Genomic DNA, 72,089 nt, shown 5'->3' with positions numbered 1-72,089 from the left:
TGCGCGGGCGCTTCGAGGAGGCTCCTTTCCCTGAGGCTTCCCCAGCCGAGGTCCTTCCTCGGATAGTGTTGATGACGCCGGCGATGGGCCTGTTGGCATTAGAACCTTCAGGCTGTGCTGCTCCTTCGGCTGGCTTCTTTCCTTCACGCCGGCCTTGTACAAACCGATCAAGCACCCCTCGGCGAATGAGTGCTTCGATCTCATTTCGGAGCTGATAACAATCCTCGGTATCATGGTCGTGATCCCGGTGAAAACGGCAATACTTCCGGAGATCACGCCGGATTCTGGTGTCTGGCTTTGGAGGGGGGAGCCGGATGCAATCCCGACTCTCAATCTCCATGAGGATTTCAGCCCGAGGAGCATTGAGGGGAGTATACTCTTCATACCTCCCTTCAGGTGCACGGGCCTGCAGTGGGAACCTCGGGCGGAGTGACCTCTGCAGCGGCGGTCCTCTCAACCGGGGTGGACTTTTCAGGCGGGGCGGATTCTTAGCTCGTCGTGGAGACGGGCTTCTGGGTCGGCTGCATTCCTCACGGCGCCTCTTCTTGGGGTTCTGCTCGGTCCCGCCCCGCCTGACGGCCACGGCTTCCTCAGCCTTGGCATACTTCCGGGCTCGAGCGAACATTTCTGTAAGGTCCGCTGGGAAATTCTTCTCAATCGAGAAGAGGAATCTGTAGGACCGGGCTCCAGTCTTCAGCGCCGACATGGCGATTGACTGGTCAAGCTCCCGGACTTCCCATGTTGCGGCGGTGAACCGGTCCAAGTATTCCTTGAAGGATTCTCCCTCCTTTTGTTTGATATCAAGGAGGGAGTCAGATGTCCGCCGCTGGGGCTGGCTGGCGGCAAAGTTGCCAGCAAATTGTCTGCCGAGCTGCTCAAAGGAAGAGACAGTACTCGGCTTCAGCCCGGTAAACCAAAGCCGGGCTGGTCCTCGGAGTGTCGCCGGGAAAGCCTTGCACATCATGGCTTCCGAGGCTCCTTGTAGGGCCATTAAGACCCGGTAACTCTCCAGGTGGTCAAAGGGATCTGCCTTGCCGTTGTAAGGCTCCACCTGGGGCATCTTGAACCGGAGGGGAACCGGTTCATCTTCAATCTCCTGGGAGAAGGGCGACTTCGTATTGAACTCGAAGTCGCCGTTACGTCCCGATTTTCTCCCGTGGAGTGCCTGGATTTGGCGCTCCAGCTTTTCGACCTTCTTGTCGAGTTCATCATTCTGGAGGATCGCTACAGCGGTTCCTCTGGGTGCAGGTTGCCCTGGAACCGACTCGGCTTCTGAAGGCTGTGGCCAGCCTCCGTGATCTCTGACTGGGTGCTCTCTCCAGAGGGGGGCCTGGACTTGAGAGTCCTGACCTCGAAGAGGAAGCCCGCTTGTAGGGGGCTCCGGTTGAACTGGAGCCGGGGGAGGCGGTGCTGCTGGGATGCCCCTGGGTTGCAAACTTTGGACGGCGGTAGCCAACGCCTGCACTTGCTGCACCAGGGCATCAAATTGTTCCGGTTGAACTTGAGGTGCTGGCTCAACCGGGGGTGGTGAGTTCCGAACGGAACATTCTGGGCTTGGTGGAGGACGTCGAGAGGCGTTGGAAGCCCCTTTGCTTCTTAGCTTCATGGTAGCGAACTCGGTCCCTTCCTCTAGCGCCAACTGTTGCTGGAAATTGGACCCGGGGGCCACCGCGAAGCCGGGGAAGGAGGAGCTCCGCTGCTGCAGGGGGCGGACGGCGGTGCGCCGGCTGGCTGCGTCCTCCGCCGGGGGGCGTGGGAGCGTCCGAAGAGGGGTGGTGCGTCCAGTCCTGTCCTGTCCTGCAAAAAAGCCGGTGGCCGGGCTCCCCGGCGCCGGCCCTCCGATGCCTAAGTCAGAGGGGGCAAGTATGTGGAGAGAGCAGGGAAGAGAGTATGTGGAGAAGACAGGAAGAGCTTCGGGTTTTTCCTCCCATTTTTTGGTCCCCCTTTCCTCTTCCCCCCAGGTTCCCTTTTATAGGAGGATTCGGTTACCTGGGAGGTGACATGAGGTTTGTCCTGTTATGTGATAATTGGGCACGATTTGGCCCATTCATGGCGTGGTGGAAAATAAGGCCGAATCAGACCGGAACCAGGGAGTTGTCACGGTCGACCGGACCTGTTGGAGTGGTTGAACCGCCGGCCGTAGCGGGCCTGGGGTCTGTGGATGGTAAGTGCATTTATTACCGAATGAACCGGCGGTCAGGTAGAGCCATGCGCTCTGATGGTTCAGTGATCCGGAGATCGTCTTGGGCCGTGTTCATTAAATGACTGAGTGCATCGGAGACTTGAGAGAGTCTCGTGCATTAATGGCAGGTCGTGCCGAATACCTGCGAAGATCTTATGCCTTGATGGCTTGGAGATAGTGGCAGGTCGCAAGCCGTAGGAGTTGTCAGTCCCTTGGACTTTAGGCGGAGGTTAAACATTTGGTTAAGGCATCGGCTCGGCAAGAGTGCCGAGCCGAGCTGGTCGCCCAATGGGGCGCCCTGTGGCGGGGTTGCTTCAAGTACTCCTGGTCGGCGCCCTTTAGGCGAGCACCTTCTAGCAGAGCGCCTTGGCGCTGTCTTTGGTCGGCACTTTCTAACCGAGCAGCTTTGGGTGGGGCACCTCTTGGCGCGCGCTCTGGTCGATGCCCTCTAGTCGAGTGCCTTCCTGGTCGGCATCCTTTGGCCGAGCAGCTTTCCGGTCGGCGCTCTTCGGCCGAGTGGCTTTCCAGTCGGCACTTCTTGGCCGAGCAGCTTTTCGGTCGGCGCTCTTCGGCCGAGCGCCTCTGTGGATATATGACTTAGGGTTTTTCCCCTAACAGGTTTCATCAAAATCTATGCCTTCTTCTTGATTATAACCCTTTGCCACTAGTCTAGCCTTATTCCTTATAACAATTCCATTTTCATCTAGCTTATTTTTATATATCCATTTTGTACCTATAATTGGATATTTAGAAGGTCTCTCTACTAGATCCCACACTTTGTTTCTAGTAAATTGGTTTAGTTCTTCTTGCATTGCATTTATCCAATTTACATCATTTTCGGCTTCTTCTATATGTTTGGGCTCAAAGTGTGAAACAAAAGCTAGATGGTTATTTAGATTTCTAAGTGAAGCTCTAGTCCTAACCGGTTGAGATGGATCATCTAGAATGAGTTCCTTAGGATGCCCGTGAGCATACCTCCAAGCTTTTGTTAGCCCATGATCCACAATAGCCTCTTGGCTTGATGATTCTCCTTCAATCAACTTTTGATTATTATCTTGTAATCCCATCTCATCTATCTTTTCCTCAAGTATTTCAACATCATCATCAAAATTAACTTTCTTACTAGAGGAGATGTCACTAGAGTCATCAAATACTACATGTATAGATTCTTCTATGACTAAGGTTCTTTTATTAAATACTCTATAGGCTTTACTAGTTGTAGAATAACCTAAGAATATTCCTTCATCAGATTTAGGGTCAAATTTTCCTAGATTATCTTTCCCATTATTATGCACAAAACACCTACATCCAAAAACATGAAAATAATTAACCTTTGGTTTTCTGTTTTTCCACAGTTCATAAGGTGTTTTCTTTATAATGGGTCTCAATAGAACTCTATTTAATATGTGACAAGAGGTATTAATGGCTTCTCCCCAAAAGTACTTAGGGAGGTTACTTTCACATAACATAGTTCTAGCCATTTCCTCTAGTGTTCTATTCTTCCTTTCCACAACTCCATTTTGTTGTGGTGTCCTAGGTGCTGAGAAATTATGGGTTATCCCCTTTTTACTACAAAATTCATCAAATGATTGATTTTCGAATTCGGTACCATGGTCACTTCTAATGGCTATGACTGAAGACTCTCTAGCATTTGTTACTTCCTTATGGAACTTCTTAAAAACAGAAAATGCTTGATCCTTATGTGCTAGAAACATGACCCATGTGTACCTAGAGTAATCATCTACTATAACTAGACCATATTTATTTCCACCTAGGCTTGTTGTTCTAGTTGGACCAAATAGGTCCATGTGTAGTAATTCTAGAGGCCTAGAAGTAGAGATACATTTTATGGATTTAAAAGAGTTCCTAGATTGTTTGCCAAATTGACATGCTTCACATATTTTGTTCTTTTCAAATTTTAATTTTGGCAAACCTATCACGGAGTCTCTTTTAACTAGTTTAGTTATTGTGTCCATGCTTGCATGACCTAACTTACGGTGCCATAACCAACTAGCATCATTATCTTTAGTTTCATTTACAACTAGACATTGGTTATGTTTTGCAAGATCTTCTAGGTCTACAACATATACATTTCCACGTCTAATTCCTTTAAAAACTAAACTATTATCATTAGGATTTGTTATAATGCATAGTGATGGTTTAAACATAACATCATATCCTATATCACATAATTGACTAATGCTTAACAAGTTATGCTTAAGACCATCAACATATCTAACATTATCTATAAAAGTAGAAGGGGTGATTTGAACTTTACCAATACCAATGATATGACCTTGGTTGTTGTCTCCAAAAGTCACAACACCTCCCTTCTTAGCTTCAAGGGTGAAAAATTGATCTTTATCACCCGTCATGTGCCTTGAGCAGCCACTATCCAAATACCAGCAGTTTTTGTTGACCTTGGCTGCAAGACACTCCTACACAAGCAAATCATGTCATCTTAGGTACCCAAGTTTTCTTGGGTCCTTCATGGTTAGTCAAGTTGGTTCCTTTTGGAACCCATACCCTTTTAATTTTCCTTTTTGTTTTACTTTTCCTATAGTCACATGCATTTGCCTTATGTCCTATAGTTCCACAACAAAAGTAGGTTATTTTCTTAGTTTTAGTTTCTCCAGCTTTAACAAAGAAGTTACTAAGAAGTTTTTGTTTATTTCTTGGTTTATACCCTAAACCCGCTTTATTAAATACTGCTCGTTGACTATTTAGTATCATATTTAACTTTTCAGAACTATACGTAAACTTTTCAACTAAAGGTTTGTATTTTCCAAGTTCTTTAGTTAATGTTTGATTTTCTGCTTTTAAATCATTTAGTTCTTTTGTGAGATCCTTGTTTAAGATTTGTTTATGGTTTTTAAGTTCTGAAAGTTCCTTAGTTAGTTTTTCATTATCTTTTGTTAAGTTGTTAGTCTTCTTAATTAAGAGTTGATTGCTTGTCTTAAGTTCTAGATTTTTTTTGGTAAGATTATCTTTATCCTTAATTAATGAATCATGCTTATGAATGTAAGTTTGGTTAGTTACTTTTAGTTCTCTGTTTTTAACATTTATATTCTTATATTCAATCATTAATTCATTAAACGCATCATAAAGTTCATCAAATGTAAAATCAAAATGCGTATCGGAAGTTACCTCGTTTTCGTTGGCCATGAAGCAGAAATTGGCCTTCTCTTCTTGTTTTTCATCCGATGATGAAGATGATGCGTCGGAGTCCGATAGGGTGGTGACAAGGGCTTTCTTCTTCTTCTTGTACTTGCTGCCCTTCTTTAGTAAGGGACACTCAGTTCTGATATGTCCCGGCTTTTTGCACTCATAGCACCCAATCCCCTCATTTTCTCTTTCCTTACCTTTGTCCTTGCGGTAGGAATTTGAGGGGCCTCTCCTTTGATGATAGGACTTCTTGTGGTTGATAAATTTCTTGAACTTGCGCACAAGAAGTGCCTCACCACCATCTTCCTCATCTTCTTCTTCTTCACTACTGCTACTGCAAGATAAATCTTTGTTAGATGAAGTAGACTTTAAAGCTATTACCTTTTTCTTATGGGAGGACTCTTCCTCGTTGTGTTGTTTCATGGTGAGCTCGTGCGTCATAAGGGATCCAAGAAGCTCCTCAAGTGGTAGCTTGTTCAAGTCCTTGGCTTCTTGGATTGCCGTCACTTTAGCTTCCCACGACCTTGGTAGACACCGAAGGATTTTCCTGACAAGCTCACTGTTAGTATAGTTCTTGCCAAGGCTTTTTAGGGCATTGACAATATCAGTAAACCTAGTGAACATGCATGTGATTGTTTCATTTGAATCCATTTTAAATAGTTCATATTTATGAACCAAGATGTTTATTTTGGATTCCTTGACTTGATTTGTGCCCTCATGGGTCACTTCAAGTCTGTCCCAAATTTCTTTTGCAGAATTACAAGTTGAAACCCTATTGAATTCATTACGGTCTAAGGCACAATAGAAGACATTCATTGCTTTAGAGTTTAATTGTGCCTTCCTCATGTCATGTTCATCCCAGTCCATTTCTAGTTTAGGTACCTTAACACCATCTACGTAAATGGATGGGATGTATGGCCCATTTACTACAATGGACCACATCTCATAGTCTTGGGCTTGGATGAATATTCTCATCCTAGCCTTCCAGTATGAGTAGTCAGATCCATTGAAGAAAGGGGGTCTTTGGGTGGACTGACCCTCAATGTGAGAAGATCCAAATGGGGTTGTCATTTTGATCTTTTAACTCTTGAGTGGAAGAGTTTTTGGCTCTGATACCACTTGTTGCCCAGATAGACAACCCAAGAGGGGGGGGGTGAATTGGGTTTTAAATTAATTTGGATAATTAAAACGTTATGGATGATTAATTAAAAACTATTGCAAGTTATTTAATTAATGCTAAGTGCTGTGAGTGATGTGAGAGGAAGAAGAGAAGAGACAATCCAATGCAAACACAGAGTTTTATAGTGGTTCGGAGCTACCCCTTGCTCCTACGTCCACTCCCCAAGTCTCTCTTGGGAATTCACTATAACCCCCTTGGATTACAGCCGGTTGTTTTGCAAGCTCACAACCAAACTTGTTGTTTTACGAGCTCACAACGAACTCGGTCGGTTTTCCCAGGCTCACCGACTAGAACCAACCCCGATTGTTTTCCCGGGCTCACAATCAAACCCTTACACACGTTGGTTTTTAACTTGGCTCACCAACCAACCTTAATCCCCTTGATTCAATCCCCCGATTGAATCAAGTAAATACAAGTTATAGAAAGAAAGGAAAATAAGCTTCTCAAAAGCAGATGTAAAACAATATAATCAAAAGAGGAGTTTAGAAGCCCTCAAACGCTTTTAAGCTGAAGTAGAGGAATGGCTTCTTGAACTCCGATCTCCTCTAGAATGTGTAGTCGACTTGAATGCAGGAGGAGGAGCCTTTAATTGCTGGGAAGATGTAGTTGGTTGCAGTAAATGCTGATCTTCCCCTTTTTCGTTGAAGAGCACGTTGCAGAGCTTGAAAGCTTGAATGCTTGGAGTGGAATGGTTGTTCTCTGCCTTGCTACAGTCTTCTGTGGCTATTTAAGCCAACCCCCACGGAAACTAGCCGTTACACTGCTTTTTCTGGCCGTTCTGCACACTCTGCGCAGCCTGACAATATGACCGTTGGTGGGTTGGAGTCGACTCGCGCGATCAGGAGTCGACTCGGCTGTAGCAGGAGTCGACTCACGCTTTTCCGAAGTCGACTCGGCAACTGTTCCAAATTTGAATTAAAGTTGCCGTCTTGACTGGGAGTCGACTCGTCTTGACCTGGAGTCGACTCGCCAACTTCTGGAGCTGACCTGGCAATTTTGGAGTCGGCTCATCCACTGAAGTCCGTGGATCCAATTTTGAATTTTGTCCACTCGAGTCGACTCGACTGTCCTGGGAGTCGACTCGAATCTCAGAGCCCGAACTCCCGATTCTCTGTCTTTTGGCTCATCCAGTCTTGGAGTCGACTCGAACTTCCTTGGAGTCAACTCGGCTCTCAGTTTCCGAAAGTTGGTCTTCTGCCTTTTGACGTGAAGCTTGTCTCGGAGTCGACTCGAGCTGTCTGTGAGTCGACTCGAATCTCAGAGGCAGTAACATGGTCTTCTGTCTGTTGATGGTCGCTCAGTCTCGGAGTCGACTCGCGTACTGCGGGAGTCGACTCGAATCTCAGAGTCCGAAAATCGTTCTCTGACTTTTTTCTTGTGTTCCTCTGAGAGTCGACTCTTACCTTCTTTGGAGTCGACCTGCCAACCATCGGAGTCGACTCACGTTCCACTGGAGTCGACTCGAATCTCAGACCCGAAAACTGCTCTCTGACTTTTCTTTGTGTTTCTCTTGGAGTCGACTCTTACTACCCTGGAGTCGACTCGTTGAACATTGGAGTCGACTCGCGCACTTCGGGAGTCGACTCGTTGACAGTTTCTGAGTTGAAGCTTTCTGTCCTTCTGTCTGTTCTCAGTCGGAGTCGACTCGTACTGATCTGGAGTCGACTCGAGCTCGTGCCAGTGAACTTGATACGCTTGGAGTCGACTCGTGATACTCGGGAGTCGACTCGAGTCTCAGACTTTGGTTCAGCAGACTTCTTACCTTATCCAAAATACTATGAACCAAATCTACAGACACTTGGACAGGATTTTCACTGAAACACTCAATTGAATTCATTAGTAATCACAAGATATACTCAAATGCTTTGAGCTCATCAAAATCAAATGGGGTTTTAATCAATCACTCCACATAACTGCACATTTACAACGTAGGAAACATTCCGCATGAGCAGCATATGGCGGTGATCACACTGGTCGTGCATTGATAGCAATGTTGCCATATCTTTCAGTCTTTATTAGCACGTATAGATTGGCTCCTTAGCTTTTGACGAAGTTATTCACCTCAATTTATATCGAGGTCAAGGAGGTCGATTTCATCCGAGGTCAAGATGTCCCACATTTCCCCCATCACTCCCCCCTACTTCTGAGACTGAGCTGCATCTTAGTTTGGACGATAAAAGTCATATCATCATCTCGATCGAGGATAAGGCTTCTAGAAGAGAGTATTAATGTATCGGTTGATTTTGTCGAAGCGTCACCATATCAGGGCTCTCCTAAGGCGCTATTATTCCAGGATTTTTCCGAGGCGCCATTAATATGATGATCTTGGTGAATCGCTCACGTTGTATCCTAAGTTGACACATGGATGAATCTGCTCGAAGAGTCGAATCGTTGCCTTAATGAGGGCCGTACATAACTCTATGTAAGGGTAATCCCCTCTCTCATTTCACACTCTTCTTTCTTCTACAAATTTCTTCAAGTGCTCAGGCTCTTCCAAAGTGGTGCTCTGGCGAAGCTTGTCTCCTCTGGCTCAACGTCCTCTGCGTCCCTTCTATTTTTCAGTGGGTACCTTCTCGTGGCTACTCGAATCTCTTTTCTTGCCTTTTCCTTTGCCGCTTTTCTTCACCTTTTCTACCACCATGAGTGATGTCGAGGTCAACACCTCGATGGAGAGTTGGTCGTCCGACCATTCCCCTTGAGCTTGACAGTCCTCACCTCCAGGTGAGGCTAAGCCCGAGGTTCGTTCTGGCTTGGACTATGAAGTGTTCGTCCTAACCCAAGAGGAAATAGACTTCATCTGAGCTCAACACTTCATACCTTCCAAGTTTACTTTTGAGCTCACCGACCCTAAAGACCGGGGAACAAATCCTCCTTCAGCTCAGCTCGTCATGTATGAGGAAAATCTCAAGGTTGAGTTGAGATTACCACTTCACCCTTTCTTCATTCAGTTGAGGAGGGTTTACAGCCTCATTCCGACCCAACTGGTTTCGATCTGCTGGCGGGTCATCATAAGTTTTCTTTCTCTGCTTTCTTTTGAACATTTGGACCTTGATTTCTTTTTTTGGGGATACTTCACTCTGAAAAGGCATCCTTGAGAAAGAAAGTGATAGTGTTTTTTTTCCTCGAAATAGCCATCAATTGATCCGAAGTACTCCCTCTTCCATTGATGGATAGAATGGGAGATTCTTTTTTTGTTTCCTCCAAGCAGCCATGGCGGTCTGAAACCCCATGGAGGATACTTCAGAGATCTTTGAACCAACCCTCGAGGTTGTCTAGCGATGATCAAAGATCTTTGGACACTCTTCTTAAATCCAAGATTCCTACTTTGTAAGAATTATTGTCTGAGGAAACATTGATTAACATCGGTCTGAGCCTAGCAGACCCTCAAGATAATCTTCAAATTTTTTTTTATCTTTTCTCTTTAGGATCATGTTCTCGTCTAGCTTCGTCTTCGGTTGTACAATTATTGCATCTATGAAGACTGACCTAGCGCTGATCTGGAAGAAGATGTGCAAGAGGTCGGCTGCAGCGTCGGTGGTGAGACCCCTCAGAGGAAGAAGAAGTCGAGGGGGGAATCCTCCTTGGCTCCTACCAATGCAATTGTTGAGGCCTCGGTTCCTGAGTTCTCTCCCAAGGTGCCAATACCTCAGGCAGAGAATGTGGAGCTCGACCCCAAGGTTGAGATTGTATCGCCATTTAGGTCGGCCCCTCCAAAGGAGGTTGTCCTCATCCAGCCATTTGCCGTTACCGCATCTTCCTATCCATCATCGTCCGAGGTTCATACCCTAGTGCGGGTGGTCGAAGTTCGTCTGCTCCAGCTAAGGACAACCCTTCAGCCTCAGCCCGTGCTTCCAGGGTCTATGTCCCGAGGTAGTCAGTCAAAGAGTCTAATTCGGCTTTGACAACCCTTAGGGTGGCTAGGGAGATGGTCCGAGCTATCCAACTTCCCACATACAAGAAACTCATGCTCCTTCCCCGTCAACGATCTGATCGATGGGTCCTTCTCTTCGATCATTCAGGTAAGCCTCTATTTTTCATCATGTCTTTCACTTCGGTTACTAGTTTTTCTTCTTTTCAGCACACTCACGATATCACTACATGCATGAGTCAATTATATTTCTTAAGAGGCATGCCTCAGCCCTCGAGGTGAAGCAGGAGGCTACCGAGCAAAGAGTCACCGAGGTCGAAGCAAAGTTGCAGGCTGACCTCGAGCGGGCGGAGGAGCTAGCCTAGCAAGCTTAAGAGAGGGCGAACATGGCCGAGGACAAAGTTAAGTCGGCAGAAGCTTAAGCCTTGGCTGTGCAGACCCGAGAAATGATTTTGGACAACCATCTGTTCGAGGCAAGGAAAGCTTTCTTGGCTGCAGAGCAGAAAGTTGAAGAGCTATCTGCAAAGCTTGCTCAAGTCGAGCAAGAAGCTGCCAAGGCCAAAGAGCTAGCTGCCAAAGTCAAGGAGAAGGCTACCAAAGAGGTCGAGGACTATCTCTCCTCAGACCAATTTAAGGAGTCCATCAAGAATGTGATGAAGCTTTTGCGAACGACGTTGAAGAGTGACGAGCTCAAGCCCTTTCCCACGGATGGACTTTGGCAACCTTCAAATCGACCTCGGTGATGAAGATGATGACGAAGACGATGATGACGATGAGGAGGACAGCGGCGGTGAGGAATAAAGTTTTTGTTTCTTTTTTTTTTTTGTTTTTGCTCGAATAGACCGAGTTCAATGTATTTTTCTTTTTGCTCGGGTATTCCGAGATTTATGTATACACTTCTAAAAAGTAATAAAAATGAAAAATTTTCCAAGTAGCTGTCTTCGGTTTGTGCTTGCAAGCTCTACTTTCTTTGTTTGAGTTCAGTTCATCATATTGAACTTCCTTTTGATGCCTCTTCTAAGCTTAATTCCGACCAAAGGATCGGCAAGGATCCCTAGCCAATTTTGGGTTCCTCGGATGATTTTCTGATAATTCCAGCCAGAAGATCGTGATGCTTCCCAGTCAATCTTGGGTTCCTCGTAATATTTTTTGGAGTTCGTCTCCAGATTTACTTTGAATTCCGAGTGAGCTCAGTATAAGGAGGTCTCGGATGGTTCTGAGGTGTCTCCACAAGAGTAGCCGATTTTGTTACCGAATTATCATTGATATCGGAGATCTTAGGTTGGGGCCAAGGAATTTCTAGGTTGTCCCTTATTTTGTCCGAGTTAAATATGCTTGTCATAATTGTCCGACCTAAAAAATAGAGATATAACAAGAAGGTCTTTATTAGCAATAAGCTTGGAATACAATGAATCTTACTGATAAAAAAATACGAAGATTCTCGAAGTTCTATGTTCGTGAAATTAGAGTGCTGTCGAGATGCTCCAGCTTATACATTTCTAGTCGCATTGCTTCGGCCACCCGGTATGGACCTTCCTAATTTGGGCCTAGTTTTTCAAGCTCTCCTAGTTGTGATGTTTCGGTCTTTCTTAAGATGAGATTGCTAAGTTGGAAGAGCTTATCCTTGACCCTTGAATTGTAGTACTAAGCTACTCTCTATTAGTATGTTGCCATACTAATTTCAGTTCATTCTCTAGTTTTTTCAAGTAGATCTAGGTTAGCTTGGAGTTGATTTGAGTTTGTGTGGTCGTCGATATTTTCTACTTGAAGTGAGGGGAGTCCGACCTCCAGTGGGATCACTGCCTCTTTTCCAAAAGCAAGGTTGAAGGACGTTTCTCCATTGGAAACTTGATATGTTGTTCGATATGCCTACAAGATATTGTATAACTCGTCAGCCCATAGTCCTTTTGCTCGGTCCAGTCTTACCTTCAACCTATGTAGAATTGTTCGGTTGGTCATCTCGGCCTCTCCATTAGTCTGGAGGTGTGCTACCAAAGTGAACCGGCGATTGATTCCAAGCTCGACGCAGAATTCTTTGAATTAGGTATTATTGAATTGACCCTCATTATCTGTGATGATTATCCGAGGAAGCCCGATCTACAAATTATGGCCTTTTAGACAAAGTCTTGAATCTTTACCTCGGTAATTCAAGCTACTGGTTCGGCTTCTACCCATTTGGTGAAATAATCTACAACCACAATAAGGAACTTGCGCTACTTAGTTGCCGCTGGCAAGGGCCGAAAATGTCAATCCCCCATTGTGGAAACGGCCAAGGAGCGTTGATCGGTGTTAATGGCACCACTGGTTGTCGTTGGATGCTCACGTAATATTGACATCAGTCACATTTCTTGACATAGTCGGTCACATCTCTTTGTTGAAACCCTGTGTCGCCCTCATCAACCTCCACTAGAGCTTAGATCCACCCTCTCGATGTCGATGATCATTTCGATCTCCCCTCGCCGTCTCCATCTAGCACATCACCAACAGCTTCTCCACCCTCGTCAAATAGGCATCATCGATGCCATAGGTGGAGGCATGCACCACCATGAGGGCGGACTCACAAACGTCGTGCAGTGAGAAATGACAGAAGGAGGTAGCAAGCTTGGCGACGACAAGGGACTCGATGATGGGGAACATGAGGCCCTAATGGTCGAGGTTGAGGGCCTTCTTGGCCCAAGTGGCACAAAGCTCTAACAGGTGGAGGATGGCCAAGCTGCATGCGATGACAAGGGCATGAAGGCAGGAGAAAGCCTTGATGATGCTGCCAAGGCCGTGCTCCAATTCGACGACCACATAGTTATAGCCAGCAAGGTTGACAATTTCGATGAGGGTTGAGGAGGAGCTCAAGAAGAAGAAGCCGAAGGTCTCACCGGCGGTGAGGCAAAAATTGAGAGTCTGTAGATCGAAGGAGAGGGGAATGGGGTTAGGATCTAAGGAAGCGGTGACGGCTCTATTAGAGGAAAAGCATTTTTCTTGGAAGATTAGGAGGTGAATGAGATGAAGGTTTAATTGGATTTGAGGATGAGGGTAGATGGGTTTCAGCAAATTAGAGTTTTGGAGAAAACAAGCAGAGGTTTTTTTTGGCTGTCGCCAGTAACAATGGTGGCAACAACAATAGTGATAGTAATGATGAACGAGACGCCAACCTTCATAATTTACCACCTTAAGAAAATAGTTAATTTTTTTTATTTTTTATTATTTTATTTTATGGTAATTTTGGTTAATATAACAATATTTTATTAATTCAGTATACCTCTGAGTTGGTACACTAAGGCATAGGACATAATTCCTCCAATAATACCTTCGTCCTTCAGTACTCTCCATAATGAAGCCTTTGGATCCGGTCACCGTTCCAGCTCCTCCGAAATCCGAGTGAAATCGGGTGACGGTGGTCGTTTATCCTATTGGCCCGCTTCCAACCTATATCCATGTCACCCGCGCGGGACCGCTTGCTTATGGAAACTGAAATCAAGATTGTCTTTTAATAATTTCTTATACCTATTTAGGTCAAGGCATGGTTTATAATTAGCAATGGTTGTTTAAATATTTCTTTATGCTTGCATTTAAAAAAAAAAAGCCTTATAATAAGTTATAACTGCATAAAATATTGACTCAACAATTTTTTATTTTGAGATTCAGTAAATTATTGGGCTAGCTTACGTTTCTTTTGCCACAAAGTTGGACTGTATACCACTTTAATAGCAGTTTCCCTATAATTCTCCTTCTCAAGTCAAGCTGCACACATATATTTACCTGAAAGACGCTCGAAATGGTGCAATGGTGACAAGTTTGAGCAGTAGGATCGGCATATACTATGTGAAAGTCTTGTGCATAACGTAGGTCAAGCTTGCCCAACCTCCGTTGTTCCTTGGTTTACCAAGACTATCAGAAACGCCTTCACTATATATCTCCTTATCCCACTTTTGATTCTAACCATAACATTCAGGCTGCCATCCATAGTAAAAGTGGCTTGTTTGCAGCCGAAAACATAGGGCTTGTTTGATTCGCGGAAAAAGAAGGAAAAAAAATGTGGTCAACGGAAAAATAATGAGATGCCTCTTGTTTGGTTGGAGTTTTCAAAGAAGATGATGAAAAAATTGTATTCCAATAAAAATATGATTCCCACGTTTCATAAAAAAAAAAATTTCATGAAAAATATGAAAAAATTACTTTTCTGTGAGCCAAAAATCTGTCACTTTTCCATTATCAACTAAACATGTCAAAAGTACTTTTTCAGAAATTCTTTTTTCAGGAATCTGCTTTTCAGAAATTATATTCATGGGAGAAAAAATGCTTTCCGCAAACCAAACGAGCCCGCAGAGAATTTGAAAGCAATCTTTAACAGAAGAATCTATCAGTGTTTTTATGACAGTTTATTTTTTTTTTCACCAATTTTATCATCTTGGTTTTCACATGGCTTGCGTGTAAATGTTGCTGCTTTTGGCCTCCTGGCAATGGGAGTTGGAAAGAGACAAAAGTAGGTGCGCTGTGAAACCAGGGGCCAGCGGCGACTAAAGTTTTAAAGTTCACTTTTTTATCAGTTGGCCATTAGGACTTGATTTGACATAAATCTCAGGGAAACAATGGGCTTCAGCTCGGCAGTTCGGGGACAGCAACCGGATTCCGGCACATCGATTGATGTGGAAAGTGGAACTTTAGTTGGCAAACACTCTTATCACACGCTAGATGGATTAATCAGCGGAGATACCTTTGTTTCTCACCTACTTCATCATCCTTTCACCAAGTACTTGGCTTAATTTCAAAATCAGAGTTCTCCCTGTACACTGAAATAGAATATTTTCCAAGTGCGCAAATCTATGTTCTTTGGTATTCTTTCAAAACAGGTGAGGCTTCTAAGCTTGTGCTAACATTTTCAGTTTCAGCTTTCAAACCGTCATTGCATGACCCTGCCTAATAAGACTATAGCAAACTATTTTATTTTGGCACATCAGGACAGTTTCCCCCTAGACCATAAATTACAATATAGTGAGCTAAGCAGTACATATGTTTCAACATGAAAGATGATTTGGAAGGAGAAAGGGTGTTAACAAGATATCAAGATCAGGAAGGCCAAAGGATATAACCAGGGAACTTGAAGAGACTGTGCAATGTGCAGGCGAGGCTGATTTTATTTATTTTTACAGTGATTTACTGCAATCATGAATTCTACTATATTAGAAATGGACCGTGCTACTAACCTTTGTGTTGTCCGAAGAGCAAGCTTGCCCAGATAAAAGCAATGAATGGAGGGTGGATGCCTCAGCTTTGACCCGCAGAATTATAGAGCAAGAACAAACTATGGAACCTTTGTTAAAAAATTCAAATCAAACGAAGGAATTCCATCCAGATTATGGCACATACCTGTCGAGCAATGAGACTTGGAATTCTCGCTGGTCGTGTCTACAGATGCTGATGTCCAGTAATTGGACCCTTCAACATCTCTCTTTTCTTTTGTTCTAAATACTGATCTGCACCAGAAAGTGATTTTCGTGAATTGAGTTAATATAAATAAAACAATTTCAAATGTTAAGTAAAAACAGTTTCGAATGTCTCGGCCTCTAGGGTTCTGATCTCCAGAAACTTGAAATATTTTCTTTTTCCTCCTTTCATTGGTAAAGTTTACAGTATATGCCTATCAAATCTAAGCAAGAATGAACTGTTTCTTCTCACACCAAATAGGAATGTATAAGGTTCAGATTCTTAAACCTGATTGATAGTTTCATAATTCACGTTATAGACACTCAAGATGGCAGTGCCCCTCATTCCTGTTGAAAGTCAATCTTACCTACTAGAATAAATTGATAGGTGAATTGGGGACTAAAAGTTACTAATGAAGGAAACTAGTGGAAATTGAATGCAAAAAGCCATACACCACAACGGGTGTGCCTGGTCTAACTTCTATGTTTTAAAAAGTTCTCACAAAAGGGGAAGCTAGAAGCTAGGTTCTCTAGCTTCTCCTAATTAGTAAAAGTGCTTTTTTGATCTTTTTGTAGAAACACTTTTCAAATATTGTCACCAAATACTTATTTTTCCTAGGAGGTACTTTTTTTGCTTTAAAAGTTGCCAAGTATTTTTTTTTTTAAGTAACAAAAGGCACACCTGAAGAACATCATAACTTTAATTCATTGAATTTACTTCTCCTCTTTTATTTTCCAGCTATGTTTTCCAATTAGATGCTCTTATTCTGCTCTTCTTCATCGACAATTAAATGCATTGCTTTTGTCCGTAAATTATTAGTTAAATTTCATTTGTTTGGGATTTTCTTTATTTTCAAATTTTCATTTTACAAGTAGATATTCACCAAATTAAACAATAGAATTTCTTTACTTCCAAATTAAACAACGGAGCACATGCATAATGTTGTCATATTTTAGAAACATTCTAGTCTCACCCTTAAAGTCCTAATTTAAACACCTCTTCAGCCAACCAGAAACTTGGCCTTTTCTGACTTTCTTGGCCACCTTGAAAAACTTTCCAGCTACTTTATGTCTGAGGTTCTTCACGTCTCTCTCTCTCTCTCTCTCTCTCTCTCTCTCTCTACTTTACTAAAAGAAAATATAACACTACAATTCAAGGTCAGGGTTCTTTAGGTGACGCTTTGCACTCTCATGTAACCTAGATTTTCTTACACATATATTTGCTACAATTTTTTCAGTTTTATTATGTCTTCTTTGACAAATTATCTTTCTTGCTGTTTGGTTTTATAGAAATTGAGAAAGTAATTGTGAAGACCCGTGCGGGCGTGTGTTTAGTCCCACATCAGTTATTCGTTGGGTAGATCTTGGGTACTTATACAGGATCAAGCAACCCAAATAATATCTTCCGGCTAGCCATTTTGGGTGAGGTCCTGGGTTGTTACAAATGATATCAGAGCGGACCCGGCCCATAACCTATGTGGACTAGGGGACACTACAGCACGAATCCATTGGGGCTAACCATGAGCCGATCGTGGTATTTGTGATTAGATTTGAATAGATTTGAACCCTTAGCCTGACGAGGACGTCAGGGCTTGAACGGGGAGAGTATGTGAAGATCCGTGCATGCGTATGTTTAGTCCCCACATCGGTTATTCATTGGGTAGATCTTGGGTACTTATACAGGATCAAGGAACCCAAATAATACCTTCCGGCTAGCCATTTTGGGTGAGATCCTGGGTTGCTACAGTAATCATGATCATCATGCTGTGCTTGGATATGCAATTTCCTTTTCCTCGCATTTACTTTCTCAATTTCTCAAATAACATCATGGTTTGCTCAAATGTGTTTATAACTTGAAATATGCTTTCAGTTAGCAATATTCAGTGAGCAAAAATTACTTTAAATCCTAGATGGTGGCCTCAACTCTCCTAGTAGCCTAGACAGCCACAATTGAGGTAGCTAACATGGCCCCAGAACCAAAGTGGACCATCTAAGTTTAGGCACACAGCTAAAACCACCCGCAACACTACTGGAACATTCACATTAAGTAGTTAAAAAATTATATATTATTTTCTCTCAATGATCGACAAGCATAAGTCCTTCAGGAAAAGAAAAAAAAAAACCAACCATTCGGTTTTCTGTATTAAGATCAAAGAGAAATAAACTACAGCTTTAAGTCCTACGTAGTTCAGATTTTGGATGATCAGAACTTACATAAATTGTATATTTGACTATTGCATGACTGAAATTCTAACTTACAATAACTTGAAAATGTAGAACGCATACCCCGATAACCAATTGCAAGAAGATGAATAATCAACTGATGGTGTTTTTTCTTCACTATCAGTGCCCACTGCAATGCAATGCCTGATTTATGAAGTTCGTGAGAAGCTTTGAAATTTACATAGGGCTTCTGATCACACTGCAAGAAAATAACCAATGTAGAAGTTTGAATGGCACCGCCAACAGAGTCATATTCATGTTTGCCACTAGCAGTTTCCCTCAAAAAATTCGTCCCGGCACACTATGCTCTTTCTTGGTATGACCTTGTACATCCAATACAATGCAGTCTGATTCTTTTTGGTAGTGGCTTCTGAAGAATAGACATGATATGGCAGGCTGGAAAAGGAACAGGAGTCACCTAGAAGATGACATTATTACGGAACTAAAGAATGGTTCACATTCTGCAAATATGCAGCTATCATGTCCATCCAATATAAACCGCTAATCATTTGTAAGTAGCAAAGAAAGGTTCGCTAGTGCATATATAGATAGAAAGCATAGATAACATTATGCCTGGACTACATATCAAATCAGTAACATTTGAATGAAGATAATATTAGTAAAAAAGAAGCATCAAGGACAAACAAACCATCAGGCAGTGGCTCGTTACTTAGCAGCCTTGTACAACTTGTAGACTTCCCAATTTTTGAGCTGCTAGACATTGAAGTGCTTAGATGATTAGGATGAAGGGCAATCCAGGGCACAAGGCTCATGCCACTATAGGGTCTACAGAGGGTCAGATTTACGCAGCCTGACCTCCACGTGTGAACAAACTGTTTTCATGTTTCGAACATGTGACACCCAGGTTACAATGGAGCAACCTTATCATTGTGCCAAGGATCACCCTCATGATCAGGATGAAGGATACTAAAATCATATCGCATGACAAATAACATCTAAAAGTTGCATCTAATAAGAACAGCCGAAGCAGCAGGAAATGTCTTGTCACTAAGATTTTCCCTATTAATAGTGAACTTTCTGTCACTTGAGCAGCTAGAACTTGCTACTTGCCATAAAGGACCCTAGTGGAGAACTTCTGCACATCACTAAAATATTTGAGTTATACTGTCTGGACAACAAGATTATTTTTAACAATAAAGATCTGCAGAGCCTTTCATTGCAAAATATAACCAGCGGAACTTCTTGCTTATTGTGTCCATCTTGTTAAAACAAATATTAATAATTAAAAACAGAGTTCACATGCGGATATATAGAAAAAAACTGTACCTTCCTGGAAACTTCAACGAGATAGTTGGGCAACTCAAATTTATTGCCTGTTTCCACATGTTCAGTTGACTTGAGGAACTTGCTGCTCAGTACTGCACCGTCTTCATTCAATAAGAAAATCTGAAGACATAAGAGAATTTGCACAAAATATCTTGAAACAAACTTGGGCATCTTAATATTGATTGTAACTAGAATTTAGATGCACAAACAGAACTTTGGTGTTTCAAATTGATTTAATGTTTAAATGCATAAAAGTGAGATCATCAAGAGAATTTAAGTAAAGATAATTGAAGGATATCAAATAACCTTATTGTTATGTGAACTACAAGGTGCAAGCCGCAAGATGCCATCATGATATCCTTTTGCTTTTTGAGTAACTTGTCTGATGTAAAAAAAATCTCTCCTCACTTTTTATCTCTTAAGGACTAAATTATCGATGATTATAAATTTTTCATACTTTATAAAACAATAAATTTCAAAACTGTAACATTTGAAAGTATTCAAAATTTAGAAACTTTAAGTAAATCCAAGTGATGGAGAGAATAATTTGCTGTCATATAAATGGAGACCAGGTCTAGAGATAGATGAGTAGATGTCGTAATGCAGTATAAAGGGAGTGATTCCTGCATAGGACATGTAACTTGCATGTTATTATCAACTAATATGGTCAAAAAATTGCTTAATTGCACTTAAGTAGGCTGTTCCAGGAATGACTAATCATATTTGGCAGGGTACAGCCGTACAGGCTAAAATGACATTGAGGTCATTTCAGGAACTACAAATAGAATTTACACAAAGAAAGGTATTTTCTTTCCTTTTTTTAAAGAACTCAAAGAAATAATATGAAGCTAACCATTTCTCTCAAAATATTTTCTTCAAAGTCACTGCTCCTTAGTGATGGTCAAACTAATATTTTAGCAAGTCAAAGAAGCAGTATGTGCGTGTACCTATATTAATATTTATAAAGTTGGGCTAAAATCCTGGACAAGAAAAAGCTTTTTGAAATTAATCTAAACAACAAAATGAGAAGATCATATTAAATCTTCGCATCTACCTATACGCAATGTTGTGTGACTTGGTGGCATATGACCCTTCAAGATACAAAAAGGAAGAGTGTACCATGCTGAGCACTAACTGATACATGCATGATTTGGTTTACCAGAACTGGATAATTTCATTTTATATTTTGTCCTTTTTTGTCACAAATAAGATCCACAATATTTGCAAGAACCGTAAAAAACGTTTTCCCTTTCGGTAGTGCCATGTGCAAAATCATGGGAACACATGCATGTGCATGCATCTCTACTTTCTATCTGGCTTGGGGATCAAAAGTAACCAATGCTTAAAAATATAAATACGGCTAAATCACAATTATAGAACATAAAATACAAAGTGACATGTAGGTACAACAACATTAAAATAAGTAAAATGTTAGGGCCATCACTCAGTTATGGTCCCGACAATTCAGGGTCCTCGGAGGGGTGGATTGGGGATAGACATAACCTTTAGCTTTTTTTTTTTTTCTTGCCTTTCTTTCAGCACAAAGTGGTTGCGCCATGACTCAAACCACACCATAGCAGTTTTCAGCCCAAGCCTTTACCACTGAACCAAGCAATGGCCCCTAAAATAAGCAAAATAATATCAATACCACATGCAGGCAATAAAGAGAAAAATGTTGTGTTAATCTTTTAATGGCGAATATGTTGTATTTGGACAACTTTGTGGTGCTCCAGAGCTATCAAATTCAGTCCTCTTGCTCACTCGATAAGGAAAGTCATTCAAACATTCTATGTTAGGATTAAAAGATCAGATCAAGCCATGATGAACTAGTTAGAGCAGTGACATTATCTATTTGATGAAAAAAGAAAGAAAGCTGGAATTTGAGTAGCATAATGGCAACATAGCATCTCAAATACAGAAAAGGGCTGGGAAGGAATTCATAGCTAATCAGCTGCATGCAGTACATCCACAAGCTACATGAGACTGACCTTTAATGTGCTTGGTATGGCAATTCAATGTCTGTGGTAGTCTACCATCCAATATGTTTTTTATCTGAGGATAAGGGTACTTTGGATAACAACCAAAACATTAGACAGAAATCACCCATTAAATGTGTTAAATAATTACATGTGGCAGAACGACTGACCTTTGATACTGCAATGTATCGCATTGAAAACTTTATTTGGTTGTTTACTCTGCAATGTGCTGTTACTGTTTTCTGTAATAAAGGTTCTTTACCATGAGCAAGAACCTAAACTTGGTCTGCAAAATTTGACCTAACCTTTGCCATTATTTTGCACAAATCAGCTGCCCCAGAACTTGAAAAGCCATTATGCTTGTCAGCCCAAGCCCTTTACCATTGCGCCAAGCAATGGCTGCTGGTGTACAAAAATTTTACAAAAAGGAACTTAATGCCTGCAATAAGAGGAAACAAATAATAGGTACCCTTTTGTCCCAGTATCTAGCCATTTCATTCAATTTCTTATCTCTTCCACTGACATCTAAATTTGTAAGATGCCCATGATTTGCTTCAAGATCTCCAACATCAACAAGATGAGGTTCCATGGTCAGCATTCTGCCACATTTAACCACCTCATCTTTCTTCAGAAACCTGCTATCTATGAGTTTGTCACTGTCATCATACAACATTACCTGGGTATATACAGAAACAAGATAAATTAGTAAAGAATTATGCAATCAAAATTGAAAATTCTGACCTATTATCTCCAAAACTATAATGAAGAACTAAGAATAAATAGATAAACTAACCGGTATAATCAGAGATAAACAAATGATAAACCCCACAATGTTAAGCAAGATATATTGATAACTATAAATATGATCATAAGTCTTTGGCCATAAGTCATTGGTTAAATTATTGAATCCAGATTTCACCAGATGTTTGAGGATTCTCAAACCCTCTCAGCTTTCACCAGGTTTTTTTTTAAGAACCAGAACAACCAGGCAATGTAAGTGAAGTGATTCAAGCAGGAGACCAAAGCATCTTTTGTAGTGCTTCTGTCCAACAAGAATGATTTAGTAATAGAAGGAAAATAAAAAGAAAATGTATCTCTTTGTGAGGCTTTTGAAGGGCATGCTTTAATTAGATAAGAGAAACTAGTGACTTAAGCATCATGATGGGCATATGAAATAGACCAATTCAAACTCCCCCATTTCAATCTCGACTAGATTTCCTATACAAATTCCTCTTTTTCTTAAACCTAATATGTGTTGGATACAGACTACAGATATGGCTCGCCCTTAAGAAAAAGGATACTACATTTCATGCAATTTATCAATGACCAAACTTGAAGCAACCCAAACTCAAGCATTCTTTTCAGCCAATTCATAAATCATGTATGCAGTCAGTCTACTCATTCATATAGTGTCATTAACTAAGTCGTTTTATTTTCATAGAAAATTCTGTTCTTCCGCAGCAAAGTAATTTCATTCTGCTTGGAGCAATTAGATTCTTTTACTGCCAAGTAACAATACAAAAAAAGGTCAACATATAATACCATCATGTTTAAAATATGTAGTGCCGGAGGACCAGAACAGATAAAAAATTTTGCTGCTGTGCCTAAAATTAATTAGCTTCACAGCAATACCTAATCATAAGAAAATATTTGCATCAAAATCCAGTTTTACCTGTGGATTATCAAAATTCTAGATGTTTTACCTTGTTACCTGAACCACTTAGCTCTGATACCCCATCCTGATAAATTTTTCTCCTCTGCTTCATGTGCTTTGTATAGGTTACAGTCCATCTCTTTGTGCAAGTCGTCTGCTACAACTGCAAGTCTCCTGTTCATATCAGATTATCTTTATGATGCATACAATCTTAGCTACAAAAGAATGCAAATAGAAACAAAGCATACAGAAACAGTAGAATGAAGTAGCTTGTCTTTCAGTACTGGCTCTAGAGGACTAAAACCTAAATAACATTAAGTTAAGAATGATAAATGCTAGTAACAAATGAAGATTAATCAAGACAAGATGTGGAACAAACTTTTCAAGTCATAATTCCATTTAAGTTGAGATCTCCATATGTACAGGCAGATGTGTGGAGATCCATTGCAAGCTATAAAGAGCGGTCGAGACACTTCTACATAGATCATGGGTATTTAAGCAATCAGAACCAAGGAATTGTCCATCAAAAAAAAAAAGTAGTCTAAGAGGGACACCAACAAAAGGCCTCTCGAGACACTGCAGGAATTGTAGGTAGATGCACTGTCAAAAGTCAGAACATAAGGAGAACACATATATGGTGGTGTCCAAGGAGATCTCTGAGTTGTATTCCCTAAAAAAAAACTCAATGTTGAGGAAGAGCTACTCGAATCTGGAAGATTCTCGGGCTATTGGAATCCTCCAACAGCAGGGATTAAAGTGCCAACTGCGTCAATTGTCACAGACTGGCATGTATAGTGGCAATGCCAAGATTAGACCAGCATGTGAAACACCTGCATGGCAATGCATGTATACGAGCACTGGCATTGCATGGCACAGCATGTTTGTTGTGATGCCTAATGGAAAAGCACCAGCACATTGCAGCTGAAATGTTAATTCATAAAGAATGCAACATAAGATCTTCGAGGCATGGATGAGCGATCCTTGACACAAATCAAGTGCTGAAAAGTGAGATAACTTTAAACAACGCTTGTTGTGCAACAATAGGATAGTCGATTATAACTTCACTGCTATAGTCAGCTCATGAGCTCATTCCCTCCAAGCACCATGAATGATGATTGAAGTGAGATAAAAATACGGCCAGTATCCATCACATATTTATATCCCCAAAGTCTTTCCTAGACCCCAAATTCCTGTCCGTTCAAGGACAAGTAAATAACAGTTGGATGCAAGATATATTGATTGAAAAATCTAGTCCCTATATCAGTAATACCATTGTGATACGGCAAGCCTCCACAGGTCACAAGCTCCCCGAACCCATGCAAGTATATCCTCTATCGAATTTTATGTCGGCCAATACAATGATTTTTTTAAGACATTCAAAAAGAAAGTCTTCATATAAACCTTCTTTCGTTATATAACCTTCCTTTTCATACCCTAAAATCATAAATTGGGAACCAAAACTAATGAGAGAAATGTGATAGCTCGTACAACTTGCAAATAATTGAACAGACGCTTCAGCAAGCAAGCATGAGAGAGAGAGAGCGACTCCTCTCAAGCAGAAGCAAGAGAGCAGGGCCGGCTCGAGCCTTAGGCAACTGAGGCGGTCGCCTAAGGCCCCCGGCCCAAGGAAGTGTTGGGTTATCCCTCCTATGTTGGAGGAGACTTAGCCCAACAAATGTGGGCTAAATTAATTAGTTTTTTTAGCCTATTTGGTTGGACTATTTTTAGCCCAAAACGTGAGGCCCATTAGGGCAACCTTTTTATGTTGAGAATGCAGGGTATGTGAGCAGTCTTCCACGAATTAAAAATAGAGGGAGGCAGGGGAGAAGATGCAGAATTGATATTCAGCGCGCAGTCTTCATCAAACGACGATCGGGAGACGATCCGTGGTCCGATCGAGCTGAAATTTGGATAGCAGGTTCGCAACACGTGGTTCTTCAATCTGTACGGTGTGATCGCCATTTGCAGTCTTCTATCATAGTCAGATTTTTCAGAAACATGGCTGCTGTTTATGTGAGATCTTCTCAATCTTTCTCTCTTATTATTGATGTTTGCCAAGAATATTGTTCTTGAGATTATGTGGTGATATATGCCTCTAGTTTTGGCTAGAGAGAACAGATTGTATACCCATTATTTGTTGATAGTGGAAGATTTTGGGTGGACTACGGTCCCGTAGTTTTTACTCTCCACATTGGGGAGGTTTTCCACGTAAAAATTTGGTGTTCCTTTTGTGTTTTCTTTTTCAGATCAGCTAAGTATTTGTAAATGCCTTGATATATATATATTAGGTAGATTGGCTCCAGTTGTTTGTTTTCTAACAGGTTTACACAAGGTGGGAGAGTTGTTGATTCCGTTGTGCTTTAATTATCTTGTTTGTTGTTACCTCCCAATCCCAACAAGTAGTATCAGAGCGAGGTTGTTGAATTGTTTTATCTTGTGTGAACAATGGAAACAAATATTGCTAGAATGATTAATCTGAATGGTACTAATTATCATACATGGAAAGAAAAGATGGAAGATCTTCTCTATGTGAAAGGTTATCATCAACCGGTATTTTCTACTATGAAACCTGATGATAAAACTGAAGAGGAGTGGAAATTGCTCCATCGACAAGTGTGTGGATATATCAGGCAATGGGTAGATGACAATGTTTTGAATCATATTAGTGGAGAGACACATGCACGCAGTTTATGGACCAAGCTTGAACAGTTGTATGCCCGGAAAACTGGAAATAATAAATTGTTCCTCATAAAGCAGATGATGTCCTTGAGGTATCAGGATGGAACTCCTATGACAGATCATTTGAATACATTCCAAGGGATCATTAATCAATTGGCCACAATGGGTATCAATTTTGATGATGAGGTACAGGGATTATGGCTTCTAGGCACTCTGCCGAACTCGTGGGAGACAGTAAGAACAATATTATCTAACTCAGCCCCGAATGGTATTATCTCAATGGATTTAGCTAAGAGTAGTATTCTGAATGAAGAGATGAGACGAAAATCACAGGGTTCCTCTTCACAGTCAGATGTCTTAGTTACTGAGACGAGGGGGAGGAGTAAAAGTAGAGATTCGAAGTACAGAGGCAAGACCAGAAGTAAGTCCAATAAATTCGCTAATGTTGAGTGTTATCATTGTGGTGGAAAGGGGCATATCAAGAAGTATTGTCGAAAGCTGAAGAGGGAAAACAAACAAAACAAAGATACAGATAAGAAGAAAGATGATAATGATAAAGATCAGGTTTTTATTATTGAAAACTTTCTTATTGCTTGTGACGTTGATGTTGTTAATCTTGCATGTCATGAGATGAGCTGGGTCGTTGACAGTGGTGCTTCTATTCATGCTACATCGCGGAGGGATCTCTTTTCAACCTATATAGCTGGTGATTTTGGGGTTGTAAAAATGGGAGATAGTGGCATAACCAAAGTTGTCGGTGTAGGCGATGTTTGTTTAGAAACCAACAATGGCACAAAGTTGGTTCTTAAAAATGTGAAACATATTCCTGACATCCGTTACAACCTACTTTCTGTGGGTAGACTTGATGATGAAGGATTCTGCAATACTTTCTCTGATGGTAGATGGAAGCTCACTAAAGGAGCTTTGGTTGTGGCTACAGGTAAAAAACACTCAACTTTATACTTGTTACAGATAGGGCTCTCCAGAACCACTATCAATGCAGTGGAGAATGAAGATACAGTTGAGTTATGGCACAAGAGACTGTGTCACATGAGTGAGAAAGGCTTATCGATGTTGGCCAAGAAAGGACTACTACATGGAGTGAAGAGTACTCATCTGAGTAATTGTGCTCACTGTTTAGCAGGTAAGCAGAACAAAGTTTCCTTCAAAGCATCCCCTCCTTCCAGAAAACCAAATGCACTTGATTTGGTGCATTCAGATGTTTGTGGTCCAATGAAGATAATAACACTTGGTGGTGCTCGTTATTTTGTGACATTCATTGATGATCATTCAAGAAAGATATGGTTTATACCTTGAAGACAAAGGATCATGTATTGGATGTTTTCAAACAATTTCAGGCTTCAGTTGAGAGAGAAACAGGGAGAAAGCTGAAATGTATCCGAACAGATAATGGAGGAGAATACTCAGGTCCATTTGATGATTATTGTCGAGAACAGGGTATTCGGCATCAGAAAACACCTCCGAAGACACCTCAGTTGAATGGTTTGGCAGAAAGAATGAATAGGACATTGGTGGAGAGAGTCAGATGTTTGCTTTCACAAGCAGGGTTGCTAAGATCCTTTTGGGGTGAGGCTTTGAGTACAGTTGTACATGTGTTGAATCTCACACCTTGTGTTCCCTTGCAGTTTGATGTGCCAAACAGAGTCTGGACAGGTAAAGATGTTTCTTATGATCATCTTCATGTCTTTGGATGCAAGGCATTTGTGCATATTCCTAAAGATGAAAGGTCTAAACTTGATGCCAAAACTAGACAGTGCATATTTTTAGGGTATGGTCAGGATAATTTTGGGTACAAGTTTTATGATCCAGTCAGCAAAAAGCTTATTAGAAGCCGTGATGTTGTGTTCATGGAAGATCAAACCATACAGGACATTGAGAAAGCAGATAAGACAGAGCCACAGTATAGTGATGACATGATAGACTTGGATCCAGTTCCTATAGCACCAACACCAGTGCCAGAAAATGCTGATGAGTTGCAGAATGACCAGCCAGATGCAGTTGATGTGAATGAAAATGCTCCCATACAGGCTGAAGCAAATAATGATGCTGATAATCAGTTGCAAGAACCAGATATTCCAGCTCAACTTAGAAGATCTAACAGAAACAAACAACCTTCCACACGGTATTCAGCTAATGAATATGTTCTACTTACGGACGGGGGAGAACCCGAAAATTATGAAGAAGCGATGGAAGATGAACACAAGAAAGAATGGATTGAGGCCATGAAGGATGAAATGAAGTCACTATATGAGAATCACACCTTTTGAGTTAGTAAAGTTGCCTAAAGGCAAAAGAGCTTTGAAGAGTAGGTGGGTGTACAGAGTGAAGCAAGAAGAACACTCATCATGTCCACGGTATAAAACTAGATTGGTTGTCAAGGGATTCAGCCAAAGAAAAGGTGTTGATTTTAATGAAATATTTGCTCCAGTTGTGAAGATGTCATCTATTCGAGTTGTTCTCGGTTTAGCAGCTAGTCTTGATCTAGAGATTGAGCAGATGGATGTCAAGACTGCTTTCCTTCACGGTGACTTAGAGGAAGAAATTTACATGGAGCAACCAGAAGGTTTCGAGGTAAAGAAAAAAGAGGATTATGTATGCAAATTAAAGAAAAGTCTTTATGGCTTGAAGCAGGCACCGAGACAATGGTACAAGAAATTTGAGTCAGTTATGGGGGAGCATGGTTACAAGAAGACAATTTCTGACCATTGTATTTTTGTGCAGAAATTTAATTATGATGATTTTATCATTTTGTTGCTTTATGTTGATGACATATTGATTGTTGGCAAGAATGCTTCTCGAATTGATAGGTTGAAGAAGCAATTAAATAAGTCTTTTGCTATGAAAGACTTAGGGTCAGCAAAACAAATCCTTGGCATAAGAATTAATCGAGACAGAGATGCTAAGAAGTTGTACATGTCACAAGAAAAGTACATTGAGAAAGTGCTTCAGAAGTTCAATATGGACAAAGCTAAAGTGGTTAGTACTCCTCTTGCTATTCACTTTAAATTGAGCACTAAACAGTGTCCTTCTACAGATGAAGAAAAGAAAGACATGCAGAAAGTTCCATATTCTTCAGCGGTAGGAAGTTTGATGTATGCAATGGTGTGTACAAGACCAGACATGGCTCATGCAGTTGGCACAGTTAGTCGTTTTCTTTCAAATCCAAGAAGAGAGCATTGGAATGCAGTGAAGTGGATTATGAGATATCTTCGAGGTACGTCCAGTTTGAAACTTAGCTTTGGATGTGAGAAACCTATGCTAGTTGGTTACACGGATGCAGATATGGCTGGAGATGTTGATACTCGCAGATCTACTTCAGGTTATCTAATTACTTTTGCAGGAGGAGCCGTGGCATGGCAATCAAAGTTACAGAAGTGTGTTGCACTTTCTACCACCGAAGCAGAGTTCATTGCAGCAACAGAATCATGTAAAGAGTTGCTATGGTTGAGAAAATATATTGAGGAGCTTGGTTTCAAGCAAGAGCACTATGTGTTATATTGTGATAATCAGAGTGCCATCCATCTTGGTAAAAACTCTACCTTTCATTCAAGATCGAAGCATATTGATGTGAGATACCATTGGATTCGAGATGTTCTGAGTTCTAAGTTGTTGGAACTTGAAAAAATTCATACAGATGACAATGGTTCTGATATGTTGACAAAATCTTTGCCAAGAGAAAAGCTTGAGGTATGTCGATTGATCGCCGGGATGGTGAATCCCTCCACATAGTCGGGAGGGGGAGATTTGTTGGGTTATCCCTCCTATGTTGGAGGAGACTTAGCCCAACAAATGTGGGCTAAATTAATTAGTTTTTTAGCCTATTTGGTTGGACTATTTTTAGCCCAAAACGTGAGGCCCATTAGGGCAACCTTTTTATGTTGAGAATGCAGGGTATGTGAGCAGTCTTCCACGAATTAAAAATAGAGGGAGGCAGGGGAGAAGATGCAGAATTGATATTCAGCGCGCAGTCTTCATCAAACGACGATCGGGATACGATCCGTGGTCCGATCGAGCTGAAATTTGGATAGCAGGTTCGCAACACGTGGTTCTTCAATCTGTACGGTGTGATCGCCATTTGCAGTCTTCTATCATAGTCAGATTTTTTAGAAACGTGGCTGCTGTTTATGTGAGATCTTCTCAATCTTTCTCTCTTATTATTGATGTTTGCCAATAATATTGTTCTTGAGATTATGTGGTGATATATGCCTCTAGTTTTGGCTAGAGAGAACAGATTGTATACCCATTATTTGTTGATAGTGGAAGATTTTGGGTGGACTACGGTCCCGTGGTTTTTACTCTCCACATTGGGGAGGTTTTCCACGTAAAAATTTGGTGTTCCTTTTGTGTTTTCTTTTTCAGATCAGCTAAGTATTTGTAAATGCCTTGATATATATATTAGGTAGATTGGCTCTAGTTGTTTGTTTTCTAACAGGTTTACACAAGGTGGGAGAGTTGTTGATTCCGTTGTGCTTTAATTATCTTGTTTGTTGTTACCTCCCAATCCCAACAGGAAGGCCCCGCTCTGGCACCCACTGCACAGTTTTTTTTTTTTTTTGTTTAACGCTGCACAACTTCACATCCGAAAGCTACCGGCTACCGCCTGGCTACGCCGCTACAGTGCATCCCCGACGATAGACAGGCTATGGGCTATAGGTGGTTGAGGTGAGATAAGGCGGGCGACGGCTACGACAACCAACGGACATTCCCTTCCCCTTCTCTCCCCCCTTCTCTGCCGGTGCTTTTTTTTTTTTGCTGAACCTTCTTGGCTTCTTCAGTTCTCCTCTCTCCCCAGACTCCAGTGCTTCTTGCCTTCTGCAGTTCTTCAGTTCTTCGGCAGCTCAACCCTTCCCTTCTTGGCTCGATCGTGACACCGTCGATGGCTTGAGGCTTCTCAAATCTTCAGTTCTTGGGCTGCCCCTGCTCCGAAGTCCGGATCTCCTCTCCAGCTCTCCTCGGCTCCTCCGACCTCCAGGCTCTGGCCTCCATGGCTCCGCTCTAAAGTCTCATCCTCCTCGGCAGTCGGCTCCTCTCGATCTCGTCAGTGGTCCATGGTCGACCGTCCTCCGGCTCCTAGAAGCAAGAACCTGGCGACAAGAAGGCAGTCGGCTCCTCTCGATCTCTCCACAGCTAGCCAGCCACTAACTCTAAGCCGGGCCCGGGAGCATCCAAGTTACAACGGGATTACGAGAAGCTTCCAATTTTATCGTCGCTGCCCAACTTGTAGAGCTGTAACCTGTAAGTCTTGATTTCTCTTTTTTCTGATTTTCTGTGATCAAGTGCAAGATATAAAAAAGAAAACCCTGATTCTCTTTTTTCTCCTGCCGTTCTATCTGATTTCTTTTATCTGTTTTCTTCTTTACTTCCCTTTCCCTCTCTGGTCTCTCTGTATGGGTTAGATCGGCTGCATCTCTTGTTTTTTGTTGCTGGTCCATGCTCTTGGAATTGTTATATAGCAATCTACTGTTGGCGCATCAGATGTTTGTTAATTTGCTGCAGTGATTTGTTCATAGACAATATAGCATTGGTCCAATGCATTTCAGGGCCCAATGCATTTAGATAGGATTCTTGTGTTATTTTTTGTTCCTGATTTGAAGTTCTCTACAAAGTAAAATACATATCATTCTCCATTTAGTGTTTGCTTGTTGTTTTTGCCTAACTCATAATTGGTTTTCACATGCAGAGTTGTAGCTGTTGCAACTCAATTCCAACGGTCTTTTATGAAACTTCTATGTGATGCTCAATTTGAAGAACTATTAGCACAAGATTTGCTGTTGACATATGCATTGAACAATGACTATCTCTTGACATTGCCAATCTATGTTGATTGGAAAAAGGCTTCGGAGTCCAATGCAATAATATTCAGGTAAAGTCATTGGGCTTAATTCTAACCTATGTTTTGGTTGAACAAGGAAATCACGTAATGGTGACATTGTTGTTGAACATATTGGTTGTGTACATAATTCATTGTTTAGTCCTACTATTTTGGAAGTATCAGTATCATTAAAAGGTTAAATGCAGCATGTATCATTTCCTTTGTACCATTCACATATTCAGATTAAGATACAGTTTTCTTTGCTTATTTCCTACTATGCCGATGTTACTTTTGTTATTGCTTTTAGTTATCACCCAGTGTATGTTTGTTTCTTTTTCTGGTGAAGCTTCCTAATAAACATCCATTATAAAGAACTACTTAGTAATTGTAGCATACATTGAACATCTCAGTCTGGTTTGCAATATATTTATAAACACAGTTTTAAGTTCCATCCAGGGCTCTGAATCTGAAAAGTTGAACTTCTTGGTTTTGCTTGGAGCCAATCCAAAACCTAGGTTGGCTTTGGAGTTTTGGCTTGTAAGACCATATTTAGTTGTATATATGGGCTATTTGTGTTTTTCTCCTTACTCTTCATTTGTTTAAATTCTGAAAAGTACTTCATTATTTTAAATGAATTTTTAAAGCATTTTGCACTTATTAAAATATTTTATCATTTTTAAAAAAAAAGCCCTCTCTTATTGAGTTCGCCTTAGGCCTCCAAATACATTGGGCCACCCCTGCAAGAGAGCATCCCAAATTCCCACACCCGTTGAGGTTTCTCTCAGGAATCAAGAAAGCTAACGACACGAATTCGAGGGATCGAAAGCCTTCAGATCCCAGTCGGGAATGGCGGTCCTCGGGAACGCAAATCCGATCATATTCCAAATGAAGAACTTCTAAGAGAACAGAACTGATTTCTTTTCGTATTGACAGGATTCGAACAACTCAAGAAACGGGAGGAAAGAACAAAAAGCGAATTTGAACTCAAAGTTCGAGGCAGATGAAAATGGGTCTTCTTGAGACAAAAACCGGAGAGGAGTTTGGGATCGAACCAGCTGCCGTTTTTGCATGCAGCCTTCTTGTCCCGGTGATCGACTGATCGCCACCTAAGGGAGGAAGAGAGACGACGCCCGAGATCTCGAGAACCCAAGAATCCGCACCTCAGCGCGCAGCACAAATTTGTTTGTTGTCCCGCGCTCCGACTACAAGACAATGAGTCTACAGCCATCCGTTACGAAGCAACAGTGACCGTGTGAGTTCACACAGTATAGTGTTTCCGAGTGAACCAAATAAATGCATTGAGAGCAGCTTGGGCATCACCAAATGCTAAAGGCTGCAAATAGGTCGGACTGGCCCATGACCTAGCCTGATCCAATCTGCTTAGATTCAACCTGACTTGGACCAGTCCTGATCCATTTGGACCAATGGGTCGATTTTGGATCGTTTACCCAACGACTCGATCCGACCCGAACCGAACCTGAATTATTCGTTTAGGCCTGTAGGTCCACAGTTTATCGGTAAAAACCAAGCTAAAAAAATATTTTGTATTAAAAAAAAAAGACGAAAAAAGACAGCAAAAGAGGCGGAGCGTTTTTTATTCTTACCCTCCCCACTCCCCAAAACAACAACTGATCTTGGTGAAAGAATGTCATATCGCCCTTAATGATGATGGGACGGCCTCTCTTCCACCGTTTCCATACGAAATTGGGTGGCCTTTCTTGTTCTCACCATTTCTTTGGGTTTTTTGAGTTACAGGGCAGTGGAAATGAAGGAGCCGTAGTGGTTGTTGCTGCTTTGATTCCAAGAGGGTGGAGGATTTGCTCAAGCGGAGAACTTGCGGATCTTGTCGGAAAGCACGATATCAAAGGCATCAAAGTCCTCCATTGCTACCGTGAGGTGGTCGGGATTGTGGATAAGGCTCTCTTTCTTATCGCAAGCATGGAGATCAGAGGAGAGGGAAAGAGAGAAGACAGGGAGAAGGGAGGGGACTACTGAAGTTAGCTTCCGGTAGGGAAAGTCATCTTTGTCGCTATTAAAGCCGCGGATGAATTCTTTGAACTTGCAGAGGGTGAAGTGGCAGGTGAGGGAGCCCTGGTCCGGGTCTCCACTGCCGGAAACTGTGCCCGGTCACTGTAGAACACCGCCCCCTCGTCCCACCCTGACATCTCTCTTTCTCACTCCCTCTCTCTTGATCTCGATCTCGCTCACTCGCTAGGCCGAAAAAAATCAGAAGCTCTCTTGCTAACTCTTTCTTCTTCCACTCCCTTTTTAGCGGTAGTAGTACGAGCAGCAGAAAAATCGTTCTCTGCTAACTCCATGTCTTACCTTTATTCATAAATTAAAGCAACAAATCTGGATCGAATCCGGACAAATACCTAATCCGGACCCGACTCGGACCAGATCCAACCTAGACCCGAATTTTTTGGGTCGGGTCTAGGTTATACATGGATCCGACCCGATCTGAATGACCCGTCGGGTCAAAAATTACAATCGTGGACTTGATCCAACCTGACCCGATCTTCAATCGGATCGAGTCTGGATCTAAAATTAGGACTCAAATAAGAAATCGGATCGGATTGGGGTCACTCAAGATCCGACCCGACCCATTTGTACTCCTACCTATGCTAAGACGAATTCTAAGAACCGAGAGCAGTTGTAGATGACTCAGCCACTATGATCGGTTAGGTCTAGAATTGGACAGGAGCAGCGGCCTCACACCCATTTTTTTAGTCCATATTTGGAGCAACTTGAGAGGGTGCACTTCTTTTATAGCCCAGCACACTTACCGCGAGGCGAATAGTGCTACGGATTGCGTTGCCTCCTATATAACGAAGTATTCAGAAAATGTTTTGCGGACCACTTTGTCTATTCTCTCAATCGCGCTTCGTTACATTTTATTTTCTGATATTTTTGGATATATTTATACTATGTTTGTATGATCAATCCATCCTATAAAAAAAATCAATTAAAAGCACACGCAGTCCCCCAGGAAGAAAAAAACTTTGCATATGCAGTAAAAGCTTTTTGTTTCTTTAATATGGTATCCAGTATAACATTAAAATATAATTTGTACCAGCTAGTCGGCATTTCTATCAGAGATTCTCTGTTCGAATTCGAATAGTGATATATTTCTTATACGTCTTAAATGAACCAAGGGGAATCCAATTCACATCATTTTCTAATCTTGTATCATGTGCTTCATCGAGTAATTGTACATAGCATGAATGTACATTTTCTATCTCATCTAATCATCGGTCGCTGTGCAGTCATCTATCATCGTGCAAAAAAGTGATTTTATCTTTCGTATGTCCAAAAGAACCTGGGAAATCCAATTCACATCATTTGCCACTTTCGTATCATGCATAATTTTCATCGCATGAATGTACATTTTCTATCTCATACGATCATCTATCACTGTCCGATATGCAAAAGATAAGTGGTCAAATTGTAACAACTAGAGAGGATTCACATTCAATCAAATAATCCTAAATAAATATGTAGCAAAAAAAATCTGAAATATAACAATCAAGATGTAGATTTATAACTCATGTAATATTTTTAATATATATGCAATAGAGGTGCTGCTATAAGAAAAATAGTTGAAATTGCTTTGCCAATTCACAGGCATCAATAGATGACTTTCGTTATGTTTCTTATTTTACTATTAGACAAATACCAAGTATGTATGCCTGTATTTATATGGTACCAAGCATGACTTGCGTTGAAATTCTCCATTCACGAGTTGAGATAGCCCCCACGCGTTTTGGAGATGGATGGCTGTCACAAGAAGCCATAATATGCATCGCAGATAATCCAATCCACTCCCGTCCCATCTCCATCTCGCAATGCTAGAGTTGCTAGCGAGCTGGAGAACAATAGAATTGGGATGGCAAAACCCCCCAAAATCATCACTACAACCTCTTGAAAGTCCTTTCATGATGTTGAGAACCTCTCGAGATCAAGCACACATACCTCTTTGCACTCTTGAGTCCAGAGCACCCATGACCTATTGCTCAGGGGCTGCCAAGGCTCCGGCACACATGTGACCGGAGGGAACTTCGTGCAATAAACACCCACAATGGAAATACTCTAAGAAAGAAAGCACGCGGGGAAGTAGAGGCACCTAAAAAAGCAAGAGAAAACCATGGCCAAGCAGCCCTTAAACCATCTATTTACAAGGGGAATCCAAATCACCAAGGAACCCGATCAGAGAAATTACCACGCCGATCAGAGAATCATCCAAGTAAACATGGTTTATTGATCTAAGAAGATACAAATACAAACATACCACATCATCTTAACCGATCCACCGGCCCCACTCCCCCCAACCATGCAACCTTAAACACGAGAGGAAGGGAAACCAGCTCAAAGTTCCATGTGCCAACAGAATTGGGTCTTCTGTGCCTCCATGAAGCATTGGCCCGCTCGATCGGTGTTGATCTGACAACCATAAGTATCAATGAACTGTTCCATGGTCAGCAATCTGGTGGGATAGACTAGTAGGTTCAACCCAACAATTCGGACCAACAATCGTGCCCAAAAGGAGAAATACTTGGCGCAGAGAATTCAATCCAGGGAGTACTTATTGAGGACGCTAAATACCCCCAATAAAGGAATACGAGATAGAGGGTTACATGATTTAACCCTAACTAGGAATATAGAACTAACCTGCAAAACTAACATGCAAAAGGAAAAAAGATTCAGCAAATAATAGACATAGATGATCTGTCCCTACTCAGTCTAGATATGCACATGCAAGCTGACAGATTTTGTACAAAATACTTGTTACAATGAACTGAGCATCCCCCGCATTGAGATCATACATACTCAGAATGAAATTGATAACAAAACAAGCTGCCGTAGACATGCTGCTGGCAAGAAAAGCAGATACAGGTACCAGAAGCAAAGGTTAGGTGTTCGACTTCTAATAAGTCTGAGAGCAAATCTATGCTGGCTAACGTGTCAAGCTCCCATTGGTATACAATCCAATAGAGAAGGTCATATCAGGTGGATCAAAATAAATTAGGTCAAGCGCTGCTAATCTGTCAGGTATTACCCCAGCATAATGGCCCCACCTCATTTGCCGAATGTCTAAAAGATTGCAGTTTGAGATGATATAGCTGTGCCAATTGATAACGATACAACTCATTTCAGCAGCATTGAAAACATACTGGCCATAGCCCAAAGATATGAATAGGAGATCATAAGAAACCACAGTTGCTGGCAGGTACCTGTACTGAAGAAAAGTTAGAATGTGGGACTTCTAAAGATATAAAATGAGTTGAAATACTTGGACTTGATGGTTGAATGCCCATTAACTTCCAATAATAATACTGGATGAGATCTGAAATGATTTTGAAGGCTTTCAATGAAGCTTGCTGGGGAAAATAAATTTAAACCCATTCAATCTAAAGGGTGATCTTTTCTTCTTTTGGTTTATGCCAAACTTTGGTCTAAGAAATTAATTGAGCTGGACCACTTCGACAGAACCATCTCCATTGTACCCAAGAAAATCATGGAAAGAGACTTTGATATTTGTCCTGGCAGGCTGCATCATGAGTGGTAGATGATCTCGAAGGTTCTTGATGAAGCTCAATGGGGAAAATCCATTCAACCCATACTCAATCTGAAGGGAGGTCTCTTTTCTTCTTTTAGATTTTATGAAACTTTTGTGTGAGAGATTATTTGAGCTGGACCAGTTTTACAGAACCATCTCCACCACACGTAAGAAAACCATGGGAAAAGACTTGAATGTCTGTCACAGCAGCCTGCATCATGAGTGGTAAGTTGGATCAGGTAATAATGCTTTAACTGAGAAAGGCATAAATTAGAATCCTTCCTTTTAAAGAGATTACCCTCACAAAGCCTCTGGAGTTTGATTTAAGAAAAGTATGCCGTTCGTGCAGTTTTTGCCAATGAAAAATTAATTGGGATCTTTTGGCATCCCAAAGTTTCACATCGCCATCTTTGCTGCCAGTTAAGAACAAGCTAGTATTCGGGATAGTTGAAATCCTGGTGACACTTCCTTCAGTCACACCAAGCGAAAATCAAATTAGCAAAGCTGCCAGTTTTCTAATAAAATGCAAATGCCAAAGGTAAGAGTTATACCTAAATGAGCCTTTGGTATATACCATACCATTCCATTGGTATTTTCACCATACTTGGAAGTCCCTGAGTTCATCTCATGCAAGGTAGAGGGCTGGTAATCATGCTCGTTAGAATGCCTATGCCGCTTGGTCTTTCCAGTGGCAATGAAGCGGAAGTCATGCAGCCCTACATCACCACCTTTTCCCCCTGTTACTATTAGGGGTGAAATTGACCCGCTTCCTACATCATTATCAAACACCGAAAGAGAGCGAGCACCACCTTCATATGAAAAACAGGTACTTGCAATTAAAAGATGCACTGTTTAGGGAAATAAGTAAGAATTAGATGCTTAAAAGAAAGAATTAATGAACATATCACCACTTGGCTCAGCAACACAGATACACAAGGGGAGAATCAGATTAAACTAAAGAATCAATTTGTTTGCATGTTTAACAGGTACAGTTCTGTGATGCGCAACAAAGCAATCATTAAAGAACCATTCACCCAAGAAACATCCAAGAAAAGGACTCGGGGAAAAGGTTTCCAGATAACACAAGAAGTCAGATTTGCAAAATGATAATAGAAGATTTTATCCATTTCAATCAAATAATATTGAGAATCCAATTGTTATCCTTCTAGAAGACTAGACAATCATCGTGTATTTCAAAAAATAGACAAGTTCCTCATTAAAAATTTATATGAATAGTTGTATTGATACAAAAAACGAATAAAATTGTTAAATTAATAATTGGTGTACAGAGTTCAAGTACTCTTTAATGTGCACATCTGCCAGCTAGTTTTGCGATTGCACTTCTTTAATTTATCTTGCTGATTTCCTAGGCCTCTTTTTGCCCATGGTTGTGAAAATAGGGAAAGAAATGAATGACTTAATCCAACTGCATATACAATGCAAATCTCATGAATGCCTTGGAAAAATGCAACATCCCCAACCCATCCATTGGTTTAAAAGAAGGGGCATGAAGAGCATATGCTAGCTCCCATCATGAAAAAGAAGAGCACGTGCTAGGTACTATCTGTTTTATCATTTGTTAGCAACCTTCCAATCTTGATACAACATGCATTGATGACATCAAATCTGTCACCAATCATCAAGGTCATGGAATTAATTGAAACAAATCCATGATGTGCCCTGTGGATGAATAAGGACGGAAAAAAAAGAGATTTTAATCGCTAAAAACTATATATCTATTTGACAAACATTTAACTAAGGATTTGACGATCAACGGCTTTGTAGCAGGTGAACTAACACAGCTGAAGGAGAAAAACCATGAACTGGGATGAAACTTTGCAAGAGAAAAAGAAATAAACAACTTGAACATATTGGTTAAAAGTCCTTAACAAGATCCTCAAGAAGATCCTTACAATGAATCACAAATTATTCATTAACTTCTCCAAAGTTCCAAGAAGGCATTTCCTGGCCAAAAGATTATAAAGAAAATAGAAACTTATTTAGAAAATTTGCATAAAAAAGGAAATTTATTCATGAGATATGAAAATGTAAATTTTGAAAATTGATTAAAACATATTAGTTAATTTAATATTATACATTAATACCTGACTAAATTAAAGTCAAATTAGTCTTGTAGAGATTCCGACGTTATGACCCAAAACCTTACTCAAGAAGGCTAGCTAGAAAATATTATTTGGGTTCCTTGGCCCTAAAAAAGTATCCAAGATCTTGTTAACAAACAACCGATACAAGCCTAAACAAATGCTTGCATGGTCCTCACATAGACCCCTCTTTTAAACCCCAACATCCTCGACGGGCTAAGAATCTAAACTCAATCAAATCAAATCATAAACACCATGATTATCTCATGATCAGTTCCAAAAAAAACCATGCTGCAGTTTCCCCTAATCCATACGGACCATGGCTAGATCCCCTTTGATACTATTTGTAACAATCAAGGATCTCAGTCAAAAAGGCTAGTCGAGAGGTTTTATAACAATCAAGAACCTCACCTAAGAAGACTAGCCATGAGGTATTACTTGAGTTTCTTGGCCCTATATAAGTACCCAACATTTTGTAAGTGCACAAACAATGTGGGCTTAAAACACGCTCGCATTGGTCCTCACATTGCATGTGCATGGACACGCATGCATGAAAAGTTTTAGATGTCTCAAATCAATATAAGAAATGCTTGGCAAAAGGGATATACAACAATTTTTAAAATTTAAAGCCATAGGCTGAAGCCAACAAGTTTGTGCGATATAAGAATTCAGAATATAATCCAAGGGATCTCAATTGCACAAATTTCATAGATCTGGCTTTGCTCATGAGAGGTCTATGGTAGAGGTTCAAATTGTGTACTTCTTTCATGTGGAATCAAATGTTCTCTTTATCCATTCATTATATTTAACACGTGGAACAAAATAACCAAAGCCTAGTTCATTTTGTATGGCTTACCATCATAGATACATGTTGTTATTAAGTTGGAAGGTGCAACTCAACAACCAAAATAAATAGAAAAAAATCAAAATAAATAAACCATACAGAAATTATTAGAAACCAATGCTTACGAAGGAACAAAAAGCATAAAGAGAGCACTTAAATTATTGAGGACATGTATGCTATATCAGCGACAAATGTTAGGAATTAGTTATTATACAAGTAAATTTTCAATCGCAAGGCTTCCACCAAGAAACAGCACCAAGCCCATATCTCTCTTTTGCCTAATGATAAATGAACTTATTGGTAATATTTAGAAAGATGTAATATTTCCTAGCATAATTAGGAAGCCTCATGGAAATTTATCCTCAGAACATTTTCACTGACTTATTCTTATAACCTTCAATTTTCATTACAGATCCATTAAGGTGCACTTAGCATTTCCATAGGTCCTTATTTGATTTATATTTCTTCTAAGATTAGGACATGTTTGGTTTAACCAATTATATATCCACATGTCTACAGTCTCAGCATTAATGTTATGTGGTCATTGGGAGAGTAAATTATGGTACGCGAAAGCTGTGAAGATTGTTGGTTGGGGCATGTCACGACAACAATTGCAACCTCACTAATGACATGGACTTCTTGTCTATTTGGTCTACTACCACCACCACCACCAAAGCCTTTTCCACTAATTATATCAAGACACCTGCTATAGAAAAACAACTCAAAGATGAGAGGGTTCAACAGAGAGAACAAATTTTGACTGGTTATCAAAGAGGCATTAATGCTTTAGAAACTAGTGTTGAATTACAGTCATGGTAAATAGGGGCAAGAGAAAGGCATTCCACGAAACAGATGATAAGGTTTTGTAGGAAGCTGTTTATATAAGATAACGAGCTGAATGAAAAGAAAACCAGAGGGAGACAATCTCATTATCAAATGAAATAAATAGCAAAATAATATGCAGTGTAACAAACGAGGCAATACCTTCATGGCAAATAATAGATGCTTGACATGTTGCTGGTGGAGCCAATGTGTCCCACACAACAACATTGACGCCATTTGAGTTACATCCAGCTGCAGCAATAATTGACCCACTCGCAGCCACATATGCAACATCCCTGAAACCATTTCCAATCTACTTACAATAATCTGAAATTGAAAATATCAGATATTTCCATTGAGGTGCATAGTTATCAAAGCAAAATCATTTGAGAAATAGAGAGGTTCATACGATGCATGGTTGCTAAAGCAGAGGGACGAGTCAGTGGGATGGACATTGCTCCTCCCTCCAACCTCAAGTTGCCATGTGCATACTGTGCCATCTAATGCAGCAGTAGCAAATCTGTGTCCACAATGGTCAAATTGCAAGGCAGATATTGAGGCAAGCGCATAAGGTGGGGGAACATTAGCAGCAGGAAGAACACCATAGGTTGCCAAAGCTCTATCCTTACCAAACTGCACAGTTTGAAAATACACATATATGATTCAATAAATTATTCTGCATAAAATGATAGAGAAAATTGTCACAACATATAAAGAAGAGAAAAGCATGATATGCATTTAAACCAAACTATACTGACACTAATTATTTGTTTTCATGCTCTTCCCTTTCCATTGTTAGATCTACTACTTGCTACATGGTCAGTCCATCTATATCATCACAAAATCTGCAAATCATCTTAAGGTTAAGAGAGTTGCAAGAAATAGAAAATATTTAAGGATAATTTACTATATTGTCCTTTTATGCATTATTTTAGTCTATGCCAGTACGTAAATAGATCAAAAATACAGACTGCTTACGTGCCATTTTGCAGGCTCCCACTAATTCCTTGCAACCACCACTTGCCAGTGCACAACAGTAAAAAATATTCGTAGTTATACAGATGCATTATCAAGAGGTATCTATATAAAGAAAGTTTAACTTAAGAAGAAAGATTTTGGATCACAAAGAACATCAAGGAAAATTCACTTGCATCCCACTATTGTTAAATTTTAATGCTTGTTGGACATGGAAAAATTTCTTGAAATTGTCAAGTTCATAGACAGAAAATATACAAAAAATAATATGGACGTATATACATATTTATTGATGTATGGCAATATTCATCAAGTATACCTCCCAAAGGTAGACATGTGTGTTGGTAGATCCAACTAAAAAGAAAGGCCTTGAAGGATGACAGGATAATGCTCGGGTGCGAACGTTTTCTATAGTTGCTGGAGGGTCCATAGACTCATCAAAATCTTCTTGTTCCCCCCAGCCAAGACCTGAGGCTCCAATACCAGCATAACCTGGAATTCCAAAAGCTCCACCTCCCGTCAAGTCTCTCCCTGGTCTTGCCAAAGAGCCTATGCCCACTGTTGCTCCACCCAACCCCAGGTGTGCCCCTCTTTTGCTCCCAAGACCAACACCTGGAGAAACATAAGTAGGAATTGGTGTAGATTCACAACCAGCCCACCCATCTTGTGGCCAATCAGACTCCGACCAGATATAATCTGCTTGCTCTTTCAAAGGTTTTTCTGCTTTCCAGTTGAAGAAAAGAAGTCCCTAGAACAAACTCTGAACTTTAGGTGTAACATTTATATATGAAAACGAAGAAATGTAATTAAACTTAAAGATGTGCACATATAGATATCCACAAACAACTGTCACAAGTGACAACTGCATAAAATTCCTCTTGCAAAATGGATTGGAAAAGAATGCTTGAATTTACAGAAGTTACCTTTCGGTTGCTTGCAAGCGCAACTTGTTGCTCATTGATGGAGTTGAAACAAATTGCCTGTATGAAGAAAAAATAGTTAACAGTTACTTCCAATGCATAGCTTTAGAGACATTTTGTCTTGTCATCTCCAGAAGTAAAGATTAATTTGGTACCAAGGTATCAAAAAATAATTGCTGCTATATTAGAAAAAAACATGAAAAAGATTCTCATACAGTAAATTTCCAACTGCTGAACATGTTTAACAATAAAATTAATACCTCAATAAGTTCCCCACTTCTCTTAGCAACTTCCTTTGGATTGCAAAAATAAGTAGCGTCTCTTGGGGAACTTGAACATTTCCATCTTGTTTCCACAAAGCCATCTGTGTCCAAGACCCTGCCACTACGAATTGATTTTGCTCCGTCATTAGGAATGCTACCAGTGCAACTATCTTCCAATCTATTGTTTGTTGAAGCAGCATTTTCATACTCAGCAAAGATATCCGCGTGCATATCTTTCCAGGATGAAAAGAGCTTCCTGCTAGTACAGGGAAAACAAGGAGCTCTTTCTTTTATAAACTCTGCACAAATATCCTGAGGATTCAAAGAAATTTCCCTCAACATGTTGAAAAAGGATTTGCTGTCCTCAATGGGCAATTGTGAAGTAGCAACTTCCTGATTTAAATAATGATGTAAGAAGCCTGGTTGAGACTGACTACACTCATCTAACCATACAATGGTAGTTACAGGTAAACCCTTTAGTGCTTTCCATCTAAGGAATGATGCAAGCTGTTTTACTAAAGAAGAGGAAACATAAGACAATGAGGCTGCTAGTAACTTAGCAACAGTAAGGGGGAATAGACTTATCAGATCCATGATACTGTTCTCATCTTTGGGCCTTTCAGTCACTGGGAACTTGCTAAAGTGGTTCTTCATGAAATTTGACAGATGCATCCATAAACAAGCCCCTACAAGATGCCACTTTTCATCTTCTGATATGGAAGGCATTAAAGAATTGCTTTGTTCAAGCTGCTTTTGTTGGCAAATAGCATCTGGGATAAATCCCATGCTATCTCCTGATGCATCATGAAACATCAACTCTGATGTCTGATGTAAAGCTTTCATTAGTTCACCTGCCATACCTCCTAACGAGGACTGGCCATTGACAAATGCATTTAAAATTGGATGGATCATCAAGATCAGTCCTTTCAAATGTCTCCTAAACCAAGTGGATGAAAAAAATATACAATATTCAACAAGATCAAGAACAGAACGGGAATTTAAAGCAACACCTTCTGTAGAATATTCTCTATCATACTGCTTTAAAATTAACCTGAAAATCCTCAATTGGTAGATTATACTTTGCAGAACACAATCCCTAGTATGAACCAGACCATACATGTCCTTTTCAGATGTGAAATCTCTGTTGTAAACCAGCTTCAGTACAGAATCAGAGAAACAACAGAAGACAACATATCGAGCAACAAAATAGGATATTTCCCTGCTTGCCTTCAAAAGCAGCCTGGGAAGAGCAGGATTTAAGAAAGGACTTCGAGGACCATGATGATCATTTTCATCTTCTTGAGAAATATTGACTTGTAACATTAGGTATCCAAGAAATAATAATTCCTTGTTGCAGGCAAAAATTAGGATCTGTAGAGATAAACAGCGAGTCAGTGCCAAAAAAAGAAATAAATCTTTGAAAATAAAAGTCACTAATTGACGAGAAACTAAGCATGAGAAAATAAATTAAAGTATGTAAAAAGAATATAAAAGGTCTTGATGTTCCATCTTATTACCATGTTGGCTAAGTCAACTGAGTTCGATGAGAACTTCTGTTCAAACGTGAACAATAGCCTGTTCAGGTAATGTTTCAACTCTCCTGTCTGAGTTTCATCTTGGTAAGTATCATGCTTCTTGTAGATAATCATTTCTCTGGACGAGACTAGATTACTGAGAGGCCATCTTGGATGATCCCTTAGCACTTTTGATATGTATTGCAATGCCATATTTAACTTAACATTAGATTCCAATTCAAGAGCCACATCTCCCAGTAGCCAGTTGCAAGCACCACTAGAGAAAGGATTCAGTATTCCATGAAAAATCTTGTGACTTGCAATATCTATCAAACTGCCTCGATCTTTACCCTCAATGATTAAAGAAGAGGATAAGCACTCCAATGCTTCAAGCTTAGTGAAAAGAAAGAATACCTGATCAGTCTTGAGGAACAAATTGAAGCACTCTATACAAGCTGTTGGACAGAAAACTGTGACTTCACCAATGCAAGAATGTCTCATTTTAATAAATGGTGCTAAAAGCGGTGTAAGAGCAATAGTACTATGGGAATACTAAGAAGACCAGTCTCTAGCTACATGCGCATTATCATGTAGGTTGTAAGCCATTTGAAAAACTTTCACATAAGTTGGCAAAAAAGAGGAACCTGCTTAACTTCTTGTCACAATAATAGATTGTTGTATATGAAATCTAATGACATAAGGTAGCAGGAATTGAATCCGATTTATGAGCTTCTAACCATTTGTGAACAGCTGAAAGAACATATGGAAATACAAAATATTAGCATGAATTTATGGATTATGAACTAAGAGCCCATAATATAGTCAGCCTTGAACCATCTGCATCTTCTTTTAACACCGGCAAAATCGACGAAATTGACGATCCATTTAAACAAACTTCATCACATATTATTTCACTAAAAAAGTTAAAGCTCTTGTGAGACCAGCAGCAGTTTGACAGTGTAGACCCAGAACCTACATTTTCTGATCTGCAGCAAACCCAGCAACACATACCTTTCAACCTATAACAATCACACACATCAAATTGCACTTTTCTATTTATATATCTGTCTGTGTGTACTGAACTGCTTTTCCCACCAAAACACTTAATTTTTAAGAAATAATCACCACCTTCAAAACCAATTATATCTAAAGTCTTATCAGATTCCTTTTTACCCATTATCAATCTATTACCTAGAGTTGCATTCTAAATCATGTTTCTTCATGTGTACCTCTCCACCTCCTTAAGGTTTTAGTGTTATTCAAGCATCTCTCTATCGAATTCAGCTCTTTTTGCATCCCTAATATTTTCTACAAATCAGCCTATGCATAACTGAACACTAGAAGCCAAACAATCCCCAATTCCACCCTATAAATGCACCACCCTCCAAGTTGCAGCTCTGCCCCTGCATTGCCGCCCTTCTCCTCGCAACCTCATTTTAGTACCCTATCATATCAAAGCTGTATGCAGGCACAGTTCTGTAAACTCAACATGTGTTGCATGATTGGACCACAATATACAACACAAAAGACAAACAAGTAGGTAACCATTTTTCTGTCACCAAGCCAAAGATCAAAAGTTAACCATAATAATCAAGCCATACCCAAGTTATGTGCATGCTGAAGTTCTGATCAACACAAAAGTAGCCGTTCTAAATCAAAATTCACCTACCCACAAACTAGTTTTCTTCTCTTGCCAACATTTGAATCCCCAATGACCAAAAGGATACATTGGCTCCTTGCAAAAACCACCCCCCACTACATAAATGACATAATGATGTGTCTCAAGTTCCATCTAAAAGATGTGCCCCCTTCTCAAAATAAGAAACTTAACATATAAACAAACAAATCATATATTAAATTATATTACATATGTATGTGCTTGTGTGATTACAAAACAGTTCTTCCATATCAAACGTTAATAATACAAGTCTAAACTAGTCAGATGCAGCAGATGTCACTACTCTCCACATTTCAATTGCCCAATCATCACGAAAAAGACAAGTGTGCAAGTTTCAGCCAGAAAAAACTTACAGGGAGTCCGCATCTGTCTAAGGCTTTTGCAGCCAACAATCTTCCAAACTTAGACAAAATCATAGCCAGAACATCACCAGCAGAATTTCTGAAACTATTTTTGGCTGCAAGAACAACACAGTATTGACCAATATTTGGGTCTGAAAAGGCAGGACGGTCACACAGTGTTACAGACTTATCAATCAGTGACTCATTGTGCAAATCAAATAGTACCTTGACTGAATCAGAATAATTCCCTAAAGTCCACTGCAGATACAACATGATGTTAGCAAGATACTGTATATGCAATCATAAAAAGAGTTATGTCTGGGACAAAATAACAAATATAATGTGTATATGGTGCATACTTCAAATAGGCTGGAAAGCCAGTAGTCCCCTTTCTCAATGGCATTAGGAAGCAAAATATTTGATATAAGCTGACGCTCTAGTGACCCTCCATAACCCTCAATAAGTCGACAAATGACAAGAGCAAGTTGTTCATCCCCAAGGTTTTTTGCACAGACTGTGACAGCAGAAGAAGGGTCACCTCCTAGCAGGAAAAATGCTATGGCAAGCTCCAACTGATGTCTTCCCATTAAAACATAGGCATTCTTCAGTGCAGCAGCTTTATTTTTTTCTTCCTAAAGAAAATGAGCGATGAAAATCAGTAGCAGTGTGTCTCAAATACGACACAACTATGAAAAACTCTTTGAAGATGAATTAAACAAACTCACATCAGTGGAACAAATACAAAAGATCTTAAACAAATAACAGGAAGTGAGCATAATTTAATGAGATTAACATTGACAACTTTAACTATCAGTACAAAAAAAGAAAAATGAATGTTTGCATCTTTGTAATCCTTTCAGAACGTTATAAACTCTTGCAATAGATGCAGCTACTAATACATCTGCTGACAACAAAATCTATAACCAAGGTCCTTACCTGTTCATGAACTGGATATTTATAAAAGAGTGTGAACCTCCATCCACTAGTTCTGATTTGCTTTTTTCTTTTTTCATAACAATACCAAGGATTTGAACCCTAAACCTCCAGAAAGGTAAGCACTGTTAGCAATACAGTACCATCACCCATGTCGGTCAAGTACCAAGTCCATATAATATCATACTATATCGTACCAACACCCAACATGGTACTCACCTCCGTGCCAAATCCCCTATGCTTCACCCGGAGAGGTAGGGCAAGGCGGGGGCGGGCCGTGGCATGAGGGTATGGGTACTCGATGGTGATGCTAGATGTGGTGGAGTTGGTGGAGCATCGACATCAAAAAAGGTGGATGTAGGCAACGTCTCTGTAGAGGATGCCAAGTAGGGCCATGTCAGAGAAGGAGGCGATGGTGGTCGATCGAGAGAAGCAAGGAAAGCAGAGAGGGAGGGAGGGAGGGAGAGAGAGAGAGAGAGAGATTAGGAATGGAGAATTGGGGATTTTTTTATAAGGGGGACTAGATTCAGCCGGGATGAACTGGGTCAATACCACCCCAAACCGGGTAGACCGATCAATTCAGCCCGATTTGGTCCAGTTCGGACCGGTTCGCCTCCTGTCCCATTTTGAAAGCCCAAGCCATCCCCATTCTAGGCTGGTTTGGTTAGGTATGCCCAAAACTGAGCAGTTCAGCCAACCAGGAGGCAAGCCTTAGGAGTGAGGTGCCAACAGATTGTGCTAAATGTTGGTGGCAACTAGTTTTGGATGAATTAAAGACTTGATTTTTTCAAACAATAACAATTATATTTATATATGGGTCTAAGCAGTAAAGAGTTAATGCTTGTAAAATTGAAATTACATATTATGCTACAATACCTGGAAATTGCGTGAAAGAAATCCAACCAGCAATTTATCTTTCTCATATTTGCTAATTTTAAAAAGGCCAGCCAAAACTTGAAGTCGATTCAATGCTAAATATAGAAGTGCACAGTCCTTTGGGTCCTTTTTCTTCAGATATTGCAATCTTGCCAATTTCTCCATCTGCATGTTTAAACATACCTAATCAGCTTGATATGATCCAGAGTGCAATTGTAAAAGAATTGATAGCTTACAATACTGAAATCTTATGCACATTTTATTGAAGCAGTGGCTAGCAAGTGCTAATCAATACAATGCTCCATGGGGACAACAAAGATTAAAGCCTGCGCATAATCAAACTTAAAAGGCTTTTTCTTTTTCCGAAGTACAGGAAACCAGCCAAAACTTGAAGCATGTAGCATGTGCAACCCTATATGAAAATATGCACACTCCTAGTGGTTCTTGTTCAAGATATTCTATGATCATCTGCTTTTCCATCACCATGGTCAAATAAATTTTTTCAAGCGTGATAATGATCCAAAGAAAATAAATGCCTACGAAGAGCTAAAAATGGAGGACAAAGAATTTGCTGGCAAGCGGAAAAAGCAGACTGAACCAACTAGAAGCTTAAAGAAATACTTATAACAAGAAAATAATCATGAGATAACAAAATAAAAGATGCCAACAATCATTATGATTAGCCAATTCATAAACGTAGCAAACAACAGCAGGAGTTAATTGACAGCTAGAATCACTTGGTAACATGAATTTTTTATTTTTTTTGCCTTGTAATCTCCTGTGCAATCCACATGCTTCAGTCCCCGTGAAAGCCACACACTTTAAACCAAATTGTTAAAATTACGTAGTAACCTCAAAAGTAGTCAAGAAAATGATGAAAGAACAAGCATTAATTGTAAAAGTTGCAACCTACTGGAAATTGTGCATTCCTACCCTTGTTCGCAGTTGCGACGCATTCATATACCACAGTCCCACACCCAAATTTCGCATTTCTATCCAAGACGGTTCTGCAGATAGAACAGAATTCAGCAAATCATCTTGACAATCAGACTGGAAGGCCCATGCAACCAACCCAGAGTCGACAACAAACTCTTCTGCAGCAGCCAATCTCCCATATTTTCGAAGAAAAAATAGTTGTTGAAATCGGACAGAAACCCAGAACCTTGAGAGAAGCAAAATAATGTAATTAATGTAATAAGTGATAAATTTGTAAGTACTTCGAATCTTCATGTTTGCACTAGTAATGATAAAAGAAATGCATGACATGTATCAGCAAATATACGCAATACAGCATCTCAGATGCAACAAAATAGTGAGATTTTAAATAAAGCAATTGAAGAGAATTCAGAGGTAACTCTTAATAAGGGATTTAGAATTTGATAGATTAAGCCCTTCAGAGACAAACAGTGCAGATACTAATAAGTCGGTTAAGAAAAACTAGATTCAAATAAGTTTGAAAAGATAGACATCATATAAAAGAAGTGTCAGATATGCCACAAAAATCGTGTGCATTTAGTTAAAGAGAGTGACACCATTTCAGGGACATCATTTTGTGAAGAAGGGATACGGAAGCATCCCAGATCAATCCTATCAGGCTAAAACCAAAGTCATATCTGCAAAAAAAAAGGGGACTGTAACAGAACTTGAAAGGGCAACTATAAAGACACAAAGGGTTTCTCAGTCTATAATACTTTAGATGCAGCTGTTAACTGCAACATCTTAATATCCAAGAAGTAGGCAAGTTACAGAGAAGCATAAAAATACTTAAATTTAGATTAGAAATTACATTAATAGCCTAGAATCTGTATTTTGAGATTCAATGCGAAGTCATTTCCTCTCAATATTGGTCCTTAACAAGTAATAGCACTGCGATTCGGTGAATTTATATGACACGCTAGTAATGTTTTGATAGGCGTGCCTAGGCACTTGCATAGGTGAAGCATGACCCCAGCACCTCACTTCTACTAAGGCAAGGCCCCTTTAATTGGGCACTGGAAAGGTACTAAAGGCATGTGAGGTGCAAGCAGCTAGGAGCATGCTAAGGCGTGCCTCATCAAATTCTAAAAGATGCAGGTATCTAAATTAACATCCAGCCATAAGTAAAGAAAGGAGTCTTCGTTGTTAAATATATTTAAAAGCATGTAGTCATTATAATTAATATGTATATTGATATTTTTGGCCTAACTTTGTCAAGACATGCGCCTTTGGCTGCATTCGACTCCTTCAAAGACAAAAGACAATCGAAGTCTTTGCTCCCTGGATAAGTCTCATTCGATGTCGCAACCGATGCCATTGTGCCTTGCACCCAGGCTCCAAGAGACCTTGGCAACTTAGTGCACCTTGAGCCTTTGACAACTATGCATGCTAAACTAGATAGCTCAAATCGTTGCAGACCCGCTCAGTCTAAAACCTAGATAAAGGCATCTGACACTTAGCAGCAAGGTCTGCTGAATCACACTGAACCGGCTAGTTTGGGGCATACCAAGGTTCGTTGTATTGGTACCAAACTTCGTACCGGTGCCACACTAGCATAGTCTCGGTATGGTACGATACACAGTATGCCTGGTATATCGAGTGTCGATACGGGACCAGTACCAGACCGGTATGGTACATACGCTTGGTACTATCCGATACAGTACCACATACTATAGGGCATACCGAACTAGACCGATCGGTTATCGAAACGGTTCATCCCATTCATTTAGAACATACATTTTTTTTGTAAATTTCAAACTGTAGTAAATAGTTAGTTAACTTCACTCAGAAGAAAGTCGGCAAACCATATACGAACTTCAACTCGAAATTTACCAAAAAAAATAGGGCATCCCTGTTTCGAAACGAAATAGGGATGCCCCTAGTCATGAGGGCTTTCGAGATGCTCTTTCTCTCTCGGCCTCTCCTCCCTCTTCCTCTCTTCATCCCTTCCTTCCTCTCCCTCTCCCTCCTTTCTCTCTCTTTTCCTCTCTCCTTCTCCCTCTCCCCCTCCTTCGGCTCTCCCTATGTCAGTACACCTTGAACGGCACAGTACATACCCATACTGTGCTGAATTGATCACCATCTGGTACCCCCTCCAATACCGGCTCGGCGGACCTTGCTTAAGAGGTAGAATATATACAAATTTCTAAAGAGGGAAAAGTGGTCAAGATTGCAGTATGCTCTGCATTTGGTGCACCATCATTTAAGCTCTATGTAAAAATAATTGACTATAAACAGTTAAATTTCAGAAAATGCTACCGTATGGAACACTATGGAAAGCCTTTTTCTTCATCAATCACTAGGCAGTCCCAAAACCAATAATGGGGAAAGGATGGCCTCCCATATTTTCTACATTAGATTTAATGCCTCTACAAGTTGGCTATATTCAAGAATTGAGGATTGAAATACCTTTAATTCAGATGCATGCTAAAGGCATGATCCACATACAAGCACATATAATATAAATACCAAAATTAGTATTCTTTTTAAACATATTCATGCGCGTGCGCAATCAAAGAGGAATTATAAACATCCACCAATTAGAATCGCATATAATGTATTTTGCAATAAACTGCTGCACCAAATAAAAGCATCTTCATTAACAATCCCATAAAGTTCAATAAGATAAAACAATCACTAGGTCATGCTATATAAAACTGAATAGTCTAGGTTTGTAAAAGCTCATGCAGATATGTGTCTACCAAGGCAGTTAGCATCCAGCATACCTTCGCCCAGGTTCGTCAAGACTTTCATAGGCAGAAGCATGGCTTGAATCACCAATTTCACCCAGAAGATCAACAACTGCAAGGATTTGGATTCTTTCCATGTCTTTAATGAAAGAAATGTCATGAGAGTTCTCGAGAGAATAAATGAACTCGGATTTCCAAGAGGTGGCAGTAGAAATTTTTTTAGGAGCATTAGCCATTGAATCACCTGCCATAGACCAGCTCATGTTTCCTTGGAACTGCAAACTAGATACTTCAGAACTAACATCTCGACCCCATTGTAACCTTTTATTGCATAACTCTTTAGAGATAGTGTCCTCAGAATATTTAGATAAAAGAATCTCTAGAATGTTATGGCAAAATGTCCAATTATTGCTCCCCAGAATAGTAGTGGAAGTTTCATTAGACTTGATAGATTCAACCAGATGCTTCAGAACAACTTGTGCATGTCTCCAATTACCTAGAAATGGGTAGGATTCATTCTTTAGATGAAAGTAACATCAATAACAGATCAGAGAGTTACATAAGGTCAAAAGAAAATGCCTCTCTTTCAAAAGGGAAAAGGGGGAAAAAAGGACAGAGGTACTAAAATTCAACCTATGGATCTTTTGGAAAGAGCTTAAAGCTGTAGCTGAAGAACTTGGCAGTAAATGGAAATGTACAATTCACAGTACAAGAAACAAGCTCATGGTTTTTGTATTATCCTATGCTTTGATCAATCAAATGATCACAAATAGCACAGGCTGTAAAATCATGCAAACCAAAAGAACTGAATTATGATATCTATGAATTACAAAAAGTGGAAGGAGGAAAATCCGTCTTATCGTGGCACAATGTGGGTGGCGAAGCGAGAAGTTCTAGCTGGCTACAAATTTCTCCTTCTTCCAATAATAAGACAAAGACACACCTTTCTGATGGGATGCCTTCTCACCCAACAAAAACCTAAACTCTCTCTATATATACACAAACGCACACACATATATACATATAATTTATGTGTGTATGTGTGTGTGTGTGTAAATCTCATTTACCGTTGCCTTTATCTGCAAAATACACCCCCCTCCCTAGCCCACCAATCTGTTTCTCTCCCTCTCTCATACCTACGTAACCCATCAAGAGTATTTGATGGACAACTGGTGATCCCATCATAATTATGACTGACTCAAGTGGAATGAGTATTTGTCTCACGAGTTATATGTTTATATGCTGAATGGATGATATCCAATTACGTGACGCATGTGACTGAATCAAGTGGAAGGCATGTCCAATGGGTGGTAGCAATACCACCCCTTTTATTGATAAAAGTAATACCATACTATGCAATGTTGATGGATGATTCAAGAGAAAAGAGTATTTGATGGAAAATTTGGATTTTGTCAACCACTGAAATGTTTAGCATTCATGAGTGTTATGATGGATGGCTTGTTTTTTTTACACATAATTAATGGACAGCTTAGATCAACCACTCTATTTCCTAGAAACAAGAGTGAAACATTAAAAATAATAATTTAGATTTTTAGTACTTTGTTCTCTGTTACCCATGCATAAAGCACATAGTTTTATGGTAAGAGTCAATTTGCATCATCAAATTCCTTTTAATGTCGACTGATAAAACCAATAACATCTTCCTATTGGCCTTATTGTTCTTTATAATTACATCGATCAATAGATACAGCTTGTGTCACCATATTAGACTTGTGGGATCGATTAGTTTGAATCTACTTGGACTAGCTTTATTTCTATCGAATTGGAGAACACAATTCACATTCTTGGCAAAATAAATTTTAAAGGAACTCGCCAAAACAAGTATTTAATTTATGAAGGAATGACTAAACTTTTCAAATCACCTCCCAAGTTATCCTATGCAGCATGCATGGTGGTTAGTGCTATAAATCATCTAGAATGCCTGCTTCACTAAATTATAAGGTGTTACTTACCTATGCAAGAGAACAGCAAGCATCTATCCTTGTAACTCTCTTAGGAATAAATACAAGAAATCATTACGTAAAGACTAGATAATAATATATTATTTATAATAAGAACAACAAATAAGCAGGTGCTTTCGCAGATATCGTAAGTATTTAAAAAAACAAGGAAATTGATAAGGGGCATTCTCATATCTTTAAATATGAACTGATATACAATGCTAAAAATCTAATAAAGAGATGATGACCTGTCTTATATTCATTAACTAGCATACAAGTTTGTACAATTATCTGCTAGTTACATGATACCTGAATACAGATATTCAATGAGTGCCCTGGGGTGATAAACCACTAAATATGCATGTAGCCTATCTGCTATATCTATCATGCTGAGCAAACCCCTTTTGGTATCAGAATAATATTGTTCCTGGGACATCTCTGAACAGAAAGTGCGGTCCTTGAGGCCATTTTCCTTATTACTCGCATTTTTTGATTGCTTTGCTGTGTCAAAAAAACACTTCTTTCAATATTAGTAACATAAGAAAAGATTTTCTGCATTCTACGAACATATATAACAAAATGATTTTCACTACACTTACTTTCTGCTCTGAATAGCCACTGACTTAAGACAGAAATATGTTTCTCGTGAACAAGCACAGGAGTCACCTTTGATCCCCAGAGGAAATTTTTAGAAACAGGGTAAGAATGAAATAGTGCAAGACAATACCAAACATGCATCTCCTTCAATCCCTCCGATTTTACCATATTCTGATCAGAAGATGTTTTCTGAGAATATACATGGAACTCATTTGGTAGGCAGACTCCGAGCAACAACTGGCCATTACCAATAGATAACCAATTTATAGCAATAACAGGCCCTTTTAATATTATTGCATCTTCTAACAGAAAACCCCCACTACCTATCAGGCATATGGATTCCCAGATATGAAGCCTTGCAGTGCTATTATGACCATTCATGCTGACAGTCGCAATTTTACTATCATGAATAGATAAAGAAATTGCACTAACCGGGCCCTGATGTGCTGTGAACATTCCAACTAGCTTCCAAAGGAGCCTTTCCGGCTCGGAATGAATAGGAGATTCTGCATAAGACATTTTCCAAAGTTTCAAAGTGCCATCAGAGCAGCCTGTAGCCATGTGGTAACTAACAGTCTCGCTACATAAACCACCATAAGAAGCTGCAGATTGTTGGATAGGTAGTATAGAATTATCCAAGGAAACTACAGCAACACTGGTAATCTGATCACAATTTTGAGGAGCTGGTAAGTCTGATGAGCCTGGGTAAATGGCAGCATGGTACACTTGACCTTCAAAAGAACTTACATATCTCCCTTCTTCTGAACTGGCAATGCCTTTGGCATCACAGCCGCATCGCCCGTTGCTTCCAGATGGAGATTCAGAGTGCAGTGCAACTTTCCATGATAAAGCTTGAAACTTCGTCGTCCATACACAAAATAACAAGAAACTATTAGAAAGAAAAGATAGCCCACATTTGGAAGCTAAAGGTGTTGAATAAATGCAATCTGGTGGTCCTCCATGGTTACAGCCAGAAAAGGGAATCGTGAACATCTTCTGACATAACACATTGTCCCCTTTTTCAGAAATTTTAACAATAAAACAATCAATTCCATCTGCACTTCCCAGGAGAAGGAACCGCTCATCATGCAAAATTGATGGTGCCCAGGTCAGACATGAATATCCAATATCAGTGGATAGATCTCGTAAGGTAACTTTCCCCAAAAGTTTCCATACAGGATGTGCAACTGTTTGCATACTCAAGGTGCAATTGGAGAAGGCAGAAAGGGACCAGAAAAGAAGAAAACCATCAGAATCCAATGAAACAGCAAGTTCAATTTCACAACTATATGGATGCAGTGCAACTTGTATGATGTTCCCTGTGTGTCCATCTTGATTTAGAACTCCACCTGAAAAACATGAAAGACTTCTTTCCTTACTGAATTTACATAAAGATTTATCCTCTGTATCATTTGGCAGGGGATTATATAACTGTGACCAACGGACTGAACTATTGGGCAACAACTGAAGCAAAGAGCACATCTCAGGTGGGCCACAAAGCAAGCTCCTTGAATCAACAACTTTAACAAGGATAGGCTGGTCTTTAGAATTTGAGAAGTCAGAATCAGAAAAATTGCACCCTTTTAAATCCACTATGTTTTGTTTTTTCCACAAAGTCACCCGTGGAGAACGTGGGGGGGAAATGTCATCAAGGCAATGGATTGCCCAGTAAGTAACAGAGGATCTAGGGCCTACACTTATCAACCACTCACATTTGCCAATCTGATCATGATCAGAACCAACCGATGATAAATATATACTATCTCCTTCACCTTTACAAATTACACCACCAAATTCAATTGCCCATTTTATGAAAATGTCTACTCCAAGAGTTCCCCTCAAAAACTGGTTTATTTCAATTACTGCAATAACATGGTAAGATTGTCTTCTTGTCTTCAGATCATGTGCTTCCTTATTGAATTTTCTAGCCCTCCCATTGTCAATCTCGCTCCACAGTCTTACAGTTCCATCTAAGCAGCATGTCAACAGCACATCCCTTGATGCAAGTGAAGCATCCTTTTCTAATTGTGTCCCAGTGGTTGGCCTCCACTGAATCATTGAAACAGATTGAGGATGATGGAGCTGAACTTCTGTTATTCCAGAACTCCCATCCCTGTGATAGACTGAAACACACTTATGTTCCTCTCTTGAAAAAGAGAATACTTCTGCACTTATTCCACTGGAATGAACCAATGAATAAGCAGCTGTTGCTACAGGTCCTTCAGCAGACCAGGTTGCAGAAACAAGAGATTGAGGCACCTTTGCTCTCAACTTCCATGCCATTTCCCAAGAGGTGCTCCTTCTTATCCATGAAACCACCTCAATACCAGCTGCAATCAACCCATCACCAGAACCTGTCCATTCGATGGCCTCTATTGTAAAGGTCTCTGAAATGTCCACAGTCTGCTTCCAACAGAAAGAACCTGGAAATGTCAGATGTGCAATTACAGTTCATTTCCTATGAACTTATAAGTTTTTAGGAGATCCCATATTATAATTTATAGTAGTTTCCTCGATAAAGATTTGAACCACTATCATTTGCTAAACAAAAATAAAAAATAAAGATATATCAGTGCAGAACAGTTTAACTATTTAGTCAAACTCTCATAACACCGACAACTATAAAATGGCAACATGATCCAGACTACTCAACACGTGAGCTCGTAAAGACCATAACTTGAGATGCTATTCACTTAACCTTTTTGTGGACGCCCTAAGTGTTGCTTCTGTGGTCTGCGTGAAACTATTTCACTGGTAGAGGGAGACTATTTCATCTTAAAGAATGTAGTACATGTTGCACCAGTTACCCACCACAGAGATACCCATTGCTCCTTTAGATAATACAAAGCAACATTCAAACTACAAAACCTAAATGAGATTGCTGCCCAAGAGAAGGAGTGTTTAATGGAGGTGGAAATCATGTGGCCTACTAACAAAAAATGTTAACATATATTGAAAGGTACAGATAAGGGAACGATTCAAAAGTATGAAGGTGTATGGATCCAGAAGAATAGGACTATCGGGGCAATAGGCTCAATGAAATAGAAATGAAAAAACATGATAAAGAACTGAAGTTGGCTGATATTAAGTCAATAGACACTAGAAAGACAACCTTGTGCAAAGTTTGCACTAAAGAGATGAAGATATGAGATTGATCATTTATTTGCGGCAAAATTGGGAAAGGCAAAGAATGCATACAGTAAGAAAGCTTAGGAGTAGAATGATTGAAGGATAGAGCGATGCAAGGCTAGTCATCACACTTTAGCCGTTTGGCTTTGGACTATATCCAATAACTGATGGAAAACAAGAAGTTGCATGTCCAAGGAAGCCATGAACAGAGTTCGTCAGACAGCAATTGAGACATGGTAAATAAGATGGAGCCAGATCCACTGGAAAATAAGGCATCAGTGGAGTTAGGAGCTATTCAAATAGTTTTCGTTTATTGTAGATACCATTACATGATACTAGGTGCAGCGTTGATTCTTCAACTACTCCACTACAGCACGCATTCCTGAACTCGAACCAAGGGAAATCTTTAGATTTTTCCCTTGACAGGCTACCAATCACATCAAAGAAATCAAAATATAAGGTTATGCTAACCAGAAACAAACTTCAAGAAAGATCAAGAAACGTTTCATGTGATAAAGTTACAAACGACCAACATTCAAAAAAACAACCAAGAAATAAAGAAGGATAAAATGGACTTATAGCAAGATTTGAGACCATTTTCTGGGGGAAAAGAGTCAGTTCTTGAATTCTAAAGAAAAGGTAAACAGGAACTTTCCCTTACCGGATTCGTTGTCGAGGACCGGCGAGTACATCCAGATGCTACTCCCCAAGGCCGCCGCGATCTCTCCTTCGGACGGGCGGGAAGGGCACCAGGCGACGGCGTTCACGGCTGCGGGGCCGTCTCCGGCAGCGGAGACCGGCGGGTCGATGACCTGCTGGAAGAAAGGACCGACTAGGGTTTCATGGGGGGAGAGAGGGGACGGGAAGTGGGAGATGACGATAAGAGAGGCGGCGCCGTACGCGATCCACGAGGCACCGCCGAAGTCCGGCAGCCAGTCGATCGCCGACGCGCGGCGGTTGGGAGCAGGGGGAATCAGCTGGGATCGGACGAGGGGGAGAGGGAGGAGATCGGTGATATCTTCGTCTCCGGCGGGGCCTCCGCCGTCCACCGCGACACGGCGATCCTCCGGCATCCTGGTTTCCTCTGGACTAAAGCGGAGGAGTTTGGGGTCGAGCGATGAAGGAGCGCACCGACTAGAGTTGTATGGTTCAATCGAGAACGGTACGGTGCGCCGCTGGTCCGCGTTAATCGTGAAATTTCATATTGAATTGCGTCAAGATTCGTTAACGCCGATATCCCACGGAATTTGTTCTAAAAGCGTTCTGAAAAGATTTGCCGTCGTTGTTTGCCCGGCTCAGGCCAGGGCGTTTGGACTGTCAGATCCGCGCGTTTCGGAGAAAATTAAAAAAGCTCTCGGGCCAAAGCATTGCCACTCTTAGCATGAATATTTACTTTTAATAATAATGAATTACATGATGTATGATAAACGATCTTGAAGACTATTATATAAATGCTTAGAGTATTATAGTAATTGTTGTTTTCAACAATGGAATATATTCCATTGTGAATGTAAATTTTACCAAAATTACCTTTCATATAATCCAAATTTCTTATTTTTTTTATTTTTTTATTTTTTTGGTACACCGGCTTCTCACACTAAACGTATATGAGTACAGCCAAGAAAATCAAAAGACAGAAGCAAATTGAGCGATAAGGAAACATTTGCATGGTTCACCCAAAGAAATTCCTCCGAGTGATGCGCCGCGTAGGAAGCCATCCAGTCAGCAGCTGAGTTGGCCTTCCGGTACACATGTGTGGCCCTATAGGAGCCGCAATCTCCTGCCATACGTCGTATGTCAAGGAGCATGAACTGCCCATCCAACTCTGAGAGTCGCCCGCAGATCTCCTCTATCACCGAGGCCGAGTCGCCCTCCAGGTGGATGTACTCTGCACCCAGAGCGTGCCTCGCAAAGGAAAGATCCTCCCATGCCGCCCGCAGCTCTGCACCAATGATAGAGGTATCAAAGATCTGTCGACCGCCAGCCACCACAAACCTGGAATGGTGATCTCTGATAATAAAGCCCACACCTCTCCTCTCGCCCCAATCAGCAGCATTGTCATCAAAATTCACCTTGAAAAAGTCAGGGAGTTGGAACCTCTTGGGAAATAAAGGCAAATCTGGTCACTGACACAGCTGGATGGGAGACCCAGATGTCCCTCACCGCCTCAGGAGAATAGGATGGTGCACTCCTGATGAACTTCGATGCATGAAGCAGGGCTTTAGCTGCTACCACTCTCAGGTGCAGCAACCTGTCCTCGAAGATCCGGGCGTTCCTATCTAGCCAAACATGGTAGGCCAAATAGGCACATCAGACCCTCCACTCCACCATGTCTGGCCTCCTCATCGGGGTTCTGCCCCGATCGACGATGGGGCGAGCCTTGCACATTGCCAAGCCTAGGCCACCCGCGGACAACGGAATAGGGCATGGCAAATGGTCTCCTCCACCACTGGGCACACTCCACTGGTAGGGGACACCCTCAAGCCTCTACTCGCTAATACACCTCCAGTCGGTAGGCACCCCCAAGCCACCCTCCAAATGAACATGGCCACCCGGGGATAGATACGCAGCCTCCGGATCCAAGCTCCCTCAATCTGTAGCATCGGGGCCCTCACCATCATCCCACAAAGGTCCCGAGCACTCACCCGCAATCTGCCAGAGCTGTTTCATACCCTTCTATCAGCCCTTTCCTCGGTGGTGATCGGTACAGCCAGAACTTGCTCAACCATAGCCTACCCGAAAGCCTCCCTAATGAGGTCCTCGTCCCACCTCCGCTCCCCCGGCACAAGAAGATCACTGACTCTGCGGCCCGCCAGCCACGCCGGGTCTAGAAAGGTGGGCCACCCACTCAGCAGCAACGCTGACAACCACTTGTCCTCAAGGATATCGACTGTCTACCTGTCACCTATCTCCCACCTGATCGCCTCAAGGATCTCCAGGCCACGAACGCATATCTCTCTCCAAATGAAGGAACTACGATGGCCGGCGTGGAAAACGGGAGCCTCTGACGACCCTCCGTACTTGGCCCTCATCAAGGAGCCCCACAAGTTGTCCGACTTCAGAAAAAACCTAGCAGCATGTCTGGTGGCAAGTACCTCATGCTACTCAAGGAGTAGATTCCGAGACCACCATCACTCATTGGCTGATAAATCACATCCCAAGCAAGCATATGCATACCTCTCTCTCCCCCTCGCTAACTCCATATGAAGCTTCTCATTAGTCGCTCCATCGCCCTCAGCGGAGCAAGAGGCACCATGGTATTGGAGAGGAGATATATCAAAATCGAGCTGAGTACGGACCGTACCAGAGTAACCCTGCCCATTATGGAAAGAGAACTCGCCTGCCAGCCCTCCAATCTGTGCCTAAGACTCTACTCCTAAGGAACACACTCCCCTATGTAGCCATCGCCTAGTGACCGGCACCCCAGGTACACCAGGGCGTCCTCCTGCTCTCCGACACCCAGGATCTCCATAATGAAACTTTTCGCCCGCAGCTTGATCTTCAGGCTGAAACTGACGATCAACTTCATCAAGTTGACCAGTTGCCAGAATGCCTCACAGTACGCCCCTAGGATCCTCCAAATTGCCTGTGTCGAGTGCACTGTCGTGCGAACCAGGAGCAAACAAATATCAGCAAACAGTAAATGAGAGATCCGAGTCGCATCTGGTGCAGGGCAATATGTCTCCAACTCTTGGATCTCCATGGCATGCCGAAGCACTCGCGATAGAGCATCCGCACAAATGATGAATAGCGGTGGCAACAGCGGACACCCCTGTCGTAACCCCATCAAGGACTCGAAAAAATGGGTGGGGGAGCCATTCACCAAGATGGCGAAGGCCGGTGACTAGATGCAGCCCAAAATCCATTTGATCCAAACCTGGCGAAAGCTAAAAAAACTCAAGAGAATGCACCACAAAACTCCACCTCATCTGGTCATAAGCTCTCTCCATGTCCAACCTGATCTCCATCAGACTCCTCCCATCGGACGCCCGTTACAGGTCTGCCATAAACTATTGTCGGAGATGGACCGACCACCAACAAAAGCTCCCTGCTTCGGACTGATGAGCCTAAGCAAGATATCTCTCATTCTGTGAATCGGGATCTTGCCAATTATCTTGTACAGGATATCATAGAGGCTGATTGGCCAAAAATAACCTAGCTTCGAAGGGTCCTACCTCTTTGGGAGTAGTGTGGTGAATGTCTGCTTCCAATCCGGCCACATCATGGATGTGGAGAAGTAATGCAGAATCGCTGCCGTCACATCCTATCCAATAATGTGCTAGTACCTCCTAAAGAAAAAGAAGAAAAAATCGTCTGGTCCCGGGGCCTTATCCTCGCCTAGGGACCATAAGGCCTCCCGAACCTCTGACGCAGATACCGAGCTGATCAAGGTTATGTTCTCCTCCCCTCAGACACCCACTCCCAGGGCTGGCTGGAAACTACTGACTGCCATGCCTCCCTGCTTAGTCCACCTGGATCGGAAGAACTATTCCAGAACCCTCCTGATGGCATCCGGCTCCTCGGTCATCTGGCCGTTCTCATCTCTAATCCTACTAATCTTGTTCCTCTGCCTCCGGATAATGGCTGATTGGTGAAAAAACCTCGTATTTCGGCCACCTTCCGCAATCCACTGAACCCTAGATTTCTGCCTCCACAACACCTTCTGCTGCCTGAGAAGAGAATGATGAGTGGGCAACTACCTCCTGAGCTCCCCCTGCTCCTCCTCAGTCAGGCCCCCCTGCTGCTACTCAAGGGTTTGCAAATGTGCAATAGAAGCCTCAAACACCTCCACTCTCCTAAAGATATCACCCTCCTCCACCCGATTCCACCTACGCAGACTGCGCTTCGCCATAGTTAACTTTCGTGACATTTTGTACATGGGATCGCCACGCACCGGCCGCTTTCACACCTCCCAAATCACATCCCACGAACGAGGATAGGATAACCAAAACTTCTCGAACCGAAAAAGACTATAATGCACAATAGGGATAGTGGTACTCACCAGAATAGGCTTGTGGTCCATTCTTATCTTTTTATTCTTTTATCCATTTTGAATCATACTTTATGACCGGTTGAGGAAATATGTTTTAACTTACATTCATATACTCTTCAAGCCTCTATTGTCTTTTTTTTTATCATTAATTAATAGTTTGTATTTTAGTTGTTAGACTCTTCCTCAAGAACAGAAAAAAATCACCAACAAAAGTTAGGGTGCATTTCTCAATTTACTTTAATCATCTTATCAGTCATGTTGCTAGAGTGGAGATACTTGTGATTGGCTAGTTAATTGGGATGGGAAAAAAAAGGCGATTTTTTACATTAAAAGAGCCCCATTATTTATTTTATTTAAATTCATGATATGTCCTAAGACATGTATTAAAGTACTACAAACTCTATCTTATAGTCTTTCTTAGAAAGGAACTTAAGATTAAAAGAGAGATGCTCATTCATAGATCATGCATGGCAATCCTCCAATGAGTTGGCTTTCTAATGGATACACAAGTTGATCCCGTTGGTGATCCATAAATTCTCAATATGGTTTGATGGTTTCCCATCTATAAAAGCTGTGTGACATATGAAGTCCATTGGGAAAAAAAGAAAGAAGAAACAGGCCCTGCAAAACATGCAAAGGCTCAAAATTCTATGTTTTGAGATTTGTAAAACTCCAGTAAAGTTATAGCGACGGCTTGCAATGCAATTTTTCACTCCTCTGTTTTTGAATAAAAGCATCTTTTGACTGTTACTATTTTCTAAAATACAATAAATGTTTAGCTTATCTCAAATTGAGTAGTGCCTTATAAGGGGTGCTAACTTGCTTGGTAAAATCCCTTATATTGCTATTTGATATAATACCACCCTCATTTTGATATTTAATTAAATTTATTTTTCTAAAATGCAACGATAAGTGTTGACTTGATGATGTTAATGTTATAAGTTAGTAAGATCACATATACCGACATTAGGACCTTGATTTAATCGCTTCGATATTTACTTGAGTTCTTACCCATTCAAGTTCTCAAGAGATTAGATGGGGTGTAGAATTTCGAGTCTTACAACGCTTGTGGATGATAGATCAAAAAAAGAGCCATTACAATGTACCCTAACAAATTTTTTCATAGGACAAATCCAGCTAATAGTGCGAACCATTTGACCTTGGACCCTATTCCTTTCCAAATAATCTTATGCAACACATGCAACTTGCCTGGTTAAATTTCCCTTGGATATTATCTTCTATCTAGAAAAATGTGCAAACATCTATTCTTCTGAAAATGCCTAACAAAAATAAACCAGCAAAATTCCTCTACCAAAGTACCCAGCCAACCAGGATCTAAAGATGTCTCCATGGATTCGAATGAATAATAATCCCGTATATCATAAAATCCTTAGCCAAAGTGAAGGCATATTATAGCAAGATAAAGAATATGCTCGATGTCTTTACTATTGAGATAATTATAAAAAAACATAAAATATATAAATAAATCTACTTTATCCTATTAACTTAAGCCTTTGGGACAAGTGATGATTTTGACATGGTATCAGAACAGAGATTCTGAGTTCGAACTTTATCTCCGCACTCTCTAACCTCATTATTAAAAAATTTCACATGCTTTTGGGACAAGTAGTGATTTTAGCAATAACATGTAGTGCAATCATAAATGAAATCGTGCCTAGACACTAATTTAAAGATGATATATATCTTGGAGTAAATAGGTGCACCATGGTTGCACTGAAGCTAAACATGCTCTTCTCCTAGTATGGTGGTATTTGCCAATCTAATAGTTGCTCACAAAGAAAATTAATTGCCCACGAGTTATATGATAGCAAAGTGTAATCATTAACTCCAAAACTGATACAAATGGTGTTGGGGCTTGGAAGGGTGCTATCAATAATACCAGTGCAAATGATCATATAAGGTCCCCATTTCTTAACGAAAAAATCAATGTATTCACGCATGAATCATTCAAGCGATGGCATTTCGACCGCATGAAGCATGCTACAATCAAACAACCAGTTGATAAAATTATGGAATTATGTATCATGACTACAAGGCATGATCAGTTTTTGCTTCAAACATGGACGATGGTAAAGTAAGGACATGACATGTGGTTTCCTTTTAATAATATTTTTTTAAAAAATATGAATAATTAAATATTGCTAACAATTTTTATATATCAACAATAATTATCAATTAAGCTTACAAATGCATCACATATAAACAAATAATGCAAAAAATTAAAAAAAAAATAGTTGGAGATTTAATCTTCAAGCTCGAGCAGGCCGGACAGACAGCCCAACCTATAAATAGCTCTACAAGAGAGGAGAGATAAACTTGCAAACATTCTCTCCAACAGGCAAGATAAAATTTGTTGGAAACCAGTCAAAGCAAACTGTGATTGGTTCAGCCAAAATTTGTTAACCAATAAACGAGTTATTTATGTTATATATAGGTATGCAAAATATTAACATCATGAATAGAACATGAAAAATGTCAAGTATAAATGTGATAATAATGATATAAGTTGGAACCGATATGTGGAGATATGATACCATTTTAATCCCCTCCCATGCCGCCCTTAAGCTTAGCAGCAGGAACAGAGGAGGTGCCCATGGAACCACTTCTGCAAGAAGCTTTCCAAGCTGATCAAGAATGAGGAAACCAATGCCAGCTTGTGCATTATATTTGATCAATCCGCTGAATTTAAGCTTGATGAAGTCCGGTTAATGGGGAGTCCAGGAGATGAGGAAGTGATTTCCCGATCTGATGCAGAAAATAGCCTCCCCAGATACATAGACATGGTCAAGGGTTTCTACTCGAAGAGGAAATTAAAGGCCAAGGCGAGGCCAGCACAGGAATTAAATTCCTTTTCCATGGCCATGTCAAAAAATAGATGTGAATGCGTGATGCTGCATGGACACATTATTAGTTCACAGGTAGATGTCACAGACGAACAAAACGGTTGGTTTTCTCATATACATGATGATGATGCGAAGTTTAGTTTCATAAAATATACATTTATGGAGCATTTATTTAATAGCATAGCAAATGCCCCTTTGGGGCATAAGTTTTTTTTTTTTTTTAACCTGATTTTGAGCCAAAGCCCTTAAGCTTACTCGTAGTGCAAATAAGACTATAAAATCCGGGGTCAAAGCACCAATCACTTGGCATTTCACAAGAAAGGAGGTACATAATTCATATGGATGGCTGGTAGTATTTTATGTTGTTAGTGGATCTAGTGAGGGACTCCCTATGATTAGAAAGATTGAGTGATATCGCATTTTAACATCTATCAAGTCCACGAGAATGATGATAATTACCAAGATAATTAAATAATTTAAGCCTACGCCTCCATATGCAAAAATATATGTCGTCCATGGGAGTAAATGTGCCCAAATCTCTTAACCACGCACGCCCTTCTAGTTCTAATAGAGGGTGCACGAGCGAGTGCTACAAGGTAGCATTTGGTGACCCAAATAGGATCACCAAGATGATCTTAAATCGCTGGCGATTTTTATCTAGAAGTAATCTAATCTCTAATAATTTAAGATCACTATATTTGGTATGCTATGTTTCAGTAATCAAAGATTCTTAGTATTCACGAGTAATCTATTTGGTATGCCACGAGAATCCAAGATCATTCAACATATAATTCCAAAATTATCCTTAATATATTTCATAAAAATATATTTACTAGTCTTATAAATTGTTAATCCTTTAAAGTTTTACTAATTGTTATTATAGAATTGATTTTTTTATTTATACTTATAATATATTATTTTTAATACTTATAATTTTTTTAAATTAGAAAAATAAGCCAAATAGAAGTTTTATATTAAATACTTTTATTATATAAATATAAAGTGCAATAATATATTTCTATTATAATTTAAAGTATTGTTGAATAATAATATGAAAATAATATAATCAATAATATATTATCATATAACACATCATAAATATAATAATAATATCATATATATATAATATTGATATAATATATCAATGGTATATTTATATGCTATTTTTTTTACTAGAATGAGGGGCATTTTTATGCTCAATTTTCAGTCTAGGATTACTGCTCCGGGATGATCTTGAATTTCCAACCTCAAAGACAGATATTTCATCATTGAGTTGGGCGGTGATTCAAGAGATGAGAGTGATTGGGTGATTTGAGATCGCTGTTATGTAAGATCACTATAATCAAATATGATAACATAGACCACTCGCCCTCGAGTTTGAATGGTATTATGTTGGTAATATCAAAAAAAAAAAAAAAGGAAAAGAGAAGAAATCTAAATAAAGAAACGAGGGAAGAAAAATGAAAGAAATGCCACTAGTCCGTTCTGGTATCAAAGACATATTTTAGTAAAAAAAATTCCCCGAGAAATTTAGCCAATAGTATCTCGATATCTCGCGGCTCGTGTCGTTTTCGCCGTTACTTTTCCCGGGTCCCGACCGTCGTCGTGTTTTCATTTTGACCTCGAATCCCGTCACCCCCACTAGGCGACAGGTGGACGCGGTTCCGCCGTTGGCGGCTAGCGGGTGAGCTCCATCCGCCCCTAGATATCACCTTCCGAGTCGTGAACCTTTTCCGGATCTCATGATCCCAGGCCACGCCTGAAGAAAGATTCGGAGAATAGTAGATGAGCATTGACTATTTCCGCAGTCGGATGGCAAATGAGCCTGGTCATCTTCCACTTGGGACTAATTGGCAGGTCGGGAAGCCAATGCATTGCGAGTGATGATAGCCACTAGGAGATTTACAGGAATGGCAGGTAGATCTATCATCTATGTGGTAGACCGTGATCTCGTATGTAATGGTAGCAAGTACCACGGTTGTATGGATCATTAGTTACCTGGCTTAATTATGATAGAGTCACACGCAACATTTTCAACGGGGATGCGAGTAACCTATCTACGTGACGAAGCGATCTATATTTCCAATTAATTGTATTAAAGAAACAATACTAATAGCATAATGTTCTTTATAGGAAATTAGAGATGGGCATCGGGCCGGGCCATGGGCCGTGCCTGGCACGGTCCGCTTAACCTAAAGGCTAAGCCCGGCACGACTCTAGGCCCGTGGGGTGGCGGGCCGTGCCTGGCACGGCAGCTTAACCTAAAGGCTAAGCCCGCATGACCCTAGGCCTGTGGGGTGGCGGGCCGTGCCTGGCACGGCCTGTCTATTTTGTGGCTTTTTACCTATTTTGCCCCTCCCAACAGCCATAAAACGGCTAATTTTAGGGGTATTTTGGGAAAAAAATTGTGACGGGCCGTGCTGTGCTTGGCCCACGAATCGTGCCAGCCCAGGCCCTTATGGGTCGTGCGAGGCTCGGCCCGCGGGCCAGAAATCCTTAACCTAGCTCGGCTCCCTTTTATGAGCCGTGCCTCGCACGGCCCATTACTGTAGCAAGCGGGCACGGCCCGCTTCGTGTCGGGCGGTGCCGAGCCATGGGCGGCCCGACCCAATGCCCACCTCTATAGGAAATAGGCCAAATATGACTTGCGATGGAAAAATATTGATCACCTTGGCTTCGGGCATGACCGATCTTTCCGTCCTCGAACATACATTGGGTGAACCACTTCGACTCCAATGAGGAGTCGCTGGTCACGGAGAACAATCGGCACGCGTCGACAAGAATTGACAACCTCAACGACTGACATTTTTGACAATTCGTAATCGTGGTAGCCTCATGTCCCGTATCAGACATGCACCATACTCTGCCCGCACAGACTGACCCCCACACCGCAGTCGTACCATCAGATGTTGCCTAACGTTATTGCACGTCACATTGGCCCAAGTAACCATAAGGCTAACTCTCTATATAAAGGGAACAACTCAGGGATCTGAGGTACGCAATACGCTACTTTTCTCATAGAGCCCTCACTCTACTGAAAATCTCTTTCTTTCATACTATTGTCTCGTTGTTTCGACTTAAGCATCGAAGGGTCTTGTGCCGAAAATTCTCTAGCAGGTGGACTTCTTGCAAGCCACTTAGCGGAGGAGACCGGCGCCCAACGTCTCCTCCAGCCTGCTCAGCTCATCTCCATCCGATTTTAGGATCGTCCAAGCTGCATTCCTACGTCTGTTCGATACGGCGGCAATGACTTGAATGCAATCCTACAGTGAGTGATTCAATTGAGAAAGACTTCATGCTATCATTGGTAACACTTGCCATCCACATACCCATACCGTAGGAGTTTTTCTTAATCTAGCTCTAGCACCATTGGAGGAGCCATTGCTGAGTGTAATGATACAAACCTAGACCAACAAGCATAATGATACAAGTCCCAAGACAGTAATTGTATGTTAAAAAAAATAAATTAATTAACTGAATGATGGCCCTTTAGCTCTAGTTCTATTGGAAACAAGAACCAATCAAGCAACGTGAATCGTTTGAGATGGAAGTCAATCATGATCCACTCAACTACACGTCTCTTGCTTTTAAGGCGGACACCATGACCAGATCCATTTGGACCTTTTCTAAGAGGGCGTGACAAAGCATCCAAGGTGGATGGACCACACACACGCAACCATGTCCCGCTCCCCAATTTTCCAACCGATCTCATCCATCAGGCTACAAATAAAAAACAAGAAAAAAATATGATTGCACTCCTTAAATTTTGCCAATTAATACTTGGCTCCTTTAAAAGTCTCCAACCGGCCCAAGAAGTTACCTTTCTTCTTTTTTTTCTTCCATATCGATCCTTCCATCCATCACTCCATTAACACTATTGACAGCCATGTTCAAATGACCAAAATACCTTAATATGGTCATATTTACCTCTTATCCCTCCCAGATCGCCATCCTCGCTCTTGCCCATGGCTCCACCACCGCAAGCCTACACTTTGAGAAGACATACCCTCTCTCTTCTCTTTCTCTCCAAGTCCTCCTTGCTGCCATCAGCCATCCCTACCTCTCTTTGCTTCCCCTCCACCACTACCACTCCCAAAGGAGAGAGTGTGTCTACCACCGCGGGAGGGTGGGCTGGGGGTGCAGTCACTCTTGGTGCGACGCGAGGCTCTCTAGGCACAGAGGGCAGTACAGTTTGTCTTGGAGCCGCACGGTCTCTGGAGCTCCCACACTGCTTCAGTAGCTCCATATAGGGTATTCTAGACCTTTGATAGCTCGGGACATCTGGGGCTCCCACACTGCTTCAGTAGCTCCATATAGGGTATTCTTTACCTGGGAGCCCCCACCCCCGAGTTTTCTCAAGGTCAATTTTGATGGCTCTGTCTTGGATGGCGGCAGGAGGGGAGGGGCCGGATTCGTTGTTAGGGGCCCGAGTTCTGATGTTGTGGCAGCAGGGGGCTGTCAGATTTTTGATACTTCAGTTCCAGGGGCAGAGTTGCGAGCGGCCTGAATGGGCTTGTCCTATGCGCGGCGGGTGCTCCGGGCGAGCTCGGTTTTCCTGGAAGGTGACTTGGCCACGGTGATTAGCTGGATCCGTAGGGGACCGGGTAGTCATGGGGGTGTTCATCCCTTGCTTCGCGACATTTGGATGATGGTGAGAGAGGGGGTTATATTACAGGCCATGCATGTATATCGTGAGGCCAATGGGGCATGCGACTGGGTGGCAGCGTATGTAGCGAGTCACTCAGGAGGCACCCTATGGGCTGGGGAGAGAGAGATGCTCGGAGCACTTTGGGACCTTTTGTATTCTGACTCTTTAGGATGTATTCGTACACATGATGTAAGATGCCCGCTTTAGCCAAAAAAAAAAAAAAAGGACTCGGCATCCACCACCTCTCCTTGCTACCCCATTTGATTCTTGTACGAATTTTAGTTAAAAACCCTCACAAAATGAAACTTTATCGAACAAATCAATGAAAGACCTAACTAAAGAATGCAAGATGTAAGTTCTCGTTAGAATATAAAAATCTACAATCATAGTGAAAAACAAAGCCAGGAAATGAATTGCTCAGACTATTATAATATGGTTAAACCATAAAAGAGTCAATATTTTATCAGATACATCAATGCAAAGATTATATTTAAGAAAATCAAGCGTGTTTCTTGCGAATACCAAATCTGTGAAAAAAAGAAGATAGAATCAATAACAAATACTCTAGGAAGACCTTTTACATAGGCAACATATAAGCTAACGTCTTTCCATACCTTGTGCGAGAGGCCAATACTATGTTTGTAACAACCTAGGACCTCATCCAAAATGACTAGCTGGAAGGTATTATTTGAGTTCCTTGATCATGTATAAGTACCGAAGATCTACCCAGCGAATAATTGATGTGGGATTAAACACATGTCTGCATAGGTCCTCATATACTTTTTCCGTTTAAGCCTGACGTCCTCGTCAGGCTAAGAGTTCAAATCTATTCAAATATAATCATAAATACCACGATCAGCTCGTGGTCAGATCCAATAGAACCATGATGCAGTGTCTCGTAGACCACATAGGTTATAGACTATTTGTAATAATTCAGGACGTCACCAAAAAAGCCTATCCGAAAGGTATTATTTGGGTTCTTTAATTATGTATAAGTACCTAAAATCTATCCAATGAATAATCGATGTAGGACTAAACACGCGCCCGTATAGATCCTCATAATGTTCTTTCCGTCGAGCACCACCAACAACCTAGTGCATTAGATCTCTCTTAGCACCAAGATCCCCATCTCCTTGACAACACCCATTACCTTTGCAATGAGAATCAAGTCCTTGAAGTGTGATGCTGTCCCGCACTTGTTCTCCGCGTTCTTCTTGATTGCAATGCTAACAAAAGCAAGGAGGAGGAGAAGAGGACTTTCTCTTGGTGTTATTGTGGAGGTGATGCGTTTGAGTAGGGAGTGGCGATACCCACAACAACTACCACCATAATAACAATCACTATCTGTCACGCCCCAAATCCAACACCCAGGTCAAACACGTGATACAACTGTACACTTTATAGAGCAGAGTTCTAGAGAATATACTAAGCCTGAAAGATTTATTACGATCTTAATATCATGTTCAAAGACAAATCATCCAATTCTTCTGCACTCATCGTATACCAAACCTAATATACATATTTTATCACAATGCCTAGTGATCTTACACTTAAGCATTGAATTTATTTCTCCAACTTTTATTGTCCCAAAGTGATCATAACCTCAAAGATCTGATATATTTCTGTCACAATCCGATCTTAAACGTAAGCTCCGATACCAATTCTGTCATAATCCCTAGGGATCATAACCTTATATTTTGATACCATTCTGTCACGCCCCAAATCCAACATTAGGGCCGGACACGTGACACGACCGTACACTCTTTAGGACAGAGCCCTAAAAAATATGCTAGGCATGAAAGATTTATCACAACCTCAATATCATGATCAGAGATAAATCATCCAGTCCTTCTGTACTCATTGTATACCAAACCCAATATACATATTTTATCAAAATGCCTAATGATCTTACACCTAAGCACTAATTTATTTTTGCAACTTTT

The 72,089-nt window shown here is 40.8% G+C and overlaps 1 protein-coding gene and 1 long non-coding RNA gene across 7 annotated transcripts; both read right to left on the bottom strand.

The window, feature by feature from the left end:
- Positions 1–16,543: 16,543 nt before the first annotated feature.
- LOC113463741 (uncharacterized) lies at positions 16,544–32,673 on the bottom strand. The gene is made up of 6 exons (XR_015972573.2): positions 32,517–32,673; positions 23,002–23,126; positions 21,469–21,974; positions 21,311–21,389; positions 19,323–19,442; positions 16,544–18,431 (listed from the first exon to the last, which is right to left on the bottom strand). It is a non-coding gene; the product is annotated as an uncharacterized LOC113463741 (long non-coding RNA).
- A 3,490-nt stretch (positions 32,674–36,163) lies between these two features.
- Positions 36,164–58,777, bottom strand: LOC103713736 (transducin family protein / WD-40 repeat family protein). 6 transcript variants are annotated; one of them, XR_015972538.1, is made up of 18 exons: positions 58,303–58,777; positions 54,515–56,935; positions 54,225–54,416; positions 51,991–52,450; positions 49,223–49,451; positions 48,290–48,454; positions 46,840–47,112; positions 46,493–46,738; positions 44,465–44,854; positions 42,945–44,318; positions 42,688–42,744; positions 41,768–42,512; positions 41,548–41,634; positions 41,199–41,422; positions 40,952–41,085; positions 37,573–37,830; positions 37,320–37,489; positions 36,164–37,232 (listed from the first exon to the last, which is right to left on the bottom strand). XR_015972538.1 is itself a non-coding variant. In XM_039128561.2 (17 exons), the coding sequence occupies exons 1-17, from the start codon at positions 58,712–58,714 to the stop codon at positions 37,146–37,148; spliced, it is 7,560 nt and encodes a 2,519-aa protein (XP_038984489.2). In that variant the 5' UTR covers positions 58,715–58,777; the 3' UTR covers positions 36,164–37,145. The 6 variants fall into 6 exon arrangements, 4 of the variants coding, with proteins under 4 accessions (XP_038984489.2, XP_017699904.3, XP_088565706.1 ...); XR_015972546.1 differs by having other exon boundaries at positions 42,084–42,512; XM_039128561.2 differs by lacking the exon at positions 41,548–41,634 and having other exon boundaries at positions 37,573–37,869; positions 42,084–42,512.
- Positions 58,778–72,089: the final 13,312 nt, after the last annotated feature.

This window comes from Phoenix dactylifera, chromosome 1 (genome assembly GCF_051530095.1).
Source record: "Phoenix dactylifera cultivar Ajwa chromosome 1, Ajwa_hap1_PhDact_Kaust_v1.1, whole genome shotgun sequence".
NCBI lineage: Eukaryota > Viridiplantae > Streptophyta > Magnoliopsida > Arecales > Arecaceae > Phoenix > Phoenix dactylifera.
This window is presented reverse-complemented; position numbering and strand designations above follow the sequence as displayed.

What these genes read in the sequence shown, in the direction of transcription:
- LOC103713736 (XM_039128561.2), bottom strand. Translation starts at nt 58,714, where the DNA reads ATGCCGGAGGATCGCCGTGTCGCGGTGGACGGCGGAGGCCCCGCCGGA. An exon ending in CACATGTCTACCTTTGGGAG is followed by an intron (nt 41,423 to 42,083) that starts GTATACTTGATG and finishes CAAACTGTGCAG; the next exon opens with TTTGGTAAGGATAGAGCTTT. An exon ending in ACTCCAGAGGCTTTGTGAGG is followed by an intron (nt 37,233 to 37,319) that starts GTAATCTCTTTA and finishes CTCATGATGCAG; the next exon opens with GCTGCTGTGACAGACATTCA.